The 60,948-nt window shown below is 42.3% G+C and overlaps 3 protein-coding genes across 10 annotated transcripts in view; 2 read left to right on the forward strand and 1 right to left on the reverse strand.

The window, feature by feature from the left end:
• LOC135989742 (phosphatidylinositol 3,4,5-trisphosphate 3-phosphatase TPTE2-like) overlaps positions 1 to 11,505 on the forward strand; it is a 21,198-nt gene extending 9,693 nt beyond the window's left edge. For 3 of the 4 annotated variants that reach the window (XM_065636787.1, XM_065636778.1, XM_065636795.1), the window contains exons 7-19: positions 1,052 to 1,151; positions 1,973 to 2,036; positions 2,566 to 2,630; positions 3,215 to 3,275; positions 4,182 to 4,263; positions 4,343 to 4,431; positions 5,687 to 5,748; positions 6,711 to 6,791; positions 7,813 to 7,918; positions 8,574 to 8,671; positions 9,043 to 9,138; positions 9,628 to 9,698; positions 11,247 to 11,505. In XM_065636787.1, the coding sequence (XP_065492859.1) occupies positions 1,052 to 1,151; positions 1,973 to 2,036; positions 2,566 to 2,630; positions 3,215 to 3,275; positions 4,182 to 4,263; positions 4,343 to 4,431; positions 5,687 to 5,748; positions 6,711 to 6,791; positions 7,813 to 7,918; positions 8,574 to 8,671; positions 9,043 to 9,138; positions 9,628 to 9,698; positions 11,247 to 11,349 (1,078 nt within the window). In that variant the 3' untranslated portion in view covers positions 11,350 to 11,505. The remainder of the gene's footprint in view (positions 1 to 1,051; positions 1,152 to 1,972; positions 2,037 to 2,565; positions 2,631 to 3,214; positions 3,276 to 4,181; positions 4,264 to 4,342; positions 4,432 to 5,686; positions 5,749 to 6,710; positions 6,792 to 7,812; positions 7,919 to 8,573; positions 8,672 to 9,042; positions 9,139 to 9,627; positions 9,699 to 11,246) is intronic. The other variant, XM_065636803.1, reaches the window with a different exon arrangement.
• Positions 11,506 to 14,113: 2,608 nt separating this feature from the next.
• SLC25A15 (solute carrier family 25 member 15) lies at positions 14,114 to 30,870 on the reverse strand. 5 transcript variants are annotated; one of them, XM_065657467.1, is made up of 8 exons: positions 30,584 to 30,870; positions 29,934 to 30,046; positions 28,008 to 28,134; positions 24,039 to 24,297; positions 19,446 to 19,583; positions 18,396 to 18,565; positions 17,218 to 17,376; positions 14,114 to 16,405 (listed from the first exon to the last, which is right to left on the reverse strand). In XM_065657467.1, exons 3-8 carry the CDS (start codon positions 28,060 to 28,062, stop codon positions 16,272 to 16,274), a joined length of 915 nt encoding a protein of 304 aa, XP_065513539.1. In that variant the 5' UTR covers positions 28,063 to 28,134; positions 29,934 to 30,046; positions 30,584 to 30,870; the 3' UTR covers positions 14,114 to 16,271. The 5 variants fall into 5 exon arrangements, with proteins under 5 accessions (XP_065513539.1, XP_065513550.1, XP_065513532.1 ...); XM_065657478.1 differs by lacking the exon at positions 30,584 to 30,870 and adding an exon at positions 30,324 to 30,363; XM_065657460.1 differs by lacking the exon at positions 29,934 to 30,046.
• A 5,405-nt stretch (positions 30,871 to 36,275) lies between these two features.
• MRPS31 (mitochondrial ribosomal protein S31) lies at positions 36,276 to 57,550 on the forward strand. The gene is made up of 7 exons (XM_065658298.1): positions 36,276 to 36,453; positions 38,875 to 39,183; positions 39,884 to 40,042; positions 44,932 to 45,078; positions 48,220 to 48,293; positions 52,518 to 52,661; positions 57,197 to 57,550. The coding sequence occupies exons 1-7, from the start codon at positions 36,323 to 36,325 to the stop codon at positions 57,406 to 57,408; spliced, it is 1,176 nt and encodes a 391-aa protein (XP_065514370.1). The 5' UTR covers positions 36,276 to 36,322; the 3' UTR covers positions 57,409 to 57,550.
• The last annotated feature ends 3,398 nt before the right edge of the window (positions 57,551 to 60,948 follow it).

Here is a 60,948-nt window from a genome sequence, read left to right on the forward strand (position 1 = left end):
AAACTGCTTTTATGTTGAAGAGCTGCTTCTCATAGTTGTGGGTCAAGCTGGGGAGAGGGGCTATGGAGTCTTTACACCAGTGTTAGTTCATCTCCTTGGCTGCTAGCTCCAAGGGAGCTGTGTTTCGAAAACAGTAGGGTGATCCTGGACTGGCAAGGAGCTGAGGGAAAAACTGAAGCTTCCCTCTAGGTGTCCAGGACAACTGTGTCTTCCTGACTTTAAGCTCCACATCAGTGGAGAGCAGACTGTCTTCAACTGGAGGCAATGGGTTAATGTTTCTGTAATATTTGTCCCCCTTACTGTAGGTATTCATCAGGATTCTTACCTAAGTGTGTCAGGACCTGAAATATGTGCGTGTGCTACTTGAAAGTATATGCTTAGGTAACATACCTCCTTAAGGAATGGATGTTAGTTTGCCCTAGTCCCTAAGGGTATATGAAAGCAGCTGCCTCTGTTCAGTTGTTTTGTAGAACCACTCGCATAAGCATCTTGCCTGCTTCAAAGTTCAACAGCAGTTCAAAGTTCCTCAAATCAAACTATCTGCTCAAGTTCCTGCATGATTAAATGCAGAGTTTATACAGATCTGTTCTCAGGTTTCTTAATCAAGGCATGGTGTATATAGCCTGTCTAGCTTCTCTCTTCAGCTATTTTTCAGGTAGCTACCTACACTTAAATGTATACTTAGAACAAGCTTCAAGGAACAAGAATTTAGGGATAATAACATGGGTGATATTAAAGGAACTTGTTGCTTTCTGAGCAGATGTGCCAGTGAAAAGTCTGTTTGAGCAAGTGGGGGGTTACCTAGTTCTGTTAGCTGTTCAGAATGTGTACTCCTAAAAAAAAAAAAAACCAAACCCTCAAAACTATGTATTCTCCAAGCAGAGTATTCTTTCTCCAAAATCAGCCTGAGAAGTCCTGGTTCAATATATGAAACAAAGCTTTGAACTGTTTCTGAAACAGCTTTTAAATAGCTTTAAGCTTTGCATCTATATTTAATTTCATTTTCATTTCAATTTCATTTTCATTTATGGTGAATGTCACTCTTGTCTAGAATGGTTACACTCCTCCGAGTTCTGAGAATTGTCATCTTAATAAGAATATTTCGTCTCGCTTCGCAAAAGAAGCAACTTGAAGTAGTGACCAGAAGGATGGTAAGTTGGCTGCTTAATATATTGAAGTTTCTGTTCCAACTCTTTCTTTCTCCAGGCAGCCATCAATGGCAAGTAGCAAGACTGCCCACAGCCTATTAGTCTGCAAATGATGATATTGCCTAAGCAGCATGTCTGTTCAGTGTCCCTGACAGGGTACTGGAGCTCTGCCTTCAACTTGAGTATAGCTAATAATTCTTAACTTTGTTCAAGTGAGCAGCAGTTTGACCCAGAAGGCCAGCATAGCCAAGTGACTGCAACACCACCGTGTGTCTCTATTGAAAACTTCTAGTTTGTGTGGTACTTGGACTGTTTTCCCTCACAGGGGGGAGGATAGGAATTTTAATGCTTCTGCTGCTTATTCCAGGTGAAAACAAAACAACCTTAGCTGTTGAAGCCCTATCCATTGTAAATGCCTCTTATTTTCATCAGGGACACTGAAGTGGTACTTGAAGCTTCAAGGGTGTCCTCTTGCTCAGGAATATGCAGTCTTGGTTATGCTGCCCTTGATTTTCTTCCTTCCCCCAGCCCCCAAATACTCCATGACAGATTCATGCTGCAGTCTGCAAAGAATCCCCAGTGTTCTTTCCACTAGGATAAACTTTGACACTTCAGGGTAAAAATTCTATATGGAGCTTCTACCTAAAACTTAACACAAATTCTTGGCTAATGCTGTGAACTTTGCTATAGCAAAATGAGCCTCTGCTACTCATGACTTAAGTTCAGAGTCTAGATGGTTGTGGTTTTTTTCCCAATAATATGCAACACTTGTTGATCTTTGGCATTCCTTTGGAAGACTAACTCTACTTTTTTTTTTTTGGCAGGTCTCTGAAAACAAAAGACGTTATATGAAAGATGGCTTTGATCTGGACCTCACTTATGTTACTGGTTTGTAGAAGCAAATGACACTTTGCAGCATGTTACATGCTGCTAACACTAGTTTTTCATGTCAAGCACTTATTAACTGAATTACAGGCAATGTTTTAGACTTGTGAAACTTAAGTATGAAGTCAAACCAGGCCTACTCCTTTTCTGTGGTATTTTGAAATATAATTCCAGACTCTGATGCTGTTCTCAAGGATTAGCCCTCTGGGAGAGAGGTTGTATATGCTGTATGCAATGACAGAAATCCTTCTGAGGCCTAGGGAACCAAAGCTGAGAAACTATTGATTAATTCACAGTATTTTTGCCTGTGAATCTATGGAGACTGATGCTTAATGGTAGCTGATGCTTCAGGAAGCATTATTCTCCTTCTCTAGCTGTAGTAAATGCAAAATAAAACCTTTCAGAGATGGGTAGGTGGTTCTTATAATTAGGGTAGAAATAAGCTGTTTCATAATGATGTAGCTCTTGATCATGTAGTTCCTACATGTGGGGAGGGCTCTGCCATTACTTCTGATTGCTGTCTTTTCTGCAGATCGCATTATTGCAATGTCATTTCCATCTTCTGGGAAGCAGTCTTTCTATAGGAACCCTATAGAGGTAAAAATCTCTCATCTACCAAGTTCGGTATTTCTGAATGGTCACTTCTAGATTCCCACTGATTTGCATGTGGACTAGATTGTCAAGTCAGTCCTAATCCTGCTGTCTTGGCTGGTTGGAATGACTTAATGGTGGTCTCAACTGTGCTGTGTTGCTTGTGTTGGAGTCTCTTAGTTATACCTAGTGGGATGTATCTCACAGTGTGCACACGCTGGTGCTCTGATGCTGCTGTTCCTCAGGAATGCTTCAGAGAACCAAGTCAGTTCTGTCCCAGGCTGGTAGTAGTATGAGGTATGAGAACTGTCTACTCATCTAAATAAAGATGTTTAAAAGGCCTGCATTAATGCCCTCTAGAGCTATGCTGCCTGATACTGTGGAAACATAAATATGTAGGGTGGGAAAGATTGTGGAAGTACTTCTATTCCAGACAAGAACCTGAGCTACTGAGCTGGGAAGGCCTGTTGTCTGAGGGCTGTGAATGATTGCAGCTGCTGATCCCATCTCAGGGGTAGGGGCTAAGGTGGCAATGGAAATAAGGAGCAGAGTACTAACTACTTTGAACTTGTGTCTTCTTCTTGCTCTAGGAAGTTGCAAGATTTTTGGACACCAAACATGCAAACCACTATAAAGTCTACAATCTCTGCAGTAAGTATGTTTAGCTGCTGACTGTATTGAAATACTGCTAAACAGAAAAATGTCCTTTCAAGGTGTGATGCTGGCAATACTAGATCCCCAAGAATTCAGTCTGTCAAAAGGACACAGCTGTCTCTGACTGCCTTCTGTCCTGAATGTGATTGACTTGGAACATCTAATACATTGTACTGAAGTTTGCAAAGGAGATACTGGATGCCTTGCGGTTGAGACTTCCTTGCTCATGCTGAACAATTGCTTCAGTGTTCCAAAACTCTTACGAAACAAGTGGAAAACTAAACCTGGGCTAAAACTTTGGGTGATGTTGGAGGATTTTTCTATTGAAGGCTTAGAAGAATGAGATGAATGAATAGTTAACAACTTTTCTGTTTAGAGGTGGCTAAAACAATGAAAAATACTTCAGGAACAACTATCCTGTTTCTGCTTTCACAGTAGAGCATCAGAGCTGGAAGCAGACAAGGTGTGATATAGGAGCATTGATACTGAAGTCCTGAAAAAGTAAAATGGTTCTCTAGCCAACAGCAGGGTAGATGAGGGGTCACAGATGAGGAGTGTGGTGTTAGCAGCTCCTTACCACTTGGTAGGTGGTGGTTGCTGTGATTGACCCTGACAGTACATCAGAACATTAACTTTCAGATCTCTAAATAACACCTATGGAAAGGAGTGGCCATCTGGGCCTGGAGATGAATTTTCACTTAAAAATGAGAGGTGTGAAACTGGAAGCTAAGCAAGCATGGTTTTACCCAAATTCTCACAGCCTTTCCACTTTGATCTGTTTATTTTTACTGCTGTACTTTAAACACTAGTATATGCTCAGACCAGCAATTGTGTGTCACAAGCCACTTCCTTTGTTGCAAGTCTATTCCCTTTACTGGCCTAACTCCAGATTTTTCTTTGTAGGTGAAAAAGGCTATGACCCCAAGTACTTCCATTACAGGGTGGAAAGGATCTTTATTGATGACCATAATGTCCCAGCACTACAGTAAGTCTTACCAAGAAGTGTATACATCATGGTAGCTCTGTGTGGACATCTGCTTTGTTCCACTAACTTTCTTATCTAGGGACATGCTGAAATTCACTGCCAGTGTCCGTGAATGGATGAGTCAAGATGAAAAGAACATCATAGCAATTCACTGTAAAGGAGGCAAAGGTAGGACTTCTCATGTGTAATCAGTGTATGCTACAAATTACATGTTATTCTTATCACAGCTTCTTTGATGCAAGTATGGCCTTAAGTGATAGCATGAGCTGGGTTTAGAGTGTAACTTGACAAATTCTGCAGGCACTGTGACTAGCAATAGTATGCTGCTGTGTTTTGTATTACGCAACCCTACTTTTAGGTAGCCCAAATTGGTTCTTAATCTAAGATGGCATCTGATATCTCAAAATGGTCTTCAATAACTTCTTCCTGTCCTGACTTTGAGACTTCAGTCTCCCAGGAGAGGCTGCAGAATAGTGAGCTACTGAAATTGCTATGATCAAAATTTTTCAGTTGCTGCTTTGGCTCTCTGGCAGCCAGTCACCCACAGGGATTATCCTGCACTGTAATATACCTCAAGCTTTCTAATTTCTTGCAGTGTTGGGGTGGAATATTGTAGGCACACAAGGTACTATGTGATTGATTAGCCTGTTCCCATTACATTGTATTCTAAGCTGCTGCTCATGAGCTGACCTGTGGGTGCTATCCACAACCTGTAGTAGTGTGGGAGCTGTTGAAATTTGCAGGTAACTGTACAAATAAGCCAAATTTCCCTGTGAACATCTGCTGCATCTTTACCCACCTACTGTTACTACTGCAAATACTTGTCCTAAACCAAGTAGTTATGCAACCTAAAGAAGGCTCTTTCCCCGACTTGGAACCATAATTTAAAAGGTTTTGCACAACTAAACACAAAATATCTGCAGGCCAAAACCAGCTTGAAGAACAAGTATAGGGAGGGTTTGCTTGACCTCTTGAGATTTTTAAATTTGAAACTGAGACTATATTGGAGTCTTTGTGCTAACAGTCTTAGTGCCCCCTTAGTGGGGTTGGAGGGGTGGGGGAAGTTGGAGCAGAGAAGCAACTTATGAGGCTTAGAGCGTTGGCAGGTGCCAGTCTGTAACCTAATCATAGTGTGTACTTGACTCCGTCCCTGCTGAATGGAGTATGCAGATACTGGCCGGCTTCGTAAGTATCTCTAGGAATACTACAAATAAATGTGGGGACTGCTTTTAAGGAACGAGTTAACAAACTAGTATGTTGTCTTTAACTCATTCTTGCCAGAAATATGGCCACTTGACTACTCTAGTGTCACTTATCTCCTGTTACCTCTTCTTTTTCAAAAGTTATAACTTCACTTTCACAAAAATAATCCCAAATACCTTTGAACTCCTGTAGTTCAACCTGTCTCTTACTTCTAATACAGGCAGGACTGGAACAATGGTCTGCACCTGGCTCATAGACAGTGACCAGTTTGAGAGTGCAAAGGTAAAAACTGGTGGTTATTTTTTGATTCTTCTACTATTCCTACTTAATAGAAGAACAACCTACTTAATTGGTGAAATGCACTAATACTCTGCAAAAAGTCTATACCAAAAAAAGGGTACTGTGAACAACCTGCTTTACAAAAAAGTTCTTGCAAATATTGCTGCTGTGTAAATTCCTTTCTGATGAAGACTATTCTTGATCAGGAAGAACTGGGAAAGTAGAGTTTAACAGAATACCAACTGTGAAGCACTTTTTTTTTGAGGTATAGTAGATCTAGGATCTCGAGCTAGAACTTTCTTAAACTTTAGATGGCTTCTGAGCATGGTTTACTAAAGATAGTGTCACTGTTTTTTAAGTGCAGTGTTTTTCTCTAACATCCTTCCAAGTAGTGTGAGGCATCAAGCATTGTCTTGCCTTGACTGCCAGTGTTGCAGCAAGAAGCCCTTCTGGGGAAAGGGAGAGAGATCAAGTCCCAGCCAGGACAGATGCATGTGCTGCTTTAGTATCCAATGTCTGGTGTATCAGTCTGGAGATCGGGATTGCAGAAGGCCCAGGTCACTCATGGTAGTCTGGCCAGACTGTGTATTCATTTAATCACTTGTTTTTTCTCTGAGTTTGGTTTGTGAAGATCTGAACTGATGTTCAGCTTGGTCTGTCACAGACCACTTGAGAAATATAGATGGTTCTAAAGCAATTGCTTAAAAGGCTTATTTTTCTCCTCATTCAATGAGCTTTATTAGCACTCCTTCATAGATGACAGTCTTAATGTATCCGACTTCCTAATTATTAATTATTCTAGTTAAAAGCCTTCTTTGAAAGGTATCAAAACAACTATTGCATAACTTCACTTGCCTTCCTGTATTGCAATTGATTAGTGTAATTCTAGTTTACTAGCCCCTTCTCAGGAAGGGGAATGGTGTTGGGATTAATATCTTAACCCTTGAAATTATCTTCCTATGTAGGAAAGTTTGGACTACTTTGGGGAGAGAAGAACTGATAGAAGCACAAGTACCAAGTTTCAAGGAGTTGAAACTCCATCCCAGGTAAGCTTGAGCAGGTCCAGTAAGAGTAGCCGAACTAATGCTAGCCTTGTGAGCACTTATGCTACTGCACCTTTCCTACCTTGTTTCAGAGATGTGGGTTCCTGCTAATGCTTAACTCCTGAACTTTCTATGCTCTAAGGGCTAGAAGACTGTCAACTGGTAGGGTTGCACTGTATCTTCCCCCTCTCCCCATTGTCCAAGCACATTCCTTATGCCTTTTTTGTGTAATCATCAAATCTGAGTTATGGTGTCTAAGATAACAGAATTGCTGAGATTAGGAGAGCTTTCAGTCCAACCCCACTGCTCAAGCAAGGTGAGCTAGGGCAGGTTGCCTAAGGCCATGTCTAGTCAGGTCTAGAAAATCCTTGCAACCTCTCTGGGCAGCCTGTAGTGGTGTTTGCCCATCCTCACAGGAGCATGACCCTGTGAGACAACTGGGCTGTTTCTCAAGGGTGCACTGTCACCGGCAGCCTGGCCTGGGGAGCGCTATGGCTGTGATGTGGCTGGGTGGAGGAATGAATCCCCTGGAGACTGCATTCACGAGAAATACTAAACAAGCTATTGCCTCAGACCACAGTTCAGGGGCTTTGCTCATTTTGTTTCACTGTGTACTGTGAGATGAAGCTGGTGACAGAGGTACTATAGTTGCTGGTATAGAGTAGAATGGAAGTACAGTTGTCCTTCAGAATGTTCTTCTGTAAAATTGAAGTATCTTGTATGTTTAAACACTTGGTCCTTTAAAAAGCTACAATTATAAAAGCTCTTTGCTCCTTGCTGAATCAAGAATTTATCTTAGAACATTAAGTTTAAACACTGCTTGAAAATGTAGATGCTGAATTTGTTTAGAGGATTGTTTCAACTGGAGAGGGAAAGGAAAACAAATCCCTACTTTCTTCTTAGCTCTGGACTGAGGAGAGCTGAGAATTTGAAGTAGAAGATCTATTTAATCCTACTTCTGCCTAGAATTAGTCTGTGTGGGGTACAGAAACTGCATAATGTGTCTGGGTTTTTTGCATTACAGAGTAGGTATGTTGGGTATTATGAAATCCTGAAAAACAAGTATAACTTGAAACTCCCGCCAGAGAGACAACTCAAAATAAAAAACCTCAAAATCCACTCTATACATGGTAAGAACTCTTGAATTTGGGCATTCCTCTACCTGGTAACGGCTTCCTAGTACAGGCAGCTGATCTCTACTGTCTCTTGCTAACCCTATTATAGCAATGTAGACTTGCTGGGATTTGAGAATATGAACGGCACAGTTAAAATACAGTGAAGATCATTTTGGAGTGCAGTTGCTGCATGTGTTCTCTCACCTTCTGGGTGTCTGGTCAAATGGTGGCTCACATACAACCTGCTCTGTTTTGGGAGGGGAGTCACATTTCAAGTGAGAGTAACTCCACATGTGGAACTGTATCCACTAGTGTTTCTCAGCTTGATTATACACATCTGTTTCTGTACCTAGGTACTGGTAATTTTGATAAAAGGCAGAAGTTCAGCACCACTTGTTCAGGGGGACTTCAAATGGCTGTTCTTATTCAGTCAGTGGAACTAGACTCTACATTAGCCTGTTTTGTTCCACTAGTAGGATTCACTGCTACTTCAAAATACAACTTTCAGCCACTGAATCTTGAACTGCCTTTAGGATTTGAGTTCTCTAAAGTCTATAGACAGGCATTCTGGAGAGAAGGCACTTTTGAATAGGATTGCACTTGGTTTTCATGACCACTTGTGTTTCTGGCAATGTATGTGCTATGGTATAACGCAACTCTTTCTTCCTAGGAGTTGGGAAAGGCAATGGAACTGATATGAAGGTGCAGATAATAGTGAGGAAACAAGTTGTACTAGAATGTGTGTGTGCCAGTCAAGCAAACTGCAAGGTGAGAGTACTGTGGAATTGTATCAGTTGAGTCAGAGCTGAAAGCTGACTTACAAGTCAAAAGCTTCTTCCTGTGAAAGTTCAATACTGGATGTAAAACTGTCTAAATATATGCTGTAAATTCTGAGAAAATGAAAGAGCTAAGCTTTGCAAAGTCACAAGAAAAGTAGTGGTAAAATAGTGAAAGCTTTCCACAGAGGTCAATGAAATGCCATAGCTCACTCTGACCAGAGCAACTTAAATTGTTGGCTATTATTGTAGCACTGCTATTGTACATGTATACCATGAGTGAGTAGCTAGGTATTGTCATGAATTGGTGCCTTGTCTCTGCAGTAACTCTCCATAAAAGTAATACTTTATTCTATTGCCTAGCTCTTCTTTGATTCTGAAAGTGACTGTGTAGTCATTGGCTTGGAAGACAGCCCTGTTATAAGTGGTGATGTGAAAGTCAGATTTGAGTCGCATTCTGTAAGTACAACAGCGTGAAGACCCTCAAGTGAGTGTGAGCAGAGGCTGCACTGCAAGCAGCAGCTGGGTGCTGGCTGGGCTGTGGGAGGCTGAATCTGTGCTTTTCCCCAGGGACTCCTGCTGGGGGGGGGTGGCCCCCCTGTAGCAGCTGTTATTGCACCCATGTGCAGTGGGGGATGCAGCAAATGTTGCTACATCAGCCTGTGCAGGTGGGGGAGGCATCTGGCTGTTCATACAGTACAGCCAAGGCATCTTAGTTGAGTACCTGCTGCTTCTAACATGGGTCTCTTACTACTTTGTGTTGAGTGACTTAGTCCTGAAGTAACTTTGAAAATAGAGATCTGGGTGTAATATTGGGCTCTTCAAGTGTACTGACTCAGGCACTATAGCTTTGTAAACCAAACTACTGGGGATAGGTGGGTACTCTTGCTCTGCAAGAAAAGAGTCTTATTATCTAATGGATTTCTTAAACAAGGTCTTTGTGTTTAGGATCTCCCAAAAGGCTATGATGACTGCCCGTTCTTCTTCTGGTTCAACACTTCCTTTATTGAAAATAACAGGTAAGGGATCATAGTGATTGCCCTCAGATGCTAACTCCTGGTGTCTGAACAGAGTGCAAAGTTCTTAAACATGGTACTGAAAGTTGAGACAGCTGGCTGATCTTGGCTTCTCTGCAGGTACTGGTCTCCAGCTCTCAGTTGTAACTTGTGAGCAGACAGTTGGCACATGCTTGCACTGTGCCAAGTGTTTTAAACATATGTGAGCTCCTTATCTCAATCAGCTTAATCCACTGGACTCTTTCGTCAGCACGCTAAGTGGTGTTAGTAAACTTGAGTTCAAAAAGGTAATGCTAACTATTCAAACTCAAGGCAGCTCTGCCCTCCTCTATAGCATGGCTGACTGAGAGGCTGGAACTCATTCAGCAGGCAGACATTAAGATCAGAGTTGGAGGTATTGATGCTTGGGATCCTAAAGAAAGGCTCTCTACCTCCTTCTCATGCTTTTGTAAAAGCTAAAAATTACTATGGTTTGTTCATGTTGAGACTAGAAATCCTGGTGGAGCTCCAGCCAGCAAAAGTTGGGCTTGTCTGTCTTGCTAGGGGAGTGATGTAGAAATGCAGAGCCAGGACCTCCTTCTCTTCTGTCTACCAAACTTGACAGATTTAGACAGAGGAACAATGAACTTGATCTGTGAGAGAATTATTTTCCTCTCCACGACTGGAATAGGAAGGAAACAATTTTTATTTAATTGATTCCCATCAGAGCATGTGGAGAGGCAGCCATGAATCTGTTTAACTCTAAACTTAATATGCTGAGCCAGCAGTGCAGGTATCTAGTTGGATGAAACCAATGCCAGGAGAAATATATGCCTGCTGATAGCCCTGCAGCAGTGCCACTCAAAAGCTTCACTCAAGTGTTTTGTTTAGGCCAGGGCTAGGGAGGATGCCCCACCAGACCTTCTTTTAAACACAATTTAGTAGATACTATCTCCCTTTCTGCCCAGAGAATTCTGGTAGACCTCAGGTGAACCAGGTCTATCAGAAGTGAACAGATACTAAGGCAGTGCTCCGATCTCTGGGCTTCTAATTCAGCCACAGCTGATGTTTAAGTGCTATTAAGTGATAATTAGACATGAATTTGAGCATTAAAAGTGGAGAACGTGGCTGGGTCTGAGTACTGAATCAAGTCCTTGCCATTAGGAAGATCAGTTATTAAAGTCCTACTACTTGCATCCCATCAGGAGGCCTTGAGCTGAAGGTAACACTGATTTTATTTGAACAGTCTTGCATTGTGACGCTCTGAAGAAAAAACAAAACCAGCAACAACAAAAAAACACACATACACCACAACAACAAAACAAAACACACAACCAAAAAAATCCCCACAACAAACAAAAACTAACAAACAAAACCCAACAATGATCAGGCTAAATCTGTGTTTCTCAGACTACTTCAGATGCAAAGCCCTGTGCAGGCATGACTGGTGTCTGAATTCAAGATATGGGGCTCTATTTAATATTCCAGGGCTGAGCTTGAAGTTCTCTTGGCAGGCTGAAAGGAAAAGCATGTCTTAGGCTGTAAGATATGGTTCTGGATTTTATCTTTCAGACTCTACCTTCCCAGGAATGAGCTGGATAACCCTCACAAGTCTAAAACGTGGAAAGTCTATAGCGAGACATTTGCTGTGGAGGTGAACTTTATTGAGCCGTAAGGGAAAGTCAAAAGAAGGGAAACACATAAAATGGATCCTTTTTTTCCTGGGGATTGTCTTGCTGCTTCAGTGTAAAGTGAAGCAGTCTCATTGTGATGTACTTAATGTATTTCTGTGTAGATACAACTTGTCAAATAAACTTACATGAAGTTCTGTTGTGCAGAGCAGTAATCCTCTGAAGAGTTACTTAGTGTCAGCTGACTGTCATGGTAATGAGCTGGTGGATCCTTTGGGGCTTAGATGTCTCTACATACAGGTAATCCCTACTTTATTAATATAAGACAATTGTCTGTCTTTAAGCAAGAGCATTAACCTGAGGGTGGGTGGGGACCAGCAGTCTGCAGGAGACTGCTGGAAAAATCTGACACACCTTCCCTGAGCAGCAGGGTTTTCCACAGGTCAGATTTGGAGGGAGGAATAGTAATCTGGCAGAGGCAGACTAATACTTCTTGAGTAGAAGTCTTGGTATCAAAAAGAGATCCATGACTTAGGGTTTTGGGCAGCACCTGGCCTGGGAGCCGATGGGGGGTGGGGTGGAGACTGCACAGGTGCTTCTCTGCCACTTTATGTCCCCAGAGAGGGCTGAGGAGGCACATCAGCTCATGAGCATGTCAGCTGCCTGTGACCAGTTAGCTGGGCTTGCCTCAATACCTGCATGTGATGGGTTTGATCTGGGCACTTGCTCCTGTGAGATAATGCTGCAAATGTTCACTGACCCCTCTTGAGCCAGACTTAAACCTGCAGTCCACAGATAATGCTTATTCTGCTTCCAACTGTTTTCAGCAGTGCAGCTCTCCTATGGAGATTGTTCAAGCCTTCCTTGGTGTGAAATGTGTTGAGGCTGGCTGCTTGGGCGGGGGGGTTGTATGTGGAGTTTTTATTGTGTGTGTTTTTTGTGGTGTGTGTTTTTTATTGTTAGGAACCAAGAGCAGAAGGGGACTGCCGTAGCTTTCCATAGCTAGTAATTAGCTAGTTGAGTAGGCAGAGAGATTTCATACCTTCCAGGTGCTTACTTGACGGTAGTGGCACAGTATGAAGTACAGGTATGGACTCAAGTTTTGCTGTTGTTGTGTAACTCTGTTTAGGAGCTGGGCTGTTGGAAAATCCCATGGAGTTGGAAACTGCTTCTGTTGGCACTGCGCTTCAAGCGTGGAGGTTGAAACGTATTCAGTGACAAAAAGTGTTCTACCAATTGTTTGCAGTTCTAGGTGCAGGATAGAGTGAACCTGGAAGTAGCTGCAAGTTGTGTTGTCCAAACTGCTGTGCAGCAGGCTCACAAAACCTAGTTCAGTTCTATAGATCTCCAAGGGTAGGGATTTCACACAAGCCTTAATCTTATAACTACTTTTCCTTCCTGGTTGGAATTTCCCATGTTCCAGATTGTCACTGTTAGTTCTTGTCCTGCCCCTCTAAGTGTCTCAGAAGTGCCTTGTTCTGTTCCCTTGTGTGAATGAAGTAGCTGCAGACAGCAGTAAGATCTGTCTGAACAAACCCAGTTCTCTTCACCATCCATCCTGGTTATGCTTTGCTCGACTTGCTCCAGTATCACTGCATTTCTTGTACTGGGGAATGTGAAGTGGGATGTGGTCATCCAGATCTGCTGTCACAGATGCGCAGGGTGTAAGCAGAGGGTCAGAACTGCCTGGTTTGCTGGCTCCAGCGCCTGCCTGTTACAGCATGGCTGCTGCTGCAAGGGTGTACTGCTCAACTTCTGCAGCATTGTTCCTCAAACTGTAGTGTTGCTTCAGAGGCTGCATGTGTTATTGTATGTAAACTTAGTAAACTGCCCCTCAAGGTTAAGGGGTGCTGGTGAAGTGAATGCAATCGCTGCACTTCTGGCTTGAGGAAAGGAAGAAATATGAAATGCCCACTTACACAGGAGTGAGACCACAGCTGTATCACTGGAGGGTGATGGAGCAAGCAGGCAGATAAGGCCTCTCTGTCAGCACCAAATGTACTCAGCTGGGGTAGGATGCTGTTTTATTGCAGCCAGAAGAGGCGGCTGACCAAGTTCCTTTTGGCTTAGTTCTGGCAATTCCATATTGCTGTCCTAGGATGCCCTTTCTTGTTGCCTGCAGGGCAAATAAGGCAAACCTTCTTCCTGCTTATGAAGCAAGCCAATCTCTTTGTATAGCAGCAGCAGAGGCTGTAACAGCAAGTCAGATTTTTCTAGCTGAAGCACAGAGTTAAGTAAAAACTACTGTGTAAGCAGGAACAAGTAACAAAAATAGTCATATCAGGGAGATACTGCATCCCAGAGATCCTAGCACCAGTGTGCAGAAGATGGTAACCACAGTTCCTAACTGTCCTGCAGCAGGGACCACCTCTGGCTTCAGGGTAGCAGACACTCATCCCTTACATGTGGAATTTAGGGGGCCTGTGCTGGGCTCCTGGCATTCTTCTGGCAGGACACTTACCCTTGTAGTGTGTATCATGGTAATCAACAATCTAGAAACTTGGAACTTGAGTTGAACTCTAATATTAGAACTGACTTCAATACTAACAGAGCACCAGACCAAGAGCTAAAACATAGGCTTCACTTTCCATAGCAGATTATGTAAAACCTGCAGTTGTTTCACAGCACCCTTGAGTTTTAAGGGCTTTATACATTCAATGATTGCAAAAAGCCTTTTCCTTTAATTCTGGAGGGGGTGGTGACACTGACTTCAACCTTTTTGCTCCTCAGATTGACAAGCATGGTGAGGTTTGTTTGCATAAACAATAGCCAGGCACTCAGTTAACCAAATCAAACTTTATTCCAGTGAATTCCTATATCAACATATAAAGTTCTGAGCTGAACAACTGATACATGTGTACAGCTTAAGCAGCTCTGAATGGCAAAATTACTGCTTTACATAAACTTCAAAAGATAAACTCTCAAAATGCATGTCTGTTTTGGCCACCAGCTTCTTGCTGTAGGTTCAGTTTAAATATCCTGCTTCTCTTGAAGCTTCAACTTTTGTATTAAAAGCTGCAATCATCAGCTTTAAAAAATGAAAGCAAAGACAAATCTAAGAAATAGATTGAAGTATTCCACTGCTGTGGAGTCAGTCCTCACCTTTTCATAACTACTGGAAACATATACAAATATACTATTTCTCTTGGGTAGACAACTTGGAAAAGAAGGGGAAGTTTAATACCTCTTTGAGGCTCACCCTTGTACCTGAATTATTTAAACATTTGGCATAAATTCCTTTTAAAGTACTATGCACAGTATTACTGCCCCTAGTGTACCAGTCAGTCGAGCTAAATTGGTGCACCAGACAGTGCATAACTGCTTGTTCTCATGGATGTATGAAAGGGAGATGAACAGTTCCTGCTGCATGTGAAGGCTGGGTGAGGCAAAAGAGTGTGTGGAACACTAAAGAGGCTGTAACAGTGAAGCAGCCAGTTTAAGAGCACACTGGCTGTACTGCAAGAGGCAGTGGGGTATTGAGATGTTTTATCTACGCTTAAGGCTTTTTTTCCTGTTTCTGGGGTCTGAAGTGGAAGCTGTAACATGCAAAATGGCTGTTCTTGCTGTGACTGTCAGTCACAAGTTGTGGTTGCTGTGACAAGTTGCTAATGGTTACACAGCTCTGATGATCTTGGTGGGTAAAAGAACTCTGCTAACCTTCAGTGACAGCTTGTCTGTGCCTTCCACAAGGGTGGGTTGTCATGGCACACAGACAACATCCCACTGTACAGCTCCAGGATTGTGCTGCTCTGAGCCCTGATTTGCCTTCTCCTAGGATAGGTAGTAGCTGCTGCTTAGAAGGCAGAGCATGCTTGTGTAGAGAACATCCTACTTCATCAAGAATAAAAGTAGCATCTAGAAACAGGTGTTACTGCATCATTTTGGTTAATACTGACCATATGATTAATGAAGTGACATGACCAAGCAGGCATGCCCTCCATCATGCCTGAAGGTGGTATGAACTATCCAGTCACATGAGCTTTTTCCACTCAGCTGAAGAGACACTTGGGCTGGAGTCCTGCTGCTTGCTGTAAGCGCACATGACACCACACAGACCATGGGGTGTCAGTTGTCTCTAAGAACTCAGCTCTGGCTTTCTGCTCCTCTTCAGCTTCCTGTTCTTCAAAGCCATGGACTTGTTCATGTCAAGGTGACCCAAACAGGAGCCTGCACAGTTACAGTTCTGTGCTCTGAGCCAGCAGCTATTTCCAGCAGTCTGCCTTACACTGTGTTTAGTTCAGTGGTGCTTACTATGCTCCAGCACTTGGAAGGATTTAGAAAATAATAAAATGCTGCTACCCACTTGTTGCAAACGCTGTATAGACTCTTTAAACCCAGTATTTATACACAGGTAAATCTCAGCTCTAAGTTATAAAGGTAGAGAGTGAACCCTTCCTACTTTTGTAAGCCCATTCACTAGGACAGAGTACACAAGTTAGATGCCAACTGCCATGACCTTGGAAAGTCACAGAGCAGAAGGGTGCTAGAGAAGGACAGGGGTCCAGCTGAGGGGTATGTGCAAGTCAGTCACACTCAGCAAGATGACACAGGACTAGTTATTTTGAGTGAGATGCTTGCCAGCAACAACCTGACAAGTTCACCACCACAGCACAGATTTTAAAACAGTGCTTTGCTTTAAACAAATCACAGCCTACCGCTGGGTGTTAAATTAAACCCACAGGTCAATATAACTCCTTTTAGCACCACTGCAAGTCAGGAAAACACATTTATGACAATGTACCTAGTGCAGAATCTGCAAGATGGAAATAGTTCTGCTGGTCCAATTCAAGCAGCATGTACACATCTCTATAAAAATCACCTGAATTTAAAAGATTACAAATCCTAAACTGGAATTGAGTTCCTAAAATTAGGTAAATAATTTTACCCTGCTCAGACCATGATGTGATCTACAGGTTTTTGATCATTTATTTAAATGATCTTTAAATGAGCTTTTGTTCTCCATCTGCTAGAAGTTATCAGAAGTATCTACTTGTCGCATCATAAGTTTCCGGCTGTACTCATAGGCAAGGAACAGTGCTGCATTGGCCAGGAATGCTCGGATCATAGTTGGCTTTAGTCCAGAATACAAAGCAAGTACACCTGGAAATGAAATCAGAGCCAGTTAGTGATTTATTAAAATGCATATCTGTATCAACCACTCTGCTTTTGCCTTTGAAGGATCCTGAAATGCTGCTTCTGCTCAGAGGGGCACACACACACAGAGCTGAACCCTCTGGTGTAGCAGCGAACCACAGGGGCATGGGTATTGATATAGAAGGAATATCATGAGTTGTAACACGAGTTTAGCCATTTAGAAGCCTGTCTCAGGTATGACAGAGTCCTCAGAAGGCTACTTGAGTCACCTGAGGATACAGGTCACAGCAGCTGTGCTACAGCTGGCAAGGAGTGCCCCACAGCTGTGCCCTAAGTCAAGACTCCTGCTCTGATGAGTATCTGCCCTAGTAACAGGGCCATGATTTGCATCTGCTGCCATGTACCTTCTCACACCATCTTCTGAAGGGCCTGGTGCCAGCCTTTTCCAGAGATGAGACACAAAGATGCCCTAAGTTGCCAGGCTACATAGGACTGATTTATCTAACAGCCCGCAGCCAACCACCTATTAACTTCTAGAGGTAAAGAAAAATTCTGTACTGAACTTCACTGATTCCTTAAATTTTCACGTATAGGTTTGGTCATGGGTAATGGAGTTCCTTCCTTTATCTGCTTTTAATGCATACTGAGCTTTTGTTAGCTTTGAGTGAATTGTCTCCTGCACCAAGAGGCATGGCAGATGCAGAGGTCTCAATTTCTAGATTCCAAGACTACATGAAGCATCAATATTTCCATTTGTTAGAAACTGTGTTGGAGACAGACAATAACCCTATCGCTGGACTAGATTTCTGCATACTCACCTTCAGTTTTCACAATAGTTGCAAATGTTCCCATAAAGCCTGTCTGTTTTCCAGCCATGGAAAGAACCTGAATTCTAGATTTTACACAGTCCACAGGATACACAGCAATCCACAGACAGCTGCCTCCAAAACCTCCACTTAGTAGCAAAGGAATGGGACCTAAAGTTAAGAAATAAGCTTTTATACAAGCCACAAAATATTCAGCCACAAAAATATCACATAATTTCATCTACAGAAGTCAAAGAGAACAGACAGGAACCTGCTTATGACAGAAGAGCAGTTTTTGCTCCCCCACAAACCTTTCAGTTAATTTTAAGCCACTGGTAAGTTGCAAGTCTAACCAGAAGATCAAAGGTTATAAGGAATGTCTCTTAGATTATTTGCCATGCTAAAAAGTGTAACCTTGAACTCTGTTTTGACAGTATTAACTAAATTAACTGCACTCCTTTCACACTTGTAATCACTTTCCAATGCTAATTGTGAAATGGTTTAGAGTAACACCACATAGTGTCATCAATCACTCAGAGATTTATTTGGTACAGTGAAGTTACTTTGTGATGCGTCATTTTTCATGATGCAACCTCATTTTGTGTTTCACAGATGTTCATAAACATTTTGCAACAAAGACAAGAATGCATGCAGCTGAAATTCTAACTCCCAGCAAGACAAAGTATGATTGTGCAGTCTTTCAACAGGAGACGAGCAATCTTTATTCTGGCACCTCCTCATTTTTTTCATGTCTAATTTTCAATCCCAGTGTTCTCTTACTACCGTTGTAATGACAACTAATGGTCAGCACACATTTCAGCATACACTTAAACATACAGTTCAAGAGAATACAGCTAAAGACATCAAAATGGCTCTAAACAGCCACCAAAATTAAATTGTTCAGAGCCACATTACACTGTAGAGCCAGATTTGTAAGTAGTTTTGTAGTATTACTGTTTGCTCACTGTATTTATTCTCCATCTACAATACATCCTGCTCCATTGGAAAGTGGTTGCTTCAATAATTCATTACTATATATGCACACAAAATGCAGAACTCCATATTTTCTATGTGCAGTTTCCTTAATTTTAAATGTATTTTACAGCTGCTGTGCATTATTAGTATATCTTCCTCCTTTATGTCCCCCACAACAGCATGCTAGAATCCACCTGGAAAAAGGGGCACCGTACCTAATTCTTCCTTTGGTCTCCCAGAGGCAAAGAACGTCCGGCTCAGTTCATATCCTCCAAAGAAGAAGAAATAGCCTGGGACTTCTCGCAACAAAGTGCTTGGCAGGCCACGATAAAATCCAAGGGGACCATCCCTTTGAATAATACCCCTCACTACTGACCAAACTGTACTGATAGAGAGGTTGATCCAGTTAGTGATGCTTGATAATAAGGTTACAGAACAATAAGCAACTGCAGCTACAATTAAGGGTTAGATCCATTGTGTAGACCAGAGGACTCAAATAAGAGTTAGAAAAAGATCCTGCCAGGAGCCCTTTACTGGCACCCAGCCTTACTAGTGTCTGAAGCAAGTTCAGAGAAGGGCAACAAGGCTGGTGAGGGGCCTGGAGCACAAGTCTGATGAGGGGCGGCTGAGGGAACTGATGTTGTTCAGCCTGGACAAAAGGAGGCTGAGGGGAGACCTGATCGCTGTCTACAACTACCTGAAAGGAGGTTGTAGCATGGAGGGTGTTGGTCTCTTCTCCCAAGTAACAAGTGACAGGAGAAGAGAAAATGGCCTCAAGTTGCACCAGGGGAGGTTTAGATTGGATATTAGGAAAAAATTATTCCCGGAAAGGGGTGTCAGGCACTGGAACAGGCTGCCCAGGGAAGTGCTGGAGTCACCATCCCTGGTGGTATTTAAAAGACATGTAGATGAGGTTCTTAGGGACATGGTTTAGAGGTGGATATGGCAGCGCTAGGTTAATGGTTGGACTTGATGATCTTAAAGGTCTTTTCCAACAAAAATGATAGAATCATTGAATAATTTTGGTTGGAAGAGACCCTTAAGATCAAGTCCAACCATAATCGAACACTAGCAGTAAACTATGTCCCTGTGACAAAAAATTATTCCATGATTCTATAATCTCCAGGCTGCAACCCTCCCAGTCGCAACTTGTCTCTGGTTAACAGCGCACTACAAGTATGACTCTGAGCCAACAAAGAATTATTATAAAAGCAATAAACACACATAAAAGGGTTTTGGAGATACTGGGCAAGGTGTATACTTACTTTTGTCCCTGGACTATCTTTCCTGACAACTGCATTTCATGCATGGCCTGCAGCCGGCACTTCACCAGCTCTGTTGGGCACAGGACAAGGGCGGCAAAGCCAGAGGCGAAGGAGCCTGCAGCAGCGTTCTGCAGATCGCTGCAAAAGAGAAACTGCAGAAGGTATTTGGGCACTGACCTTCAGTGCAGTGGAGCCACTGCACCAGCAATCAGCTTCCTGAACATGTACTCCAAATATCAAGAAAAACTGACAGCCTTGGGGGAAAGAATCTCAAAGGAAAAGGGCAGTTACTTGAACTAGGGAGATGAAGAACCTCGGTCATCCCATCTTCATATACAACTCAAATACATCCTTCTCACACCTGAGAAGGTATATCACAATCTTTACCCTTCTTTGCAATACTTCAGTGATTGCAGCAGAATAGACACTATCGAATCTTCCTTTTCTTGGCTTTTATAAAAATTTCTGTAAATTTGTTTTACTGGACAACTTTTGGGTACTAGTTACTTCCTCAAAGAGAATAGGAGCAATAATCACCTCATACACATGGCCAATGTTCTCAAGGTCACCTTACCAGTACTAATACCGGTTTTCAGTAGAAGACGCTAGAAATCTGAAACCAAGGCACAATGGACCACTATGATCTTTCTATGGATGTGCTGCCATGAATGCAACCATGTGAGTCTGAGAGAGCGCAGACAAATGTAAACCACACCACCGAACGGGATGGCGCTGTATTCCAGAAATGGGACTTACTTTGCAGTGGTATTACACACATCGCAAAATCTGGCTGCTAAACTGCCAGGGTTCAAAAGGCTGGTACTCCAGGATTGTGCTGCTTTATGATACACTTTAAACAGGCTCCTACAGACACTGTGTGTTGGACAGGAGCTGCACAATAGCAGAGACCAAGTGGAGCTTCTCTCTTCTTTCAGAGCCCAGGGAATCAGCACAGCAGAGACTGACTTCACCGCTGCACAGAAATTCTCTCCATACAAGGGAGATGTTCGCCCTGTGCCCAGCAGTTTTATTCATCTATAGTGTCAGAGATTAAAGCTACAACTTTTTCTCTTACAGAAGCATCACGGAATTTAAGTTGTGACATGAAGCAAAACTTGTGACAGTCAGATATGGCACTGACAAGAACTCTCAAAGTGGAAGAACTCAGTAATTGGCTGCAGAGCACCAACTGAATAATATGCAGTAAATAAATGGCAACATTGGTTGCACGGCCCTCTTGCAGCACACAAAGCTTGGCATCACAGGCATCTGAGATGCAACCCAATAGAGCTCAAGACAGAGCAAGGCAGAGTTAAAAAATACAGTATGCAGCTGTAGTCATTAAGCAATGAGCTAGAGCAAAGCAATAAGGTTACGCATTAGGATAAAAAAATGTGGAAGAGGTACGTTAAAACTATGCACTGAAGGGTGCACAGGATCCTTTCTCCTTCAAGGGAGAAAAAACACAGATGCTACCAGACTTGAAAAGAATTCTGACACATAAATAAAGTGCAGAAGTGATAAGCCTTGAATCCTGTGCAAGTTCCCTCTTAACTCAAAATGCCTAATTCAGTATTTATTCCAGGTGGGAAAGTTTTGATCACACAGCACAGGAGCAAGAATGTTCTACTCTTACACCACTGCTACTTCTATAAAAGGCATTTATCTTGTTTTTCAAAGAAAATAACCTGCTGAAGATGTCTAGTCACGTACTGAGAAAGTCAAACTGAGGTGAACAAGGATAACAGTTCTCTCAGTTTAGACTTTGGCACAGAATGAAATCAGTTTGCTTGGACTAAATGGGCATTTAAAGGCAAATGGAATTTAGCACTTCTGTTTCCATTTGGTTGTCTCGGTTTAGACTTTAGCATGGAATGAAATCAGTTTGGTTGGACTAAACGGATGTTAAAAGATAAATGGAAGTTAGCAGTCCTCTCATCAGTGGCATGTATTCCTTTAACTGGAAAAAGTGTTGGTTTTTAACTGTCCTTGTAACTGTTTTGCAAGGCTTCACACAATAACCAAGGTATCCCTAGATCCAGGCAGGCTAGGCGAGTTTATTTCCAAGCCATTTAAAAGCATTACTGAAGAGGTAACTTAAAGCAAACCCAAACTATTATAGTTGGTTTTAAGAAATCTCAAAGGCTATAAAATAATGAAAAAGTGACAAGCAATTGCTTATATATGGGTAAGAAAAATGGCCAGGTTCACCCCGGTTTGCAACTTCACACATTTTCTTCTTCAGGCTAAGACAGTGTGACAGTTTTTAAACAGCAGAGGCAATGAAGGTCATGAGAGTTCTTTATTTGTCATGTCCGGATGCTAGCCACCCCACCAGGGTTTCTTCCCTTCCCTATAGCACACTACAAAGGCTTCTTGACTCTTCTGCAACAAAAAATGGGTGGAGATGTCCTGTACGGACCACGTGTACTCAGGGCACCACTGCGGACCATGTCAATACAATTCCCTCATACATGCACCTCATAAGATGCCACCACAATGATCCAGATGAAGGACCAAGGGAGCAGCACCAAGGGAGAAATCTTTCAGCTGAGCTGAAACCCTTTAGTGTTTTGTCCTAGCACAGCCATGGAGTCACACTATTTGCTCTTCAATCAGCAATTAATGCAACAGCCATCCTTGATCTGAAAAGTACCAGTACCTGACCAAGGAAAGAAGGGCAAGATGTCAGAGGCACTTGCTATTGTTACACATTCAAATTACATTTCCATTCTGTATCCTGCTCCAAAGATATGGAGTAGTACATCTACATATACGGTTGGAAATTTTCCTGTGCTACCTCCCCTATATACACCCTAAACATGACGTCTCAGTCACATGAAGAGATGATCCTAAGACCTCTGCAAGTCTGTGATCTACCTCCACGAAGGATCACAAAAGAGGGTTAAGAAGCCAAGCATGCTGTTGGTAGACCTACCTCCTACATTTTAGAGGATACAAAAACTGTACACTGTCTGTACACTAAGCAAGCAGAAAATCCCTGATCTGAGAAAGCAATAAAAAAAGGTGAAAACAATTCTATCTCAACTGAGAGGTCTCAACTGCCAGAAAACAGTGAAAGAAAATGCAAGTAGAGAGCAATTAATTAAGTTTCTTAATCATTTCATATTGCTTCATAGCAGGCCTCAGTCTTAAGATACAGCACATTTTACCATGTGACAGGAGAACATCTCACATAATACCACTTTTAGATACTTGTCTTGCACTTAGGTAGCTGCCCTTGTCATGTCAGATCTCAAATGCAGACTTAGGGCCTCCTCAGCTACTTCCACTTGGAGACAGACATGAGAGAGGCAGAACAAAGCTATTAAGAAAAGGCTGAGTGTGGTTAACCTCGCCATTACTCTTTGAATCAATGGAGTTAGGACAGTAGGAGAAATCTTTTACACACTGTGGGGCAGCACAAGGATAGAGAAGGTGCAGCTACTCTCAGTGCTGCAAAGAAGACATACCTTGAGAAACGTGTGTAACAGTAAGGCACACCGAGACTGACGGACCACTGACAACTCTAAAGTGATGCACCTGGAGAAAAGCCATCCTAGCTAGAAAGAGATTATGATCATTATACCGGTGCACAAGTCCCTGACTTGTTGACACCCTGGATATTCTGCACCACTCTGGTCTCGTGAGCTCACACCCTGAAGCATTAGAATTACAAGAACAAGGCGACAAGGACAGTTAAAGGAACAGCTCCCAAGTGCTCACTGACTAGCAGGGAAAGGATCCTTCCACCTAGGACAGGGTTCATGTGGCAAAAAGGGCTATGGAGCAATGGAAAGAGGTCTACAAAATCCCAAGTGGCACAGACACAGTGGCTAAGGACCAACCGTCTCTTCCAGTTACAGAATTAATGATTATCACCTGCAGAACTCCCCGCCAAGTGTACCACAGATGCAAGGAACTTAACAGGAATGTAAGGAGAGACTGGGCAAGTGCTTCGATGGACATCCAAAGTCACTGACTGGATCACACCAGGTTCAAGAAATCCTCTGAATAACCAACCCGGCCTGGCAGAGGACTCTGAGTAAATATTAAAACACTTCCTCTCTTTCTCATTCCTTAGGCAACCACTTATTGACAGTACTGTAGATAAAACAGTGCACAAAAACATACCCTTGGTCTAACCACCACCACTCTCACGCTTTTCAACCTTAAATAAATACATTTTAAAAGAAAGACAATATTAGAAAAGTGTCCTTTCCCCTTAGTATGCCTACTTGTAAGAGGAACCATTACCTCCTTGGCAAAAATCAGAACCACCTAGAGATTAAGGGACTACTGACTCTCAGGTGTTGCAATGCTCATTCCCTTTGGTAAGATGTTCCAGGTCATAAATGTTCCAATTAAGTTGTGATTATCTAAACCAGCCAGCTGCAGTGACAAGTAGATGGCTCTGTTGTAGTTAGACACCATATCCTAGCACAAAGATCTATATTCCAAAAGTGACTACACCGCATACTGGCAGAGTGGGGCCTGGGACATCAGTTGCACCCTGACAACAAAGTATTTGCAAGTAGCAGTTACATTACTTTTTATTTATTTTAAAATAGGAAACAGATTTCTATTACTAACCTGAGCCTTGTTTTCCTGTCTACTCCAACAATTTTTCTCACAAGTTGTTGGCAAAATCCATAGCACATGAACAGAACGGAGTTCTCTGCAATGTTGGCTACAAGCGCTGGTGTCGTTCCCTTGTAGAAGCCTCGAAACCCCGCTTGCTTATAGATTTTCACAGAACAGTCAACGATTCCTTTGTACATGTCAGGGAACGTCTGCATCTTCACCTTTACGGTGTCCAAGGGCTGGCCAGCCAGCACGCATGCTGTCCCACCTAAGTAAGCAGTGGAAGTTAAGAGGGTGGCTGAAGGTTATCACAACTGCAATGCCTATACACAAACAGCAGTATTGGGAAAAAATCATGCAGAAAGCAAAGATTAATGAATTATCCACAGGAAAAGACAACTGCACTGATTTTAGCAGACTGGCATCAATTGTCAGTGGCAAATTTAGTTACCTTAACAAAAAAAATAATGCACGAGAGCAGTAACAGCTTGATTCTCATTAAACATTTCTTTACCTTACTAAAAGCATCTAAATGAATCGGTTCACTTGCACAAACAGGTGCTGAATTAGAGGTATTGTTCTGCAATCAAGTCACTTGTGTTAATGACTTAAGCAACACTTTCCCTTGCTCGTTAGTACAGTGGTTCAGAAGCCATCTGATTTTACGTTCCAACAATAACAAAAACCAGAAAGATTTGTAATCAAGTGAGACAAAGATTCCCCCAGGACAAGAGGAAGACTGCTGAGAGAGCGCTAAAACTGATGATGCATTATAAATTGATAACTAAAGAATCAAGCTCTTTACTTCAAAACTCCAGATGATTCTTATTGATATTTATTCCCACATACTGGAAGAAAGTGTCCAGCATAAGCTGAAAAAAGGCAAAAGGGCAAAGTTTCTCAACGTGTTATCTTTTCCAAATGGAACTGCAAGGCCAATACCCTGAAACCTTGTGAGATATTTCCATCAATGTCATCAATAACCCCGTAGCCCACAGTACAGTGTTCTTCTACAAGATCTAACAATTCAGTAGTCTGCAGAAAGAGTTAATGTTACACTTTTCCAGTAAGAAATACATTGACAGCAATCTATTAGAAGCCAATACCTAACAGGAAGCATATGATAGGCATACCTTACATAGACTTTGTTTTTGCCTTTTTAGCAAGAGAGAAGAACCATCCCAAACCAGAAACTGATCTTCAACCACAATACAGTTCACATGCATATAGCTTAAAGAGGGCCAGCTAACAAAATGTTTTTTCCAGCTATGAAACTGAAATAGTTATCTGCAAATGCAGATAATGTAAAGAAACTGAAATAATTGGATTCACGAATTCGTTTTTAAGATTTTTTTTCTAAGTGGGAAGAAGAAGAAGAGTAAGCACGTTTGTTTAACCAGGGTTATTTTCAATCTGTTTTAGTCTTTGCAAACACATTTGTGTAACATTGTTGCTCCTCTGCAAAGAGGTACTTCATGCCTTTAGGAGGTACTCAGGATCTTAGCTTCCATAAAACCTCATTCTCAACCAGATGGATCATTAAAAGCTTCAGAGCAAATCACGCTTCCTTGCACGAAGAGCTTCTTGCTCTGGGGGCAATAACCAAGAAGAGAAGTAGCTGGCTCAGACCAGTAATGCCCATGTTAGCCTGAGATGAGAAAGAGAGCTGGAAAGGCTCAGCCAATGCTACTTGCAGGCAAGTCAGGACAAATGCAAGGTTCCTGTGTAAAGGCAGACCTAAAACATCCACATGTAGTAAAATAATGGCTGTTGGAAGAAGTCCAGAAAAAACAGGAATGGCCTTGGGTATGGCAAGCTGAAAAATTTGGAGTCAACTGTGAACTGCTATTCCTAAAAGAGAAAAGGTTCCCCTTGCACTGGCATTGGAGGTGGCACAAGAAGCCCAGTAAACTACAGCAATAAACTTTGTAAGCCTCAAGGTAAAGACCAAGAGTCCCAGTTAATATCTAAAATATTGAAGAAAAAACAAAAACAACAAAAAAAAATCATTCTTCCAGCCAGCAGTAAAGAGTCTAAAACAGCAGCAGCAAAACAAACCAGAAGAACAAGAGTCAACCCTGCTTGAACATTTAGACAAACGTGGTCTTAATAATAACATGACAGCGATGAGGAAAAGAGTCCCACTTAATCAAAGAAGCGATTAGAGGTTGCTCAGAACCTAGGCAAAGGACTAAGACCTGCAGGCAGTTAAATTACTTATTTATTCTTGTGCGGAAGTAACTTGCCCCAGTATGTCACTACTTATCAGCTAGTAAAGACCGTATCTGGAGAGAAAGGCAAAACCAGGTTACACAGTTGCTGGAGAAACTAGCTGTTTGCCTAGTTAAATACACTTTCTAAAGGGTACAGAGACGTATGTAACACAGAAACGGGCACTACCAATGAACACAGGCAATACCAAGCAAGTATGTGGAAAGAACATGGAAAATAAACACTAGAGGAACAGTAAAACTACCTATTACAACAGAAGTAAAAAAGAAAAAGAATGATGATTTAGGATTACTGAAGTCATGTTAAGAAAGCTCTGAATTCCTCCATCTTATTTGAAGGAAGAACTATGCCAAAGAAAACAGCATTATTAGTTCTAAGATCCTCTAAGCTCTACTGCCAAAAACCAGGCAAAACTCAAGTGCACACCCTGTTAGCCTGAACGTGGGCATGGAACAGTATCACCAAACAATGCCTTCATAAACTGATGCTCGTTTCCAGCTCTTGCAGTAGCCAAGATGAGACATGCCAGGCTCCAACTTAGAAAGTCAGCTTCCTAAACCAGGGTGTGCAACCGCCCTGGGCATTAACAGCAGCGTTCCTGGGAAGGAAAGCAACCGCACCTTCCATTTAAACACCTGGGAACACCTGCAGAACTGGGAAGAACTGCACAGATATTAAGCAAAATGTGGTGGCAGACCAAATGCTTTCTGAAGGTGCCACAAGAGACCCACGTTATCTGTCACCTCTTGCTTTCTCCCTGCACTAAGGTTAACTCCGCTCTGGCAAATGACCTCCAATAACTACTTTGAATACACTTAACACCATTTATACTGTCATATCCACAGAATTAACACAGTCATAAAAGGACTGATTGCAACAGCTAATGTATGGGAAAAAAACCCCATTAAATTGTTTAATCTGATTACAACAGTACAATAAATAAATCTTTCATTCCACCTTTTCTGTATGAACATTGACAAATTAACTATTCTATCCCAATGTTTGTCATCTGTTCCGGACATTATGTAAGCTTCCATCAGAAACTAGTACTTCTGTGGCTAAGCCTGCCCTTAATACAAATGCTGTTCCAATATTTCTGCAACAGCTTTTTTTACCCACAGATGAAGCTTAGAAACGTCAAAAAGACTGCTTTTCCCTGGGAGAGTTAGAAATTGATTCATGGTAATGTCAAAGAGACAATGCAACTGTTTTCACGCTTGTGACAGTCATAATTGGTCCAGCAAAACTTTATAGCACAGGTTAGACTGAAGTTAGTGAAGTGCATTCATGATCATCAGATCTACTACTGAGTTTCCCAGCTTTTAAAGATTTACACCAGGATGTTGTCTGAGCCAACAGCCCTTCAGACAGGCTCTTGCCCATTTCAATTGGAGAGGGTTCCTGTGACAAAAGCAGCACCTCAATCACACACACAGTTAACTGCAAAACTCTGCTGATTCTTAAACTCATGTAACCGTAAGAACTAACACCAAACCTTAAACCTCCTCCTGGAAAATTATTAGTCTGAAATAAGGATTATACCTTTGCTTTTGGGGAGAGGTTTCACCAGTGGGGAGCACTAGTGGTGCAGTTACAACATTGGCTCAGGTCGGCTGCTTCACCTCCATATCCTTAAAATGCAGAGGCGAGGCTTTTTATAGCAATGAGAAATTGCTTTTACACTTTGCAAAGGTACTAAAACTGTCCCTCAGAGGTTTTGCGCAATTAAGTTCTCTCCAGCGTTACCTGCAGCTCCTGCTGTGAGGTCAATAGCAGCCTGAAGAGCAGAGTTGATCCTCATGCTTCACACTTGTTTATCAGTTACTTCAGAGTAAAGTCTCGTATTTCCTGGCAGGTGTTGCGTCTTTGTCTCCTGAGGGAAAAGAAAGATGAAGCATGTAAGATTTACAACAATAATTCTGACAGAAAAAAGCATCACACAAATGCTTTCACCTCCACTCTTCCATTTAGCTTGTTCTAAACCATTTTGAGAAAGAAAATGCTTGTCCCCAGGACTGAGATGTAGAATATTTGTATTTTGACTGGCTAGTTTTGCTGCATTAGGTAAGTCCGCTGGAGTATCACTGCCTGGCTTTGGATTATTCAGGCTTTCCAGCTTCTAGTCTCCCTGGATCTCTCAAATGAAAGCAAAGAGTATCTCCAGGGAGCTATGTTGAGCATTACCTTTTTGTTGATTACAGAAGCACAATCTGCATCAGGTAACTAAGCCAGCTGGCAGGAATATTTCCCCCTTTGTCTCAGCTCCCCAGCTATAAAGCAAAATAGAGAACTGCTCTCCTCATGGTGAACAGCAGCTAAGAAAATTGTATTCATGATGATACAGGCACGTTAGGTATTTCTATGTGGTTCTCAGAAGATACGAGTCAAAAAGGAAAAAATATGAACATCTAGAATTGCATCTGGCTGTCATGTTCCCAGCGGAAGTCCCCCCACACCAGCATATTATAAATAAGAATTACATCTTATCCCTCAGGAAGACAGCTGGAAAGCAAAAACACAAAGCTGACACTTTCAAATAAAACATTCAAATGAATTCAGTTCTCAAGTTTGCAGCAAGGTACCTTCACTGGGTGAGCAGTTTAAACAAGTTTACTCATCTAGAGAAAAATCACAGAGCCAAAGAGCTCCCACTGTTTCAGAACCACAACACTGAGCTAGACACTTGGCTGGCAGTCCTGTCAAAAAATTTGCATCAGTCTTAAAAATCCACACAAATACACACATGAATCAGCCCCTCATTGACTTCTAAGCCTGTCTACAAGCCCAGTACTCCAGTAAAATAGAACTTTTTTCACTTTTCTACCTACTGTAATGTTTCTTTTGAGGCCTATTGTCTCCCAAAATATATTTTGGAATAACACAAATGGGAAACATAATTTCCAGTAGCCTACATTGAAAGCACAATTTAAAAAAAATACAAAACAACCAAAACAACACACCCTATGAACCACATCCTTTTTACAACTGTATTGTTACAAGCACAGACACTTGCATCCAAGCAAGGCTTTAAGAAAACCTATCTCTAAACAGATTTATTATTCCCAAAGCTTAAAAAAAACCTAGTAGGCCAAATATTGTCACTAAGTAACTTCACATGTCCAATCTGTTTAAGATGCACTGCATGGATCTGAATGTAATGGGTTTAAAAAAAAAATTCAATACTCTTGTAATAAATGGCACTAATACATTCTATTTCCGAATTGTGATTACAGATTCAAACAGTTTCACTACTGACAGAGTAGTGTGTTAGGTGTTATTTCAAAGCAGAGGCTCCAAGACCAAGTTAGGCTTCATTCTCCTGTATGCCTCAATAGAGTTAACACAGTACTCCACAGTTTTGCTTCTCGTTTAGAGGAAAAAAAAAATAGATCAGCAAGACAGCCTCTGAATGAAGGGAATTACTAGAGAGCAACACAATACACACTGCTTGCATCACGCTGAGTGCTTATCGACTTGTGCCAGTCCCCAAAGGGAGCACGTGCCAAATCGCCCACAGAAAGCTGGGCAGCAGAAGGAAAAAGAGATGCCTATAAAAATATGGAGGTTTTAAGAGTCAAGGAAGTTTAGCTTCCTGACCCATAAGAGCACATCACCACTTTCAGAAGATTTAAGACTTAGTCAAAACTACACCGGTGTTATATACGTACATACCTCCCCTCGTATTTTTTTTTTTTCCTATTTGTAACACTAGCAGAGTAAAAACTCCTTGTAGCTACAGCACAGCAACAGCCCTGTTACCTCCAAAGCGAGACCAAGTCTCAAACCTGCAAACACAGAGGCGTTATTCAGCGTGAGGGGCCCCGCAGAGCCCCCCCTCCACCCGCGGCCCCAGAGGTTGCTCTCTGCTCATGCGTTCTCCAAACACCAAGCAGATAAAACCCAAAGGCTCCTCGCAAGAGGCCGGGCGGGCTGTGACTGCTGCCCAAGGTGTTCAGCGGCCTGACCGCCGGCTCCGGGGCGGGCACAGCCCAAGGGCGGCTCTCCTTAGGAGAGCAAGGCTCGGGCTGCGGCCCCGGTGACCCCCGCTCCCGACACACGCACCCTGCCTTTGGCGGGGAAGCCGCCGAGCGCCGCACCGCCCCCGGCCCGACGCCTGTTCCGGGCGGCCGCACGCAGCCGGGGGCTTGCCGAGGGGCGGCGCAGCGCTGCAGCCCGGGCCCGCCCGCCAGGCCGCACAGGCCGCGGAGCAGCCCGACTCCCGCGCCGGGACTCCTCTGCTCCGCGCCCGCCACGACCGGCCCGCTCCGCCCGCCCGCCCACGGAACGGGAAAAGCCGCCGGCCGCCCGGCGCCGCCACTCACCGCAGCGCCCGCCCGGGCGGCCCCGCCGCCCCTGCCCCTTTATAGGCGGCCGAGGGAGGCGGCGCGGCCCCCCCGGGGCAGACGCGGGCCGGGGAGGCGCTGGGCGGGCGGCCGGGCTGCGCTGTGGCCTGCGGTGCCCTCGGCGGCGAGAGGCGGTGCCGGGCGGGCGGGAACGCCCAGCGGCGGCGGGGCCGGGGGCAGGGTTTGGGGTCCCCGGCGGGTACCGGCCGCGGTAGCGCCGCGGGCCCGCTCCCCGCTCCGAAGCCCTGGTCCCGCAGGCCCCTGCCCGGCGCCCGGCTGGGTGTGAGGGCGGAGCCGGGCCGCTGCTGCGCGGGCCGAGTTTTCCCCCAAAAGCCTGTGATTGGCGGGCTGTGTTTAAGCTAACCGAGCAGGATTTCACTGAATTTATGCCTTAGAACCACAATAAGTTTTGTTTGTTTGTTTGTTTTGGTTGGGTGGGTGTTTTGTTCTTTCTAAAGAGGGGTTCGTTTAGGAATTAAGTACCCTGAAATAACGGCAGTTTGTGCTCCCAGGGGAACCACAGCAGAACTGCTGCAGCTCCTGGGACAGACGCTCATCCAGCAGCCCCAGTCTGACTAGAGGGTTTTTTTTCGCCTCCTGCTAGTTTGCAGTGTTTGACAATTTTTTTAAATGTCATTCGAGCAATGGAGGGGAAGGAAAATTAACTGTGGCCATTTTTTTTTTCACTATATGACTGAATAACAGTTATGTAAAACAACTATTCTCCTTTTCCCAAAATACGAAAGGCCCCATTAAGTTTAACATACGTGTTAGAGGACTAAGCTGTACAGGTTTGGAGCTATCTTAAAAAATAAAGATACTGCAGTCTACAGTCTCCTGTCTAAAGTTATAAAGGTATACCTGGCATCTTGGATACTGACTAAAATAAAAAGGATTTTCTTCAGCCTCTCTTGTGTTGAATAGTGAAATAATTGTGGAGGTACACATAAAAAAGGTGTTCCTGTTTTGACATCTGCTAAAACCTCTAGCTTTACTGGTGCATAAACGACAGTGACCTGTAGCACATCAAACTAGACATGGACAGACATTCATAAGCAATTTGCTGCAGATCAACAAGCGACTTCTCCTAAGTCAAGATGTCACTTTTGTGCTCGTAGCGTTTTGGGGATATGAAGTGGCATGTAGTGGCTTAAACCACTGTGATGAGGGCTAATATCACTTTCCTCAGCTGAAACTGGACAAAACTCTTTTTTTTTTTTTTTTTTTCCCCTCCCTTTTGATTAGCAATTAACTGAAGTGCTTGCAATAAGGCTCATCAGAAGCAATGCCCAGCTGAAAGCAGCAGGACACTGTACAGCCTGTGGAAAGGTAAATGAGCAGTACCTGTAATGTGTATCTGTTACCAGTAATACTCAAGATACTCTGCCAGACCAGACAGTGTTCCGGGGAGGTGCTGTATGCCTGCAATCCCTGTTGAATTGCACATGTGTTTGCATGGATTGAGACACACAGACCTACATATTTGAGCTTAGATCGCTGGTATTTTCTCCCAAATAAAACTGATTGCTCCTACTTTCAAAGCCCAAACCAAGGAAAAAGCATTATAAATAGCAGAAAGTTAAATGTATATTTTTTTTCCATCACTTTTAATTAATCGTAGGGTTCAGATATGGCTGATTTTACTATATGGTTATCTCCTTGAAACATTCCTTTAAATGGTTTGGGGCTGTTCTTCAAAATACGGCAATTGTTAAGGAAGAGCAGGCTATAAGTGGTTTTAGAAACAATACATCAAATTGTAGATTATTCAATGTAGAAATAATTGCTGAGTCTGTGGTGACCAGTTAGTGGTAGTGAGTTAGTTGTGCATCTCAAATGATCTGAAATACTTGGAGATTACTGTTCAGTCATAAAGAATGTTGACCTGCGTGGTGACTCCTTTTTTAGCAGGACCGCAGCACTGTTGGAAGATTCAGTTGGTGAAAAGTATCTAACCCCGAATGTAATGAAGCTTGCGACTAATCGACTAATATGCCGTTAAACCATGTGCTGCCTGCTGTCACCATGTGCCAGCTGAAACAACAGGGCTTGAGTATTTCAGGGTTCTTGTTCATAACCACGTTCCTCGGGCAGACCACCAGGCCTGATCTGCTCGTGTTTGGACCCTGTACAAAAGATGGAGAGGATGAGAGTACTTGAAATGTTGCCTGGGAGATTTTATAGCCGTGAAATGCAGCACTACAATGAACATATTGCCACCACATGGCTGTTTCTGCTACCTGCACCCGTGTCTACTAAGCCAAACTGTACTTTTTGCCCCTGCACCGTGCTGGTGTGGAGGTTCTAATGGACAATTTGTTTGGGGCCTGACTTCAGTCTTCCCCTCAAAGGATTAGGCAAGACAGAAATGGGACTTGTGCAGACAGCTGGGCTTGCAAGTGCTTTGCAGGAACATGGAAGAGCTTTCTGGGACTGAAAGAGTCTGGCTTGGGGTATGGGTGATTGGCTTTGGGACGTGATGGCCCACTGTATGACAGAAGGGGCACAACCCCCTTAAGCAGAGTGTTTTGGCACTGGAGGGATGGATAACTTCTGGGAGATGAAAAGCTGGGAGGGGGATGCTATGGAAACTTGTCTGTTGCAAGTGAGGAAAGGGTTTCTTTGTCACATGCATTCCTTTCCATTTTGCAGCAGTCCAAGCCTGTCTCCTGGACCCACCATCTCCAACCAACCACAGGCAAACCATTTACTCCCTGAAAGCCATTTTGCCTTTCCTAATTCTTGGGGAAATCCTCGTTGTGCAGGACGGTGAACGTCAGTTCTTCACAAGTATCATCCCAGAATAGCAGCCAGAGCTGCATAAACGAGACCATTAAAACCTTGCAGTGGATGTTGTCTGGACTGTTTAGAGAGGTGGGTCAAGCAATACAGTACCACATGGGGGTGGTACATGGAGGGAAAGATGGCTGCTGCATGTAAGGCCTTACACAGGTGATGGTAATTTGGGTACTGATGTGCTACTGTCAACTGCAAGTGAAAGGACAGCGTTGGTCTTTCCAGAGTAGGTTGCAGTCAATTAAGTGAAGGTTTGGGGAACAGCTTTGAACCCCACGTTTCACGAGGGTGTTGGTCCCTAACCTAATGTAAAATAGACTCCCCAAGTCAGAGGTGAAGAGCCTCAGCACTAGATATTTCAGTCTGCCAGTCTGTTTCTGTTGCACCCAATTCATTACTAGCATAGACGGTCCCACCACCTTGGGAACTCGAGAACTTCCTGGACTGTGGCATCTTCCTAGTAAGCGTGGAGATTGAAGAACTTACTACAAACCTATCTGGAAGCACAGGGATGAGGGACAGTGCAAGTCCGAGGGGAAAAAAAAAAAAAAAAAGCTCATGTTCTTGCTTTAGGGATCATTCCAAGAGAGAGAAAAGACTAGCTGCAGCCACCGTTATCACTTGATATTTGCTCGCTGTGACTCTAAAAGAATGGAGAACATGAAGGTAAATGGTGCAGCTGGGCAGCGCAGGATGCATTCCTCTGTGAAAAGGCAGCTGAAGACCACCAAAGTAATTTGAAGCAGATTTGATGACACAAATATTACTGTGACTACTGATTCCAACCAGAGTGAAAACATCAGAGGTGTTCAGCTGCATTCAAGAACTGAGTTGATGTGGTCTGAGTTACAGCAGAGTAAAACACTCACAGAGATAGGTTTTTGGAGGAATGGTTTTTTTGCGGTGTAAGAATTGTACTTCCAGGTTCTGTTTTCTATTCTTTGACTGCACAAAAATTGATTTTTCTTAGTTTGCTTAATATTCTTGATAACTACCAGTTGCTATGGAGTTATGGTGCACCATGAGCCTTTTCTGCCTGTTTATTAGCCAGCTGCAAATACTTACCCTTAAAATCTCGTGGAAAAACAGGAACCCAGAAGACCAACATGCAGAGCTGAAGCTGGTATGTTTCTTAGAAATTTTTCTAAGAATTATATCCATTTTCCTAATGACTAATAGTTCAAGCATGCAATGGAGTTATGGAGAGTTAGTTACTAAACATCAACCAAACTCTGAGAATTGTCTTGTTACATTGCCTCAGGCAGGGTGATGTGGTATGACCAGGCAGCAGCTCACAGGGAAGGAGGGCTGTGATGCAGAGGAGTGGATTTTTAGGAATAGAAGTCATTTGTTAGTGAAGTTACCCAGCTTGAAAGATCTGTGTAGGGGACATACAGGGTGTTTGTAAAAATGGTAAGAAAAGTAAAAGGTAAAAAGGTCACTTGGAAATTGCAATTGCATGCAACAGGAAAAAAAAAAAACAACACCTTGGAGGACAAAAAACACATGGACGAGTTAATATTGCCAAAAGTCAGGCAGAGTTTGAGGAAACTGGCCAACAGCAGCAGTTCCCAGTTCATTGGATTTTTGTTTTCAGTTTGGTTTCAGACTGATTTGAGCCAGACCTAATATTTTCCTTCCGTTTCTGGTACATCTGAAGTTCCTCTGATCCTTTTCAGCTAGATCAGGGTTCTTGTTAGTATTTGTGCTCACAGCAGGAAGCCATTTTCCTCAGCAACAGCTAAAGGCCTCAAGGCAGAACCACTGTTTGTATCTGTCCCTAGGCTGGACACCCCAAAACCATCACGGGCATATCCTGGAGCAGAGACTGGAAAACCACCAGATTGCATCCCTTTGGTATTTGTAAGCCCAGTTAGTCTGTAGTTGCGGATAGATTTTGTCCAGAAAAAGAAGGTTTTCTGCTTTTTCCCTTCCCTTGCCAGCTTGTGCTTCTTATATGATACCTCTGAGCTGTGGTTGATGTCTACCATCCAGCTGGAAGGAACACACAAGCACTCCTTGGGCACCTGAGCTCCCTCTGAAGACGGCATGAAGTGAGGAGTGAACAGGAGCTGGGTGCCAAAACACCGCTGCGGAACCAGCCATGCGCCAAAAGTGCCATACAGACTGAAACCTGTGGCCAGATGTTTTATATTTAATGTTTTCAGTACCACAAGCTTTAGAGAGAGGTGAGAGACCCTTGAATTAGCTGGCTGTAAAGGAATCTACTTTTAAATTTCTTAAAGCAACTTACACTCTGAAATACAAGATCGTCCATCCTTTGGAGAGGTAGCTGGTCTTCAGATACCATGGCAGCACCGTTCTGGATGCTGCTGCCTGTTTGGTTTGTCCTCACCTGTGCTGCTAAAAAGAGTCTAAAAAAAGACTCTTTTGGGAACTTAAATCTGTTGAACCTGTCGAATCTATTTGTTAAATATCAAGAAATATACACTCGGGAAACTGGCATGGGTGAGCCATCCTCCTGCTGGGGCAGGAGCCAATTTAATGAGTATTCAGTGACAGAAATAATGGGAAATATCTGATGAGACACGTGTACTTAATAAACACCATTCTTTTTTTCTTCATGAAATCGATGAAGCGCTTTGTGGTCTCTTGCATGTATCTGCGTTTGCTCAGTGGCGAGAGCTGCAGCTCCCCCGAAGCTTTTGGGTGTCTCCAGCCATTAACTGCTCCACAAGGGCCATCCCAAGACTTGGTTGACCTGCCTGCGACTCCCGGCTCCGAGTGAAAATGTGCAGGAGAGCGCCCGCGGCTGAGGCGGGTTCGCAGGGGACCAGGCGGCGCCGCTGCTCGCAGCCGGGCGGAACGCTGGTGCGCGGAACGCTCGGCGCGGCTCCGGTTCCCGGCCGGGGGCGCCGCGCAGGGGGACGGGCCGCGGCGGGTGGCCGCGCCGCGGGCACGATGTGGAGCCGCGTCCGTGGCTGGGGCGGCGCGGCCGGGGGCTCCTGTCGCCTCGCAGCGCGGCTCCTGGCCGGGCCAGCGAGCGGCCGGGAGGCGGCGGGGGTGGCGCGGCAGGAGGGGAGGCCTCGCAGGTACCGTCACCTGGAGGAGGGGGCGCCCGGCGGCGGGGGTGGGGCTTGCCGGGGCCCGCGGCCGCGCCTCGCCCCGCACCGCGGCCTTGCGAGGGCTCGGGTTTACTCGGCTCCCTGCGGAGAGCTGCTCCCGTTCGCCGCAGGTGGGGCCGGGCCCGCTGGGGGTTGGGGCTGCTTGGCCCGGCCCGGGCTGCCGCGCTGGCGTGTGCGTTAATCGGGGCCTCGTGTTTTAGCGACTTTCCCCCGTGGCCGTGGCGCCTGGAGCGGGCGGGCGGGGCGCGGGGCCCGCTCGGTGCCGCCCGCCGCCGCCCTGCGTTCGGCCGCCCTGTGCCCGGTGCCTCGGGGTGTGAAGCCGCCCGGGCAGCCGGCGGAGCAGGGCCGAGTCCGCCCGTCCTGCCGGGGCTGAGGCCACGGGGGAGTGGAGTCCGGTGTGGGGGGGTGGTTCTCACCTTGATTTCTTCTTCGTCCTGCTCATCTTCGAGTGGTGCAGACTTTAAGGGTGAGTGTCAGGAGGACGGAGCCAGGCTTTTCTCGGTGACAACCAATGATAGGACAAGGGGCAACGGATACACACTGGAACACGGGAGGTTCCACTTAAATATGAGAAGAAACGTCTTCTCAGTGAGGGTGCCAGAGCACTGGAACAGGCTGCCCAGGGAGGTTGTGGATTCTCCTTCTCTGGAGACATTCAAAACCCGCCTGGACACCTTCCTGTGTAACCTCCTCTGGGTGTTCCCGCTCTGGCGGGGGGATTGGACTAGATGATCTTTCGAGGTCTCTTCCAATCCCTAACAATCTGTGATTCTGTGTGAAACCACACGTGTGTGTCACCTGAGCTTAATTTCACAGCACGTGTATCAGCAGAGGTGTGCTGCTTGTCAGCAGAGGGACGTGCCCAAAGCGCTGGCTAAAAGCAGTATTTGGAAGTTCATTTTTATTTAAAGATTTTAACTGCTTTCAATGAAAAGTCAGGTGTGTGCTTATCTTTTTTAGTTTGAAGCAGCTCTGTAGTGGTTGAGACGGACAAACGACATAGACCAAGTTCTTAAGTACAAACAGCAGTCTCCATTTATTGCCACGAACGCTTTTTTATATAGTCTTTACCAGCTCAAGTGTCTTTTTGCTATTGGTTACAGGCTGCAATAGTAACATATAATTGGCTAATTTTGCTGTCATCAATGTTACTCTTTTACTTCCTCCTTTCTCACGGGCACACCTTAATATCTCCGGATACTCCTTTACTCTCTTCTTTCTCATGGTAAGGCCAGTCTCTGTTCCCATACCCTCTGTCAGGGAATCCACAGACCCACCGTAGTCCCCGCCACACCTCAATATATTTGAAAAAACTCTGATACTGTGACAGCCGCATGTATAAAGCAGCTTGCTTTATTTTGTAGCCATGTTTGCATTCTAAGGCTAGGCTTCTGAGCAGAAGACAGGCTTGATGGTAGTTGAAATACTGTAATGCAAACTGCAGTGTACTACTGGCTTCAAATGTTTAAGGTTTACAGTCTTACTGTCTTTTTCTGACACTGTAAGCAAAGATCTCTGAATGGGTAAATAGTTTTAAGGAGCATGCAGGCCGAATTAACGAAAAAATTAATGAAAAAATATAAGTAGTTGTGAATGTAAAGATTCGCAATGTTTAATTTTAGCATCTATTGTGTTCTTTATGATAGTTTTTCCAGAGAATGTAGTTTTGTCTCTCTTGCAATAATATCCCGAGCAGCTCCCTGCTGTCCCTGGCCTTGCATCCTCACCTGTACAATGCCAGTTTTAGCTTCTTTCAGTGATGTGGTAAACTAGGTAGAGGCACTGTTCCAGAGAGAAAAATAATCCAAATAACTTTTTTGTTTGTTACTGGGTTATCTTGCAGCTGGATCCATTTCCCCATATGGCTGTGCAGATGCTTGGCTGCTCTGTTGCAGGGCATAGGGTAGGGGAATGTGATCCGTAGTAGTACCAGAAGCGTGAAATGATGTGAAGCTAAATGGGTGTGAACAATCTTTTTTTTCAGGTGGCTAGGAGTGATCTCTGCCTCATTTTAAGAGTTTCAGTGAGTTTTCTATAGTACTAATGAATTTAAGTATCAGGTACCGGTAGATTCAAATTCTCAGTTTGCTACTTAAAGCAGAGATACATTAAAAGTTTTAAGTTCAGAGATTATACACAAGGGTTTTTTTGTGGAGGAAATAAAATTGTTTACTTGATTTTTGTGATGAAGAAACCATAAATAACCAAGAGTTTTAAATAGTGCCGTAGCCCTTCTCAGAAGTTATAAGGTACATTTGACATGTACTTAACATACGCAGTTTGCACTCAACTAGGCCTAGACGGTCGTAACTGGGGTTTTTTTTGTAGGCTTACACATTTCAGCCATGGACCCTATTTGTAACTTCTGTTTTTTATTTATTTATCTAGACTTTGTTTATCATCTAGCAAAATACAGAAACTCTTCAGCACAAGCAGCGTGCTTTCTACTGAGAAAGTTAAACCTACTCTTTCTGAAGACAGCACCACTGAAGTGGCATCAAAGAGTCAGGAGGGTACAGCAGAAACACCAAAGCAGAAGTTGTTGGACCTGATTGGTAACATGAAAGTAGAAGTGAGCTACCGGAAGAAACTCCAACAGTTAAAAACCCGTGAAGTCAAAAATCAAGCTACAGATAAGCTGGAAGGCATGGATGGTGAAGGTGCTGTGCTTCAGAGGACTACAGAAGACATCAAGCGGTAAAGTATAATAAACTTTTCTTAGCCTATTTTCTACCTTTTTCAAATTGTTTTTTTCATTATCTAGAACAAAATAAAGCATCAAATGCCATTTCAAAGTATGGAAAAGAATCTTGTGAGGGCATGTGGTGTACAGATGTAGAGTGCAGTAAATCACAGGGGAGAATCTGGACAAAAGATATTGTGTGCTTTCTACCTTTTGCTACCTTTTTCTGCACTGAAACTCTTGGAAGATTGCACTAACATCTGCCTGTGGAAAGTTATTTTGATGGGAGGGGGGAAATACAGTTCAGATATAATACAATAAAACCAAGGAAAAAGAAAAAAAAAATTTAAGAACGGCATCATGATTGCCAAGTCCTGCGAGTGGCTCCCCTCCACAAAGTGTTATGTTGTGTTTATAACCTCGCAGGTCCCTGCTGCCTGTGGTCTTCAGGCTTCACATCTGAGGAGCTGCACAGCGGCGCAGGGCTGCCATTGTCCCAGGTTTGAGAACAAGAGCTCATCAGTGGCATTTGGCAGTTGATGATTAGTGCAACACAGGGCAAACCTCGCTGTCCCCCTGGCCACCTGTATTTGGGATAATGTGTAACTGTAACTTCTGAGGAGGTGTTAAGACATAAAATGACAGTACAGAAATGACGATTTAAATATATTAAGGCTTTTTTTTGTATTTCTGTGTCTTTTGTGTCTCTTACAGAGGCAAACCTTTAAATCCAGAACTGGTGAAGGCGGTTTCTGCAGTCGCGTCTTCCCTACCACTCAACAAGACACAAACAGAATCAGAACTACTTGCACAACTAAGACGACACGAAGAAACCACAGATAAACAGAAAAAAGGGGGAGTTATTAACATACGGTCTGTTTATTGAATATTATTCTCAATAATGTTTGAAATTCTGATTTTGGAATGTCATCTTGAAGGTGACTGGGTTCTGTGTTAGAAAGATGACGCTAAAACATTTGGACAGGTTATCCTTGGAAGTAATGAATATTGAGAACATCAGTGGTCTGGTTATATCAAACTCCCTGAGTTTTGCCATCCTCATTCGAAAATGTTTTTGCAGAAATGGAATTGTTTTCCTGCCCAGGATCATTACTTTATTGGACAGGCTAGCAAAATAACTTTTTTTTTTTTCTTTCCCCAAGCTTCCGAAATTCTCACACAATGGATGGGTTTGTAGACCTTTCAGACACTCTGTCTGGACTGGTGAATTTTCATGACAGCTCTGCAGAACTGAACTATAGCAGCTCTATTTATAGCCCCACCCTTCCTTTCAAAACTTTCCAGTCAACCCAAGAAACTCATCTCTTGGCTTAACTCTGTTTCCAGTGTGGCTTTCAAACAGATGAGAAACATTTGTTTGGAAAATGAAACAGTTGTGCGTACTGCTTTTTTGGAAGATGGTTAAAGACAGGTTTTTAATTCTCTTTTTATTTTTTCTTTTCAGCTAGTATTCAGATAACTACTCAGAAAATAAGGCATTAAGGCATCCAGATGAAATGCTGAACTAAATAGAAAATTGGATCTTCAGCAAAACAGGAATGTGAAACCTTTATTTATAGCTGTTTGTGGTGTGAACTGCAGCCTGCTTGTCTTAGTTTTAATTTATTTTGTGAAAATGAATTTGTCCCAAACCAGGATTTAAGTTTGACCTGTGTATTACTATTTATAATTTGCTCTAGGGATTAGTAAAAGATCTGCTTTGTATAGTTGCTGTACTGCAAACAGAGCAGCCAACAAGCTAATGATGTCCATGGCTGGTATCTGCCTATTAAGTGAGTGAAAACTAAGGAAGAACGTGACAGATGCTTATGAATAGGTTGAGTTAGATGGTTGCAAAGAGACTGGGATATGCAGCGCTCATTGAATACCTTTGTTAAACAAAACACATGTTCCTCAGTGGTTGTGAAGGGAAAAGGGAGACATTAGGCAAGTTTCCTCTTTAGTCTGTGTTCGTGATTCTCTGCCAAGAGTGCTAATGGTGGTTGTGTAGAGCGGAATGAAATTCTCTCCAAATGTGTGAAGTCTGTGCTATTTGAGGAGGAAGTATGGTTTTAGGTAGTACGTGCCAGCATCTCCAAAGTCTGTGTGTATGTTATCCATTTTCATAAGGTCCTGTCAGCCTGAATACAGGAGATCTCAAGAACAACCTCTCTCTCCACAGGCTCTTAGAGCCAAAATGGGTAGCTCTAAGGGTTAGAAGTCTGGCTGTTTTATGTAAAATTGATGTGTTTCTGCCTTTTTTTTTTTTTTTTCCATGTGTGCAGTATTACCAAAAAGCTTAAGAGACACTTCCTAATGTAAGGAGAATAAATAAGGACTAGTTTATATAAAGAATATGCTCATTTAACTATTAATTACCAGTGAGGTTGTTCCATCTCTGTCATTGGGATTTTCAGAAGAGCAGGGCATGCAAATGTCTTAATAATGGCCTTGGCTGTGGATGGCCACCTTAAATGTAATTAGAACCTACTTCAGTACCTGTTAAGAATGTTGGAGGACCATACTGATGCTGACTGCACTAATATGTGCAGTGGCTCACCTCATGTGCACTGCATCTATTCCTTAAGGTATACGTGCTCTTCTTTAAATGTGGCTGATCTGCCTGCTGGCATCAAAGGCTCGCGGTCCTCACCATGCATTGTGCCTTCCCTGAAGCACTTATCCAGCTGTGGCTGCTGCGGAAGAAAGAAAGTGTCTAAGGCGGTTGTAATCTAAGCACAAAGGCTTTTTTTCTGTTGAAAAAGAGTTTAAGTTCTTCAGAAATTTAAAAGCTGAAGTCCTTGCAGCTATATATTGCCTATATAGTTGATTGATGGGTTGAGATGTGCTATTACAATATTTTATAACAGGCTTGTGGATAAATCACTGAGGTTAGAAAAATGCATTTTCTTCAACCAAAACCAGCCTTTTTGGTTGGCTAGGAATGTCATGGCTGGCTTGCTGTGCTTGGAGTTGGCAGGTTCTACTCCCTGAGACAGCTTTGCGAATTAGCTTGTTTCCCTCTGCGAATATACATTCTTTTAGGTGTGGTGGCTGTATTTTTTTTTTCCCTCCACTCTATGCTGAAAAGTTCTGTTTTCTTCCTTACTAGTTAGGTAACAGTTTGAAACTCCTATCAGTGGATGAGTTTTCAGGAAACACCAGCAACTCCTGCTGATTTTCATGACTGAAAACTTGGTTAGTGGTAACCTTTCGCAGTCAGGCTCTGAGATGGTACTTTCAGCTTTCTGATCAGTGTTTAAAATGTTGATTATTTATTTATTTATTTATTTTAAAGCCCAGCAGCCCTCGGGTTGTATGAAGTCCTCTTCATACTCCAGAATACCTCAATCCACACAAGGCACTAATATATTAGGAAGCAATTACTTTTATTCATACATGATTATTTTCTGTGGAATTTTATTTGACAACAAGAGAATACATGCAATTTAACTTTTCATTTTTTTATAAAGGTTTTGCATTCAATATATTAACCCATTTTAAAAGCCAATATATATTCCTCTGTTATTTAAAACCATTCACAACTTCACAAGCAGTAGAGCCTTATAATGCTCAACTGCAAAAAAAAAGAGGATACTGCTATTGAGATTTATGTTATCTAATAAATTGTACGTTGTCCAGATCTTTTGGTTTGTACTAATTTTTTTCCAGGATTGTGGCATGACCTCCAGAGGTCACTGTTGTATGCAGTTGCCTCATCGACTTGTTTTATAGACAGCATGAAGACAGTGTGTTTGCTGGGAGGGGAAAATATTAACAATACAGGAATTTATTTTTCTGAGTGTGGGATGAAGTTTCACTCAGTGGAAATTACAACAGCACTATACCAGAATGAAGTCAAGAGCACTACAAGTTGAAATTTCAGCTCCTGTTTTGGGTGAACAAGATGAACAGTACTTTAGAGCTTAGGCTAAATTATATCCAAAGCTCATTGGGTCTCCATTTTTAGTATTGTAATTATTGGTTCATAATCAGGAAGGAGAGAGAGTCTGTGTTTGTTACAAAAGCTCTACATCTTCCTATCTCTGGAAGGCAGAAATATCTAGGAACTTGGATTTTTTTAACCTCATGTTTGCACATGAGGTAATATCATGTAATATCTGACCACTGTAAGTACACTGGGCTTGGAGTATGACTTTGTAATCGGATGTTTTTTGTTAAAAATGCTTTAAAAACATCTTTGTCGTTTTATTTTTAATTAATGCAGAGACACTTTTAATGGTGGAGTGATGAATGTTGCTGCCAGAAATGTTCATATACCAACGATAGGTTGACATTGGGACCTCCCAGTGAGAAATGTGACAGCATGGATTGCATATTCTGAGAGCTTAGTAGCATAGTCTATCTAGACCTACTGTACAAAACCGTAAAAAAATGGAAGTCAGCTGTGAGGAGAGCTGCTCTATGGAAGCCTGATCCCCTGTAGCATGGGAACACTCCAGCCTTGCAGGTCACAGCCAAGTCAGGCGGTTGTGCTGGGCTGTGTGTGACTGGCTTTAGGAATTACGTCCCCCTTGACCCTCACAAGTGTGTCAGGCTTCTGATCCAACACTAGCTCACCAATGCCGCTAGGCACTTCATAGAGTAACTTCTGGTGAGAGATACGCAAGTAATCTGAGATTTATTTCGTTTTAATCATAAGGAAAAAACATTTAGAACTTGTTTTCCGATGCCTTTCTTTCAGAGTAGGTACTTGAAGAACTATGCCGTTCTGGTTCTGTTGTTTGAAACCACATCTAAAACCAAAGAGAAGTCCTACTGGGTTACTGTGGCAATTAGCTTTTACAGTTTTCCAGAAGTATTTCTTTCTTGTCAGTAAAATCTCTTGACTAGAGCTGCCAAAAACATAGTCTGAATCGCGTTCAGATTTTCATAAAATGGATATGCAGTGCTTTCGACTTGCCCTATTTTTGTTTTTTGAGACCGTATTTATGTCTTAAAACTTGAGCGCTGCATTTTTGGATGACTGCATCTTACTGGAAGCAGTTGGGCGGAGAGGATAGCTGTGAGGAAGAATTACCAGCTTGGTCTTTACCAAACGAGAGACTTACCAGTTCAGGGGATGGATCGATGGAGGCAGAAAGGTGCTGTGTTTTCCCCTTTGTGTTCAGAATGAGCCGTGCACGGTGCTGGAAGAGATCAAAGAGTTTGCTCTTCACATAAGATTTTGACTTCAGAATTACAAGGGAAGATGTGGTCCGTTAATGCTGTAATGTGATTATGCAATGCGAGAGATTGCAGTGGATCAGGAAAGGTGACCTACTTATTAGGGTGACATGATTGACATGATTGACCCGTGTCAGCTGGTGTGTGAAGGCGAGCTTCCTTTTGGTCTGCAGAAGCACAGCTCTGTCCCTGAGCAGTGTTGGTTCCTGTCCAAAAAACTGGTGATTCCTTGTATCCGGAGAAATTCTTCATTTACTTAAACAAAATGTACCAAGCCCACTCTATGAATATTGGTATGCAGATACAGGAAGCTTTTCTTTTAGTTGGAAACTAAATAATTTCAAAGAAAGCATTCATTTTAGATTCAGTAGGCTAAAATAGCACTTTTCATTTAACCTATATAGAATGTAAGAACTGAAGTGGTTTATAAAGTAAGACTTTAATGTTTGTTAACTTAAAAATGGGTGTATTTTGTGAGAAATCTATAATTTTGTCTTACAGAGGCTTATGAAACGTGACAAACTTCCTTACTTTGTCCATTTCTTGAGTTTTTACATTTATGTTTTTAATTTCAGCAACGTTATTTCAGAAATGGCAGTTAAAAGGGAGTCTCCAGCTCAGAGAGGTGTGAGGATATCCAATCGCATTTCCATGGATTTCGATGAGGATGGGCAAAGAATCAAGTCTGAAAGAACCTCACGTCAGTCTTCTGACTCCAGAAGGTATTTTTATTGTGTTTCCTTCCAACAGAAGGACTGTGCAAAAAATGACTAACAGACAATATTTTAAATCTAGTCATACATATTCATGCCACCATGATACTTCAGAGCTTAAAGGAATAACGTAAGCACTTTTCAAGAAAAGTGCTGTTAGCGTTGCAATAAACTTCTGTGAGAACAGATTTGTTAATGTTAAGCAGCTAATAAAGTAATTTGCACTTTTTAAATATTAAGTTGTAGATAATTAAAAATATTTGTGGAAACGTAATTGTGTTTGTTTTAACTAGTTTAAATTATTTTCACTTATGCATAATACCGTTTCATATAAATTTTTTTTTTTTGGAAATTGAGGCTTTTAAGGCTTACTTTCATCTAATGGAAAACTTCCATAAATGTTGCATTAGAGAAGTTTCATCAGTTCTGTTGAGGTTTTAAAGAGATTTTAAATGTTGGGGTTTTTATTTTTTCTGTTTTTTTACCACCTTCTTGTGACTGATAAGTCATTCTGTAAGTGATTTCTCTATTGCCTGTGACATTGTCTGTGAAATGAACTTTATAACTTACATGATGATTTCATGGTATCCCTTAAATTTATCTTGCTGCTGGTTTATGTGGCCAGTCTATCAATGAATTAAGGAGTGCTCTTATAGTTTGGCAGAGTTCCTAGAGCAAGAGAGCACCAAGCTGGTCTCCATCGATAGTTAAGCCGTAGTTGATGGAAACTTGAAGTTGATCCTTGGCCTGATATGGGCCTTTATCCTCTACTACTCCATTTCCATGCTGGAGGGAGGATGAAGGTGATGATGATGCAGAGAAGCAGACCCCTAAGCAGAGGCTGCTGGGCTGGATCCAGAACAAAATTCCTTACTTGCCAATCACAAACTTCAACCATTTTTTGCAGATTAATCTCCTTTCCTTGAGGTTAGGGGCTGGAAGTTGAGAGGGTCGTTTGTGTTTAGATAGATAATGCTGAAGACAGAATTTGGATAACTAAGAAAAAGCAAAACAAAACATAAATTTATGGGTGAGTAAATGTACAATATTCTGCCTTCTTTGGCCCAGACATCTATTTTATTTATCGTAAACAGAGAATGGTGACGTCCCACAAGGAACAAATTGAAATGTATGAGTTGAGCCTGTAGATCATGCAGAAACCTCAAATAAGTGGCTATAGCCAGTCATTGGAAGAATTTAGCTTCCTCGCTGAAATATTTCTGAGTGAATTCGTTGTTCTTGAACTACCGCACTGTTAAGGTGTGTTGGGAAGGTTTGGGTCTGGGGCCTCTTTGATGATACAAGGCAGCAAGCAGTCCTGTCTTTTCCTAGTGTGAAGCTGGTAGAAAGCACAAGAGGGGCTTCTTGTAATAGAAGTGGAAAGGAAGAAGTGGAACAAGGTTCTAGACCAAGCCTTCCGGACTTAGATATTTCTGTCCTGATATTTTAATTTAGCTATAAGCTGATGGTTTGAGGAACAGGGGAACTGACTTCATTATCAGTTGCTGAATAAGTCCATAGATATTTTTAATCTGGGAATAATTATCAGAGTTGGTAGTCACACGAAAGTAATTTTGTTATTAGGCTGTGATTCTTGACTATGAGAAATTACGTTATTTAAAGCGTTGGATTAGAAGTTTTTCAAAGTTTGAAAGAATAGAAATAATATGATCTAGAAGCAGAAACTGAAAACCTGAGCTATTACCTGTTTGTACAGTGTATATTATTTTATATCTTTGCTAAACTTTTCATTTTTTAACTTACTGCAAAATAAAGTTAATTTCACTTATGTTTGGGAGCATTTATTAAATGTATGATATCTGAGAAGCTGTCTTACTCTCTTCGTGTGATGAAACTGGACTTGATATATCACTTCATGAACAGTACCTTAAAATAGTTTTTAAAATCCTGGTAATGAGCAAACTGTCTTCAGTTTCAGTCCTACATTAGTTCCTGCATCCCTGAAAATCTAACAAGTATACTTACATGTTGATAATGTGAAAAGAATGGGTTAGGAAGAATATCTAAGTTTAAATTGAGATGTTGCTTTATTGTAATTTGAAGTAGTCATTTTAAAATAAATTTTCTTCCAAGCGATGCTTTTATCTTTGGCCAGTGTTATGGGGAGTTACACACAGACAGGAAAATATAATCCTAAATCAACATTCTTTTAAGGCTCTGTAATTAAATTGCGCAGTGCTGAAATAGATCCAGGGTAGTTACATCAATAAAATGCAATATGACAAGAGCAGGTTTGCAGAAGTAGTTTGTGGCCATCAGAAATCTGCAGTGAATCCAGAGGGGTGAAATTTCAAGGTCAGGAAGGGCAAGTATTGCCAGGGTAACAGTGAATATGTAATAACATGAAGTAGGAACTATTAGAGTTTCAGATGAAACCTGGAAGATTGTATACTTAAAATAATGATTTGTTCTAAAGTTCAGTGTCTTCTATAGTAAAGGCATTGGTTTTCCTTTTTTCCATTTATAAGAAAATTTATTTTGATTACTTGTTCAACTCTTGGATTTAAAAGAAAAAATTAGTACAAGCGCATGCTAAAGATAAATATGGTTAAAAATAGATGGTCAGAGTGAAGTGTTCTTTTATTCGAAGAAGAGCATCAGGGTGATGCTGTTTAAAGTATACCATACAGATATACTTTGAGTGTTTGCCATATGGCAGAGAAGGTGGCTGTGTAATCTTTCAAAAAGCCTATTTATGTCATAAAGCAGGAATTGTTTGATTTAGCTGTTGCCTTTTCTCTTCCTGCATTGTGCAATATTTTTTACAGGGGAAAAAAACCCAAATCACCAGGTTCACCTTTTAGTTGCAACTCTGTAAAATTGCTTGAGTGGTTTGATACTGTTTAGCTTTGTTCAGATTCCCAAATATTTCAGTAAAAAGTGACTGCAAATATGATGTTTGATTTATGCTCGTTCTTTCACATGGAAATGTTTTGAGAAGCTCTATTATAGACAAATAGTTAAAAGTCTGAGGATTTAGTGAGAGTCACACTCTTCCCCCGCGCCCCCCCCCCCCCCGCCCCGAGTTCTGTTAGTTCATGAGAATATTTTGTGCTTTTAAATTTGTTATCTGGCAGTGTTGTGAAGTGTTGTGAAATACTAAATATAATTTTTCTTCTTTGTTTATAGAAGTCTCAAAGTAGGAAGGAGACTTAATATATTCACTAAGACTTCTACAGAAACAGAAAATGCGCTGCAAACAGGTTAGTGGAAATTCAATAATGGAAACCCCAGTCAAGCCAAGTTCCGAATATTTAGAATATCAAGAGATTCACTGTTGTGAAGGAGACTTATGACCTGTTAACTTCCTGCTTTCAGACTTCTAAAAAAATAAATACTGTAATGTAACTTTGATTTTTAGTAAGCAAGCTTCCATGCAGTGTCAGGGATTAATGTTTTCTGTACTAATCGGGACATGCTGTTACTGAACTTGAACGGTAAGTGGCTTTTTGTCACTAAGGCCAGTCTTTCTTCTGTAAAACTAGCCTGGAGGACGGGTAAATTGGCTCCAGTAGCTTATTTGGTCTAGTTGCAAACTTGCTGCATTTGTTTTATGGCAAAGAAACACAAGGCTGTGATCCCAGGGAAACAAGCAATGCTCTTGGGGTGGCTACACATAAGCAGGGCAGAAAAACACCAAGCCCATACATTTTGTTGTTTTGTGGCCTTCTCTTGTTTAGTGTTGTATATGTAGCTCGAAAGATCCTGTAAGTGCCTGCTTTACCTGCTGTAAAGCTCTTCATAAATGTTTAGAATCATAGAACAGTTTGGGTTGGAGGGGACCTTCAAAGGTCATCTAGTCCAACCCCCCTGCAATGAGCAGGGACATCTTCAACTAGATCAGGTCGCTCAGAGCCCCGTCCAGCCTGGCCTGGAATGTCTCCAGGGATGGGGCACCTACCACCTCTCTGGGCAACCAGGGCCAGTGTTTTACCACCCTCATTGTAAAAGATTTCTTCCTTATATCTATTCTAAATCTCCTCTCTTTTAGTTTAAAACCATTACCCCTTGTCCTGTTGCTGCAGACCCTGCTAAAAACTCTGTCCCCGTCTTTCCTATAGGGCCCCTCAAAGTACTGAAAGGCTGCAATAAGGTCTCCCTGGAGCCTTCTCTTTTCCATGCTGAACAGCCCCAACTCTCTCAGGCTGTCCTCACAGCAGAGCTGTTCCAGCCCTCTGATCATTTTTGTGGCCTCCTCTGGCCCCTCTCCAACAGGTCCGTGTTTTTCCTGTACTGAGGGCTCCAGAGCTGGATGCAAGACTCCAGGTGGGGTCTCACCAGAGCAGAGCAGAGGGGCAGAATCCCCTCCCTCGACCTGCTGGTCACGCTCCTTTTGATGCTGCCCAAGATATGATTGGCCTTCTGGGCTGCAAGTGCACATTGTTGGCTCATGTCTAATCATTCATCCCTCAGTATCCCCAAGTCCTTCTCACAGGGCTGCTCTTAATTCCTTCATCCACCAGCCTGTATTGATACCAGAGGTTGCCCTGACCCACGTGCAGGACCTTGCACTTGACCTTGTTGAACGTCATGAAGTTTGCATGGGCCCACCTCTTGAGCTTGCGCAGCTCTGTGTGGATGGCATCCCATCCCTCAGGCATGTCAACTGCACCACTCAGCTTGGTGTCATCAACAAATTAGCTGAGGATGCACTCAATCCCACGATGTTGTTGATGAAGACATTAAACAGTACTGGTCCCAATATGTGCCCCTGAGGGACACAACCCGTCACTGATCTCGTCACTGAGCAGTTGACCACTACTCTCTGGATCTGACCATGCAGGCAGTTCCTTATCTATCAAATCTACGTGCCAAAACTCACATGAGAGAAAACCAAAACCAGATGTGACCCACCTTCATATTCCCTGAAAGGCACAGCACTGCAGGAACAGCCTTAATGCCACATAAGGGGGTGGCTTTCACATGTGAGGACTTAGCTTTACCAGACTGGGTTTTGGCTAAGAGTGTGTGTCATTTAAGTCATTTAAGGAACTCCCTCCCTCTTATTTCTGAACAGTGAAACCGTGCATTGCTAGCACTGACCTTTAATATACTGATTTTTCTAAGCTATTTTGAGGCCCTTTGGAAAAAAGACTTTATTTCAGTGAAGTGACTTAGAACTGTATATAAAGCCAGCACCTGCTGAATAAATAGTATTCTTCTCTGATATATTATAAAATGATACATATTTGTTTCCATTTCAAGAGTAGAGCTGTTAGTTTTTGCTGGATTCTAGCTGAATAATTTTCTCCTTTTTTTTTTTTTTACACTTGAAACCGCAGGGAGAAATTAATTTGTTTATGTAATTTCTTCAGTAAACTGACAGTGCTATTTGCATATTTTCAAGCATCTATGAGCTTTCTGAATGCAACAACCTCTGTGCTGAACTTGTTAGAATGGAATTCAATTTACTCTTTTTTAAGATTGCCAATTTCCTTAAAATTGGTCCCTTTTACAAATAAAAACATGATGAATGATGCAGCATTTGTTTTTAGCTATCTTGATGAATGCGTTGTTCAGGTAAATGGTGTTGAATCAAATTTACTCAGGTAAAACAGTGAGAATTTAACCTTTCTTTTTTGCATGAGCACAATGCAAATGCAACAGCACATACTAGTCACTTGAGATGAAAAGTTGAGATATGCTATTTTTTTAACAGAGAACTGGAATGTGCACAAATTGTGTAAGAGAACAAGTGGACTTTATTGGATTTGTAATTAGATATTAAGAAATAAGCTTTTTTCAGCTTTTTATGTGGTGTTTCTGTCTTCGATTCCAGGTAGCCTTGAGGAAATCCACAATATATTCTAAGCCAGGAAGCTTATTACTCAGCTTTCTCACTAAGCCTGATGACAATTTTTTTTTTTTTTTGCATTAATCTCAGGAAACAGCAACGTGTAACTTGATACCTTGATTCATTTGCTTTCACTTTATTGGCTCATATTAATGGAGATAATGAGTTAAGATATTGTTTATACGTTACAGAAAAGCAAGTTCGTAACAGAGAACTTGCTTTTGTATATTCAATATTTATTTTGAAAACCTGAATGTTAACTGGGAAGTAGGTTGGCATAGTGGAAAAATTATTCGTAACTGCTAACATAAACTGCCAGTATTATTTTCTGTTTCACAGAGGTGAAAATGTTTATCACCTTACTGCAAGTTTGAAAAAATGAGTTTCTGCTCTCTTCCATTAGAAGATTTATTAGTAGTGTATTACTAGAAGGTATTCTTTAAGATGTGGACAATAACTTCATTCTGGTATGGTTTCTCATGTTATGTTTTGTCTGTATTGTATTCCTGCCTTCAGCCCTCGAATCAAAGAAGGCAACTATGGAATATAGTTCTGGAAACTTCCCTGCTAGATAAGAAGTAATTTGAAAAAGTATCTTCTGATTTAACACAAAAAAAATAGAAAACTTTTCAGTATGGAAAAATACTGTTTGCCCTTTTGGTTTGATTTTTCTTAAAGGAGAGGGGAGGTTTTATTTTTTTTCTTTTTTAATCCGGTTGAGTTGTAAGCCACTGAGCCAAAGATGAAATTGTGTCTGAGATTTAAATACGCTTATGAGTAGCAAAATAATAGCTGATTGGCTGTGATCTGCTTCAAATGGACTGTAAGGTTTGAGTTCACATCAAGATCCCTGTTCTGAGGAGCTCGGGGTGAATTGATAACTGGGGGAGACACAAAAACCGAGGGGAGCAGGATGTCTGCTGGCTCCGGAGGCAGCAGCTCCCGGCCATTCCTCCCTGTCCTCTGGTGACACCTCGTCCCCTTCGCTCCAGCCCTGCGGCCCAGTCTGGGCTCACGACCAGTTCTCCTGGGCGGTGGGGCAGCAACTCCTTCAGAGTGACTCTGCTGCCATATGAGTGCATGTGGAGTAAAAAGAAAGAAAATAATGACTTGCATCAGGAAAGATGCGTCCCTAATGGGGCTGTTTGACTTTGGGAGAAGAATAGGAAATCAGGATTTCTTAAGCCCAAGGGACAAAAACTTACGAGTGCTGGGGAAGGAATTGCCATCATCTGTAGGTCGAGTTGTCTCCCTGCAGGAGAGTATAGTTGTGAAGTACCTGAAAACTCCTCTAGTAAGCAAGATTCCTTTAGCAGAGTTCACCAGTCAAGTTCAGAGTTTGTAAAATGTACAATTTGTGAAAGACAAAAGGGAAAAAAGACTGTGTGAAAGGTTTAAAAATAAATTGCCCCCTAGGAGTCCAGAATGTGTTTTCACCAGACATTTGAGAATTTAATGGACTTTCCTTTCAACAGAGAATTCTTATTGAGAAAGGTGATGCTGGCAACTGAAGTAGAAAAATTTGCACAGTTGAAAGTTGTAATCTCTCTAAAGGTTAATGTTAAAGGATTTTGTTTTAGCTAAGGGGAAGTCTTTGGCATCCTGACAGATCTTTACAAAATTTCTTTTTTAGTATCTTCACCAACAATTTGGGATCTGGAATTTGCAAAGGAGGTTGCAGCAGTAACTGCACAGCCTCCTCGAAACGGTTTTGAGGAGATGATCCAGTGGACAAAAGAAGGAATACTGTGGGAATATCCAATTGACAATGAAACTGGTATGTGTACTGTTAACTTGTATTATCTATCTCTATTTATGTTGTTTGAGAATTAGAGCATGCTGTGACCTTTGACTGTTTTAACATAGTGTTTCAGCTATGAGTCATGCACTTGATAGTAAACAAATATAACTTTCCAACTGTCCCAAATCAGAGATGCTTCAGATGAACTTATTCTGGCGCTTGTCTGGTGAAGTTCTGCAGGTGGTTTGGCTGATCTGAGCACTGGCTGGGCCAAAAGGGGGAGAACTCCCTCCCTCCTCTCTCCCTCCTTTTCTCACTCAGCCCTGATGCTTTCAACACCAAAAGGCCATTCAAGGCTATTACATAATACCTTTTACTATGCAACTTCTTTAAAGAAGCTTCTAGCAGAGGACGGGGAATCTTAAAGCCGCTGTGTGAGTTTTATAATGCTCATTCTGTTATTTGGTGCAGCGCTCAGCCCAAGTGCTGGCCGGATCCTCATCAGCTTTCTGCCAGTTCCATATCTGCACTGGCTGAGTGTTCAACAGCTGTTTGCTCCCTTCGTTCTGTCTGTTTCATAAAAAAACAGTCACAATATTCACTCGCTCTGGGCATCTGTCTTAACTAGACATCTTTGTGCACTGTATTTACTTTTATTACCATAAAGAAAAAAAAAAGGAACTCTGTGAAGTTAAGCCAGGAAAGAGAGAGAGAGAGATGTTAAGGAAGGGGAGATCTGCAGAAAGCAAGTGTGCACTTTAGGAATGGGGACTTCTTAACTTCAGGTAGAGCTTGGCTGTGGTGTGTGGTTTATTTTTTTTTTTAAGACATTAAACAGAACTACTTGAGAGTGATTCAGTCACTGAAAGCAAACCAGGTTAGTATCTGAAGCTGAGAGTCTTTGAAAATCTGTCCTATACCAAGTTGCTAATTGCATAATGTGGTTCATTGTTTCTTAATGCTTATTCTCATACAATTTTTGCAGTTTCTTCACAGAATTTAATCACTGCTCCCAGAACCGCTTTGTTCCATCATATAGACATCTGAGTATATTCTAGTGATGTTCTTGCAAGTTTAAAACCGCTGCCACCAATGGTTTTGCCGTTGTTGTAATGTGGCTGGAACCCTGCTGTCTGGGACCATAAGTGGACCAGGCGTCTTTGGCGGCCAATGTTTTTTCTGTTGCAGCAATGCGGCTGGAACCGTGCTGTCTGGGGTGGGGTGGCCAATGGACAAAGAGTCTTTACATATACTTAAACAAGAATCTTTATTGACTTGTCCACAAAGACCAGTCATGTGGAGAATTCCAGTGGAGTGTTCAAAAATCTATCACCCCTCAGGTTGAAATATCAAGTCAGTAAATTCCAGCCTATCAAACTGCCAGCCACAGGCTGTTAATCAGGTCAGGTATGTCAAAGCACTGTTAAAAGCTTGAGAGCCTCACTCCAATTATTTCAACATATACAGTACTTTCAGTGGCTCTGCAAAAGAAAGATGCTCTTTCCCCCTGTTAAGTTTGCAGCTTTGTAACAGTTATTTCCCTCAATAAGAGGACATTACTTCTGTATCAAGAAACATGTGATTTTTTTCCTTTGTGTCACAAGCATATGACTTTAAAAACATATGTGTAATTAAATTTTTATTTAGGAAGCACGTATACTCAACTTCTAGCATTATGAGAGCCTATGAAGTTTTAAATATAAAAAAGAAAGAAGACAGATTATAACTGTTTTTCTTGTCTCCAGAGCATCTCTGGTGTTCTAGTTAGAGTGCTCTACCAAGGCACTGCGCTGTGCTTTGAGGCATCAGGGCAAGGCCATGATTTTTAAAACTTCTCTGTCCCTGATGCGAACATCTGAAGATGTGGGTACACACAAGGGCTGCTGCAGTGGCCAGCAGCAGTTTTTCCCCTCACCCCGCTGCCCTGTTTTCTGCTCCCGCCTGCATGTCCTTTCCCTTCTCTGATGCAGTCGAAGTTACTGTTAGGCAGAAAACTACCTTTTTTTCTCTCCATCTCTCCAAACTCTGATTAATTTTTTCCCAGATTAGCAAACCATTAGTATAGCTTGCGTAACATCGTTCTCACTCCTCCTCCGTTCTGCTTGCCTCTTCTCCTTCTAGTAGCTTTAGTTCTGCTCCACGACTTGCCATGGCAAGAAGTTGGGGAAAAGTGTTGATTTCTGCTTCTTTTTAAAGTTATTTCTGTGCATTTATGCCTTGATGACTCAGATCCCGAGGAGTGCAGTGGTTTAAAAGGACAGTGCAGATTATTGGTTTTACTTTGCTTTAGCACCGCATTCTGAGGAGCAAATGCTTCTAGTGGGCCAGAGATTGTTATGGCAAAAGTGACAGGTTTAATGGAAATCTTGGAAAATTAATGTCTCAGTTGTCCCACATGGCTTCTGTAGGCGAGAATTTGCCAACTCCTGTTGTGGCTGTTTTGCTAAGATGCTATTTTCAGCAGAGAAGCATTGGATTGGTTTGCCAAGAGAGGTGGCAAATGTTATGCAATCATTTTAGTTTGTTTTACTAATTCTGGGTCTATCCTAGGGACCTACTAAAAAGGCATGATATTTCTCATTCTAAAAATCCTAGAATCATAGAATAGTTTGGTTTGGAAAGGACCTTTAAAGATTATCTAGTTCCATCTCCCCTACCACGGGCAGGGACATCTTTCATTAGATCAGATTGTTTGATCATCTTCCACCAGATCCGGATACTTGGTCCTCTTTATTTATGACGAGCACGTCAGCAAGATTCCATGTAAGAGTGGACATCTGCATTTGAGATGTCATCTTTAAGGCAAGGTTGGTTATCTCTTGGGAGGGTTAGTGTTGAAGCTAGAGAAATTCCTTAGACTTTCTGGTTTGTAGTACGTAGGGGTTTGGAAATAGGATATTGAGAGTGAGTGACTTCTTGCTTTGAGATTGGTAAAGAAAATCCTCTACTTTAGACTCCCACCATGTTCTTTCAAATCAGGTTTCTGAGGGGGCGAGGGGCAGGCTTGTTCCTCCCATGCAGCAGGAGTTATGCCTTGCTGGAGGTGGGGCAGTCATGCAAGCATATCTCATCTAATCAGGTCCCACCAGAGCACTCAGCCTCTGATGCTTTGGGCAATTGTGGTCTCTTTTTTGTGAGGCACACTAGACTTTTTTGAGGACTGAAATATGTGGTCTAACTGAAGTGTTTAGACTTAGCTCTTCATCCCCAAGCTATATATCATGTCTTTGACAAATGGGAGATCAAAATACATGATGGAATCATTCCTTCTGACCTGAATTTTTGTGTGAGACTATACAGGGTTAATTTCTTTCAGGTTAGGGATGAAAATTGGAGAAATTATTAATTAGACATAATCTCTTCTGACACCCTCTATCCCCAAAAGAAAAGCATCCAAAAGACCAAATTTTACTAGCAGCAGCATTCAGATTCTTTCAGTAGTGCGTTCATTGGTTTATTTCTCTTGGATTTTTGTGACCAGCAGTAGTCTGGAAATCTGGAAAGGATGTTAGCTGGTGAAAGCAACCAGCAGCTTCTAGGTACAGAGAGATTCCGCTTTCCCTTGCTGGGGAAAGTCGGTGTGGGCGGCATGCTTAAAGGATCATCTCTCTGCTTCTGTAAGTGGACATAGGTTTCCAAGCACAACAGGAATGTACCTTCTGAAGCTGATGTGACCTTTATTTTTCCTTTTAACGTAAGGGGAAAGGAAGAGAGCTTCTGAAGGAGGAAATGTGCTTTCTTTTTCAAGGACAAGAGAGATGAAAGTGCCATGTAGCTGGTATTGATAGACACATATTTCTGGGAAAAATGTGTGGGGAAAAAAATAGAACTATTTCTCATTTTAAAACACGAAAGAAATAATGCAGACTTAATGAATACAAGCTTAGAGACTTCTCCATCCATGAGCTGTGTATCTTTTCTGCTGAAACTGCAGAAGCTCTAACACAGGAGGAAGCCTAGGATTGACACGGCTTAATTACCTCAATTTTAATACTCCTGACTTAATGTTGCCAAATAATGGATCATATCCTAGCTAGAAAAACTACATGTACACTTATGTCTTCCCATTTTAGTCAATTTAGGCAATCAGTGTTTTCTTCAAGAATTTAGTAAGAAAGTGTCCATAATCTAAAAGGTGGTACCCATGATAAATCAAAATTTTCACATATTGAACAAACAGGTTTTTTAGCAAGATGACTGATTTATTTTTTTAATTATTCCCCCTGCTCCTGCCCTGGCATCAACTTTCAGTGAGATTACCAGCGAGAAAGTTGATTTAAATATTATAAATGAGAGCACAAAATGGAACTAATATGGTAGACAGTAGTATGATGCGTGCTGACGTTTTTTGTGGAGGGAGAAATTAATGTCTTAAAATTCTACAGTTTCTTTCCCTTCTGCATTGTTGGCTTAACTGTGCAAAAGAATTAAAAGACACTGAACCATTAATTTGATTAATTTAAGATTACTTGCACACTGTATCCTTTTTTACCTTGTTAAATTTCCTGTTGTACTATGACAATAATTTTGTCTTTATTTTTGTTTGTTTTTTTTTTTGTCCCTTCTGTTAGGGATGGAGGATGATGCTGAATTCCATGAACATATCTTTCTGGAGAAACACCTTGAAGACTTTCCCAAGCAAGGACCTATTCGCCACTTCATGGAACTAGTCATCTGTGGGCTTTCGAAAAACCCGTACCTCAGTGTTAAGCAGAAGATTGAACACATTGAGTGGTTTCAGAAGTATTTTGAGGAAAAGAAGGAGTATCTTCAAGAGATTTGAGACTTGGGAAAGTGCTTAACCTTGAAAGGAAGAATAATTACATCAAAATCGATGTTTTCTTGTCATAGAAATAGTCAATGGATAGTATTCATGTGACCTGAAAGTAGTATCTTAAATAATAAACTGCAAGGTCATACTTTCATGTGTGTATGTCCATGTATATGTAGATATTTTTGACAACAAAAGAAGGACCTGTTTTTTTGGTAGAATGTGCGTTTAAAGTTTAGTTTATTAAAATTGTCGTCTTTTAAATTTGAAACTAATCTTTTGACCAAAGAAAATATTAGCTCTAATTCCACTTGCTACAGCCTTCACACTTGGTGTGTATCTCGACAGGTTTGATCATCTTTCCCATTCTGGAAAACTTGCAATGCTTTCATTTTTAAAAATTCCTCATACAGCTCTAATTTTGAAAAGCTGTTACGGAGATAGAGTTAATTTTGCTAATTAATTAAATACACTGGTATTTGGATGATATTAATCCTTTCTGTTGTCCTTTCACTAATTATCTTTATTGGTTCATTTTGAAATTGTAGGTAATAACTGTGTCATTTGAGTTTGATTCCTACTAGTTCATCTGCTCAACGAAAGGCTATTGTATTCCTGAGATGTGTGCTCAGTGTAATACTGGTGAGTTAGATAAAATAGTACAAGAAGTCTCTCTTACCACCCATTCTGGAGCTTTTGACAAACTTCCTGTTGGTATTTGTTGTTTAAAAATGGCTCTGGTTGAAAATAATCCATAAAGTTCTGTTTGTTTAGAGCAAGCAGTTTCATGATGACTGCAATGTCTGGAGCTGTTTATCTCCTGCAGCTGCAGGACTTGACATGACTGGCAAGGAGAGCTGTCACTCAACGCCACTGGTGTTTTCTGTCTAGTCCTCTGATGTTGGTGAAATAACTTATTTTCTAGATTACCCTTATTTTAGTTAAATGTCTATCATCCTTTGTATCTCTTAAGCAACAGCAGTATATTTTACTTCAGTTATCTCTTGATAATTTTTCATCCAGAATTACTTGCATGGTCATTCGGAATCCTGGATTGCATCTTGCTGATTAATTTTTCAGGGCACTTCCAGCTCACTTACTGTGTTCTTCCTTGTTCTCTCGCATTTACTCCAGTCATTTTATCAGCTATTAGCCCTATAAATATGCCCCTATCCTCTTCTTATGTTTTCTTGGAGTTGATGTGGGAAGGAAGAAGTTACGGAATGATGATAAAATACTGGCTTCATATGTAAATGGATTTTTAATCGGAATTACAAGAAAGCAAATGAAAAATTAGGAGTTGGCCTATTTCTGTGAATTGGAATGTTGTTGCTGCATTCTGCTGATCTGCAGGACGGGAGTTTGCCTGTGGTGAAGGGCAAGGCCTGGGCTGTGGAAGGGAAAAGCAGCTTTTTGACTTTCTAGCTGTAAGAACAGCAAGGTTCAGATTCTGCAGAATTTTTTCAGAGGATTCCTGGCTTTGGAGTAGAGACAGTGAGAATGATATCAAAGTATCTCCATTTAGTACTAGGATAGTTTTAGTTTTTGGTTCAATGCCCAGATATGTTTTACTTCAAAAATACCGTTGTTCACGAATTTCTACCAAAATGTGACGCGTTCCGCTGTATTTCAAGCCTTTTCTAAAACAAGGTACAGTGACTTTGCGTACACTACGGGCTTTTAGAAATAGCTCCTCTATGTATTTGCATCTAACCTGTGTTTTGATATGAAAGCCAGGACAGTCCCAAGCTCTGCTCTTGCTGGAAGAGGCTTGGGAGCATTAGCTGTGTTGGGAAGGACTGAATTTCACAGCCCTGGAGCTAGGTGAATGTTGTCATTTAAACAGATTCATTAGGAGACCGGTACGTCGAGAAGCTCTTAACAAGAGCTCTTGGTGCTTAGGATCTTTGGGAAGCTGTACTAATTCCTACTTAGGTGCTTAAATATAGATTTGGGAGTTAATACTAGGCAACAGGATTTGAATGATCAGACCTAGCTGTGCAAACCTACAGATGCTACCGGGGCTGCTGGAGAGCCCAAGTGGCAGGGCTTCTGTGTGTGGTGGAGGGGCTGGATATGCATTTCTCAGTAGTCCCAAAGGAAGCTGGCCTGCAGGAATTTATAGCATTGCTTACAGATTAGTCACTTAAAAGCATTAAAAAAAATCATCTCTTTTGCAACCGAAAGGATAAAAGCTGTCTGCCGTTGTTCAGAGCAGAGCCAGCGCTGTGGCTAGTGATTCCTACGCTGGAGTCATATGGGGTTTTCTTATGGCTAGTTTTTCCCCCTCTTATAACTGGTCAGGTGGTATTATGAGTAACTTAATGAATTTTGCATTAGGATCTGTCCAAGGCAAAATAGCATATGTTATGTCCTGCAGTCTTAGATTTCCTTCTTCATGCGTGAAGTGGAGGTTTGGTTAATGCACTGCTAATGCTGTATCTCTGTGACACCCCCTTGGAAAGGTGTCTGGCTTTGGGTGGGACTGGGGCCATTGATGCAGCCCTGGGAAGAGCAGGAAGATGGAGCAGACTGACCTGGACCCATAATTGCAGGGAAAGTTGTCTGCATGCGATTTTTAGGTGATATTTTTTCCTCCGGGGTGTCTACAGTGGGCATGTAGCAGGAGAACGTCCTGTTGAGTGGAGGTGGCTGAATTAATGCAAAGTTGCAGGCAAAGGCGCAGGGACTCACTGTTGGTGACGGTGGTAGCTCCTGGTAGCACTGTGAACCTTGGTTGTGGCTTCCCCAGGTTGGCCACTACACCGTGAAGAAGCCCAAGCTGCTTCACCCCCACTTTCCATCACAGCCAGGTAGTCTCCATTTCCCACCTGTCTGGTGCCACCACAGCAGTTTCAGATGGTCTCTGGCCATCTCGGAGGTGATGGAGGTGCTGAAGGTGCTGGGGAGGGTAGAAGACCTGGCAGATGCAGTGACTCCATGTTGGCAGAGTGAGAGAAGAAAAGTGGGAATGAAAGGGACCCGTATGTTTTGCAAAGGTGCAATGGAGAAATTCAAGGCATAACATTTATTACCTGTCTCTATTCCTGTCACTTTTTTACTTCTGCTTCCCATGTGCTCAACTTGCCCTGCTCTGCCAATGGTTGAACTGATTAAGTTAAATCCAAAGCACTTGCTCACAACCAGGTTTGAACCTGGCTCCTTGTCTTTCTCCACTATACCACAGATGTGTCAGAAGTTGGGCTGGAGAACCCCAAACTTCTCAGGGACGGTCGCTTGCCCAAAGGGAAGTATAGGAATGAATATGGTGAAAGCCCCATGAGGGGCTGAATAATTTATTTTGTTAACAGAGAAGTTCTCAGTGTGGTGTAAATGCCAACCCCTGGGGTTGTGTGCCAGCCCAAACTGTGTCTCTGACGTCTGATGCCACCCTCAGTCTTCTCAAACCTATGTGATATGAATGGTTTGTTAGAAATGAGACTCGATAAAGCACTTTTCCCCCCTCCATAGAGCAAATGTAATCGTTTGGTCCCCAGCATGATATTGGGAAGAAGCAGGAGGAATGATTGTGTGTTTGGCTGCAAGATTATC

Source organism: Caloenas nicobarica, chromosome 1 (assembly GCF_036013445.1).
Source record: "Caloenas nicobarica isolate bCalNic1 chromosome 1, bCalNic1.hap1, whole genome shotgun sequence".
In the NCBI taxonomy this organism is placed as follows: Eukaryota; Metazoa; Chordata; class Aves; order Columbiformes; family Columbidae; genus Caloenas; species Caloenas nicobarica.

What these genes read in the sequence shown, in the direction of transcription:
- SLC25A15 (XM_065657460.1), bottom strand. Translation starts at nt 28,062, where the DNA reads ATGAGGATCAACTCTGCTCTTCAGGCTGCTATTGACCTCACAGCAGGA. An exon ending in GACAGGAAAACAAGGCTCAG is followed by an intron (nt 19,584 to 24,038) that starts GTTAGTAATAGA and finishes TCTCTTTTGCAG; the next exon opens with CGATCTGCAGAACGCTGCTG. An exon ending in GAGACCAAAGGAAGAATTAG is followed by an intron (nt 17,377 to 18,395) that starts GTACGGTGCCCC and finishes TCTTAACTTTAG; the next exon opens with GTCCCATTCCTTTGCTACTA.
- MRPS31 (XM_065658298.1), top strand. Translation starts at nt 36,323, where the DNA reads ATGTGGAGCCGCGTCCGTGGCTGGGGCGGCGCGGCCGGGGGCTCCTGT. An exon ending in CAGTCTTCTGACTCCAGAAG is followed by an intron (nt 45,079 to 48,219) that starts GTATTTTTATTG and finishes CTTTGTTTATAG; the next exon opens with AAGTCTCAAAGTAGGAAGGA. An exon ending in AGAAAATGCGCTGCAAACAG is followed by an intron (nt 48,294 to 52,517) that starts GTTAGTGGAAAT and finishes TTTCTTTTTTAG; the next exon opens with TATCTTCACCAACAATTTGG.